Source organism: Eublepharis macularius, chromosome 5 (assembly GCF_028583425.1).
Source record: "Eublepharis macularius isolate TG4126 chromosome 5, MPM_Emac_v1.0, whole genome shotgun sequence".
Lineage (NCBI taxonomy): Eukaryota > Metazoa > Chordata > Lepidosauria > Squamata > Eublepharidae > Eublepharis > Eublepharis macularius.
Window position 1 is genome coordinate 114,283,796 of NC_072794.1, and position 72,089 is coordinate 114,355,884.

The following is a 72,089-nucleotide window of genomic DNA, read 5'->3' on the forward strand; positions in this document are numbered from 1 at the left end:
TAAATAGAATTTGGCTACATTGCTGCTGACTTTGAAAGCCAAGGAGTAGGAGTTCTCCTTAGGATCCCTTCAATACAATGCCCTCCCCTCTAGCAATTTCCTGAGAGTTGTGGCCTGCCTGGTATTTATTGCCTGTTTCTGACCCAGCCCCAAACTATTTCAATTCAGGGAAGAGAAATGTCTTGTTGCTCTTTGCTGGGCCATTTAGTTTCATCAGCGTGGAATGGAAGTTTAGCAGCCCCTCGACAATGCAATGCAACGCCTGCCAGCAGCCCAGCAAAGCAGCCAGACCTCAGCCATAACATTCCTGCCCTGCCCTCCACTCCTTCCTCCTTCTGGGAGAGAGTAAAAAGAAACCGCAGACGCTCTTTGTTCCCTGCTGCTCAGTCAGCTACACTCTGTAGGCTCTGACGAAAAGCACAGGCTGGGCCAGAGGTCACCACTAGTTCACTTGCAGCCACCCAAGGCTGACCAGAAAAAACCTTTGCCATAACACAAGGCTGGACTGGGAGCACTCGGAATATCCAGGCTATGGATCCAGCTGTGGGATTAAATTTCTGCCTGGCACATAGCTCAGGGTGTGGTAGGTGGTTTCAGGCAAAGGAGGGGTAGAAGATGAGCGAGTCAGTCAGCACTGCCAATGGGGTTCAGAGAGTGCACTGGAGAAATTGCTATGCCTAAAAGCCAGAATCTGGATTCGCAAATCTTTACAAAACAAAACACATGCGACAGTCAATGCAACGTATGTAGTTTCCAGTAATCAGACTCTCCTTTATATATTTTCAGCCCAAAGCTTCCATAATGTTGCAAGCTATGAAAGTGCTGAATCAAAAAGACCAAAAGGGTATGCGGTCAGGCAGCAAAATGCAAACCATGGCTGACGGAAGAGCCACTCTTCTACTTCTTTTTGAGCCTTAAGCAATGTCGTTTCACCAATGCATGTGTCCAGATAATTTCTCCATTTCTGTCTCTTCAGTGAAGAACATGATGAATGATGCTTGGAGATTTGAACTCACATCCTAGTCTGCCTACTCGGCACTGTTAGATTCCACAATGGGCAGGTTTTCTGGACCTCTAAGGCATTTCCTACGTTACCCTGACCCACCCACCCCACCCCCTTCTGTTGCTGAAGCCATCCTCCTCCCTAATGTGCTGGTGCAAGAATTCTGTTGACAGAGGTGGGCAAAAGGCTGAGGCTGGAGGAGTGAAAAGGGCCACATATTCTGCAAGGGGATGTGCTACGCCTAGAAGGAGCCTGAGGAAAGTAGAAAGCAATGCCTCTCCCAGAAACCAGCATCCCAAAGGCAATCCGATCACAATTGATAACCCCTAAAATTAGAGGAGCTTCTTTTGGCACAAGAAAATGGTGCTGGTTGCCGGCATGTTTCTAGTTTTTCTGCAAAAACCCTGCCCATATTTTGGCTTAGCCAACACAAAGTTTGGTATAGTTGCAGCTGGGCCTGAGAATCCTTCCCTTTTTAGAGACAAATGTGGAACAAAGGGGATCTTTTATTTCTATGCATCACTGGGTTTGACCTATAACTGGAGGAAGAGATTTTCTCCCAAATAAGTGGCTACTGATGTAGCTCCAGCTACATCCGGTCATCAAAATCAGCTGCGGTTTCTTAATACCCATTTGTTGCCGCCTACTAAGTTACAAGCCATCTGCCAGCCTAAGGAGACTTCCTCCGACCAAAATGGAAGAACATAGCGGGAGCTGCTGTCCAAGCAGCAGCCGCTTGAGCCAGCCTAACCCCACCCCTGTCCCTTTTGCCACAAAAAGCACTGCTGTGGCCCTCACTTAAGGAGCAGGCAGGGAGCAAATCCATTCTCCCTCCCTGAGGGCAATGCAATGGCAGCTGCTGGGGGCTCTTAAGTTGTGAGACTCCCAACCATCATCTTAAGGGCAATGAAAAGCAAGCAAGCAAGCAAAACTATTAGCAGTTATTGTACATTGATTTTTACTTGTTTACTCAACTCAGTGCCTGCTGTGCACACTGAATAAAGCTGTTCCTTAATAACAAGAATACTTAGAGTTTATATAGCGTTTTAGTGGTTTGGAGTTTTTTACAAGCAAGATTTTATTAATTCCACAACAGCCCTACAGGGTAGAACAACCATGGAGCCAGTGGTCTAACCACTAAGTTGGAAAGGAGGCCAAGATCTTACTCCATACAGACCTATTATGCAGACTCGATGCCTGACTATTTCATCTTTCTTGTCCACTTCTGCGTTCTATACAGTGTGCACCTCTGGGGGCTCTGCTGTTGTGTACAGGCAGTTTAGAAAGTGCTTCCCTGCCTGAGACTTTCACCACTTCTTGCAGTCAGAGATTCCTCTGTAGCATGTGAGCAGTTTGTCTTGGAGGTAAAGTGGTGGGGGCTGATTTGGATGGTGAGAATTCAAAGGCACATTGAGAAGATCTAGCAGAAAAGATCTATTATCTGAGAGGATGCTCTCTAATCCCACCACACGCTGTGGAGCCTGCAAGCACATTCCCTCCCTTGAAGGTTGACACTCTTGCTGAGGCCAGGCCTCCATCCTATTAACATTCCTGTGCAAGATGAAAGTAGCAGGCCAGGAGCCAGACAAGCTCTCAGAGAAGAAACACCACCTGCTAAAGCCATGTGCTCAGTTGCCTTTTCAAAACAGAAGCTCAGGATTTGGGAGGTAAGAAGAGGCTGGAAAGGATATGTACTCCAGAAGAGCTCCAGCCCCTCCCTCTTATAGAAGAAGGTGCATTTGGTTCTGCTTTGCAGCTCCCTCTGTGCCATTTTTTTCTGTTTAGGAGTGCAGAAGGGGCTAGAGCTCAGCTGTCAAGGGTGGCAGATGCAGTCTTAATTTTTAAAAAACAAATCATTATCTGTGTGGATTTTTTTTTCTTTGATAAAGAGGGACTCTCTAAAAACCATGCAGAAAAATGGCTTCAGAAACCTTTTTCTGAAGGCTTCTGTCTTCCATACTTTCTGAACTCTTCTACTGCTGCTCTGGCTCTCTTAAGCCCCAAGCTTAATGGGGGTGGGGGGAGTGGCCCAAGACCCCACACATGGAGGTGGCCTCATAAATACTAACACGGGGTTCTGTGTTTTGCAGTACATGATCAGATACTTGTTAACACTGGGCAGCACAAACATAACCCCAGGTGCAGGAGTCAGTTCAGTGCTTTGAGTTTTGTCAGGCCCTGCCAGGTAGATCCCCAGATACTTCACTGTAGACACTCCAAGAGTCCAGTTAAAGTTTCTTTATTAGAGCTCCATCAGTATCAGTGCACTCCGACTACAGCATTGGCAGAAGTGACAAAAAAGAGGGAAAGCAATGTTAGTTATAGGGCAAGGTTCCCACCCTGGGATAAGGACCATTAGAATTTAGGCATGCAGGACTTAGAAGGATGGATGGGGTAGGGGGGAGGGGAAGAGGAGGATGAGCTCATTCTATGTTTCAGGGAGATCCGGCTCTGACCGGCACTTCAAGGACACTTTTCCATGCCAGCCGAGAAAGTGGATGTAGCCACCTGCAAGATAAGCGATTCAAAGCTACACAGTTATTCCTCCACATTCTCAGAGGCCCAGAATATAACACAGAGTGAAATAGACATACATGGCAGATAAGCAGGGTGCATCTGACAGATTTAATTACAGTGGAGCAGGATCTGCTCTTACTATCTTGTTTGGCCTGCAAATTGAACCAGCATTTTCTCTATTATCACCTTTCCTCCTCCTCTCCCTCACACACCAACCAATAACAGGGCTGATAACCTGGCAGGCACATAGGCTGATGGAGCCATCACAGCATCCAGTAGCAGCAAAGAATATTAACTCAGTGCAAGATCATGATAGGCAAGATTGCCAACCTTTGTTTCAGAATCCCATCATTTTCAAGTCCAAAACCATTTAAGAACAGGAGGACCCTATTTGCAGAAAGAATTCTGCACTTGTGAATCTCATAATTTTTTTTGAGGGGAAGGCTCTTTCTGTTTCCATCATGCATTATTCAATTGTGATGTTAAATATACATATGAAAAAATTATATACTTATCTATTTTAACTGGGGAAACCATGGAATTGATGCAAGGTGCTATGTGAAGGAAGGGACATCAAATAACCGTTCTACCCCCAAACCTCTTGTGGTCATACAAAGGGCCAGCTTCTGCCTCATCAGTAGGGCTGCTTGTGACATTAGTGTTTACTCTCACAATGTTGCTGCAGGTCCCGCCAGGCAGTTCTTCGCTTGAAAATTTTATAAACAGTATCTGGCAAAGAGGATACCATCCGGTAAGGCAACAAATCAAACTTTATTTTTTTCCTTCTTTCTCTCTCCTTCAGTTTCCACATCTTCCTTCATCTGAGCATCCTGGAAAGTTGTCAGCAAGATCATCAGTAACCAAGACAGCCACTTTTCTCCTTGCCGGTACTCTTACCCTACAGGAATTTGCTAGAATACATAGTAGTTCCTATATACTGTATAGGTTAGTCTCTGCTCTCCACTAACGTTGCCAGCTCACATTCATTGTTAGAATAGAAGAAGCAATCCTAAGAAGAGTTAAACCATTCTAAATCCATAGAAGTCAATGAGTAGAGAAGGAAATAACTCTACTTAGGTTTACACTGTTAGGCTGAGATCCCTATGGAATAAATAGGAACTTACTTTTACATAAATATTCATAGGCCTTGTGTTGTCTGTTGCTTAATCTGCATGAGCATTTACTGAGGTTGGTCACCAAAATCTGCTTCTGAAACCATGGGTAAGTCAGATACTGAGTCTTCTCCAACAGGGACTGTGCCCTTTGGTTGAACTTGTCTTTTCATAACTGCTGAAAGCTGGATATCTCTGAGTATGTGCAGAGTGTATTTCTCTCACACCATCACCCCCTGCACATGGCGTCACTTGGGAAACTATCATTTCCTAGAAAGTTGAAATGCATTTCCTAGTTCTGAAGTGAGAGGTAGAAGGAAAAAGAATTGCACAGAGCTACTTTGTGCTGAATTGTGATTTAAACATTTTAAAAGGCAGCAGGCCTGTGCATATCTCTCTCCATCACTGTGAATCTTTCCTATTTTGTACATTTCAGTGTCACCACTCCAGAATGTAGCTGTCCAAGGTCCAGCACAGCTAATGTAAAGAAATAAAGCAACCAGTAGCAATTAAAATAACTAAACAGCAGCTTGCAGCAAGAATTTATCCACCTGGAAGTCCAGGCAATAAAAAATCACCTTAATGTAGGGCCAAAAAGTCAAAAGGGTAGTACCAAATGAGCTTCTAGAAGAAGAGTGTTCCATAAGAAGAGTTAATTCCAGATTTAGCAGGTGGACATGAAAAGGCCATGTCTCCAATTTGCATTTTTTATACAGCTTGGAATGAAGATTTGAACTGGCCAGTCAGAGCCAGTTTGCCACCCAAACAGTCAGTTGGGGCATGAACCAGCATGAGTACAGCAGAGGAAACAGCAGCAAGCATGGCTTGTGTGTGCCTGCTAAGCCTGCCCATCTTCAACAGGCCGTAGAAAGTTCCTTCAGCCCCATAGGAGCAGTGATGGCATATGTGGGGGAGGAATGTTTGCTCCCTACACTTGTGCAACTGCTGTCTGGAGTTGGAGGAGAGCACAGAAGTGGGCACACCCACACAAGCTCATGCCACCACGCTTGGCTTCGAAATGCCACTGCCTCCACCCAGACTGCCTTCCTGATGCTTGGGGCCACAAATGAGTTGAGAAACAGGAGGGCATGGTCCTTCAAGTTCCCTGGTCATAAGTTTGTGTTTTTTGAACTGTGGATTGCAACTCTGAATTGCAAGGCCAGGAGAGGAGACACTCTGGGAGGCTTGATGGCAAATTACATTGCCTCTGCATAAAGTGCAAAATGGCCAGGAAATGAAACTCACGTGTCAGTTGTGCTATACATTTATAAATACTAAGCAAGAAAAACAGAATATTAACTTGTTAAGTGTTAAGATTTTTTTGCTTTATGTTGGGGATTTACTTTGCAAATGTCCCAAAAATACAGTCAGTTAAGAAAGAGGTCCCCACTTCCCCAAGCTTGAGAACAGCTTCTTAAATCATTTAGAGCCAGCACATTGAATTGTGTCCAGAAACAAACAGGCACCAGTGTGTATCTTTCAGTACAGGGGCAATTTGCTCCCTTTATCTGCAGTATTTTGTACAAATTAAAATGTCTAAGTAGTTGTCAAGACAGCCCCACATGGAGTGCATTACAGTAATCTAATCTGAAAGTTTCTTCTTTGGCCAAATCTCACTTCTCAGGGCACAGACACAATTAACAAACCAGCTCATACTGGCAAGAGACACTAAGTGCCATGGAAGAAACCTGAACTTCCAACCATAGGCTTGACTCCAGCAGCGCTTATGAGCCTGCCTTTTTAGAGGGGAGTGCAACCCACTTCAGAACAGCCTGACTCGTTATTCCATGACTATCTTGACCATTATCACAGCATAGCAATTGTGCTTCAATTTCTTGGTCTTCAGTTTCTCTTGTCCAAGTACCTCTTTAGGGTTTCCAAAGAGAAATAAAGCTGAGTATCCTCAGCTTGTTTTTACTACTTCAAATCCTTGGACAATCATGTCCAGTGGTTTTCATATAGAATTATAGATGAGCACAATGTCAGAGCATACCTGCCACCAGGCTGAGCTCCAGTCCACCCAGCCACTCCAACCAAGTAGTAGAATAGCCAATTCAACCAAAAGGTTGATGGTATCAAAATCTGCTGAAAGTCTCCCACGTATCTCTGGAATTACACTCTTCAAAGATAATACATTAAGGTAACCCAGGATTCTTTAAGTTTCCAAATCAGCTGCAAATGAAGATAATCTGTTTCATACAGGACATGATGAAGTTGATAAGCCACCATACACTTAACTGCCTCACCCAAAAAAGTTTCAGGTGGGAAGTCATGTTAGTCTGCAGTAGAAGAGCAAGATTTGGGTCCAGTAGCAACTTAAAGACCAGCTATATTTCCAGGGTGTGAGCTTTCAAGAGTCAAATGTCCCTTCATCAGACACCACCCAAGAGGGAGATGCTAAGCCACTAGCCCATTATTTCAGTTATATGGGTCCAGGGGTACTTGTTTCAGCAGCGATTTCTCAACCACTTCTTTAAAAGCAGCTGGAACGACTACCGTGTCCTTCAGCGAGTCATTTATGACCTCCGGGACCCATTCACCTAGACTCTTGCAGACAGATCTTTGAACTGTGACAGTTGTAAGGGCTTTTGCACAGCTTCTGCGTCCATTACAGAAAGCCACATGTCTGCTGCAGATAGCCCCGGTGACAGTGTGTGTACCTAGGAACTCATTTTATGCCCCCAAATTCCTTTAGAGCCACTTTCAAAGGAACATTTCCCCAGCACAAAAGAAGTAGTCTGTGCCACAGTCCTGTGCTCACTTTATTGTATTCTGTTGCCTACAGCCTTTTACCTGGAAAATCTATTGTCCAATGCCTACCAAATCCCAAAGGGTCATTTAGGTGCAAGCAGGACAATATGCATGCTAGTGGACAGCCCCCAGAGAGCAACTCACATAATTTGCACTCCTTCCATCGTAGATGACAGCTGCCAAGTTTCAAAAATTGGCAGCAGTAACACCCCCCTCCCTTCTCCCACATTCCCCATTAAAATCTAGAGACTATGGGGACTTTGCCCTTGTTAATCAGCATGTCTTCGAAAACGGTTTTAAACGTTCCCGAGTTTCTTAATGGAGCTGGAAGCATGTGGGGAATTCTCTGCAGGGGGGCAAATTGCACACAGCCCTTGTTAATTTCATGTAAGGGGGGAGTGGAATTCCAGGCATTCATTCCTTTCATGTCACTTTGTTTAACAGCTAGCAGTGGGGTAAGGGGAGGGGAATCAGTACCTTTTTTTATTAACCCAAGTGGAAATGAAGGGAAATGTTAACACTGCTTTATAGTCTAATAAAACACACTGGAGTGTGGTAACCAGACTTGGAGCATAAAGGGATATTGATGGGGGGGGGGTGTCATTTCTTCACAGACTTGTCCTGTTTTTTACTAGCATGTTTGATTTCTATTCTTTAAAAGAAAATCCATAATAATTTCCTCGTCCCCAGAAAGCTAGATTGCACAGACTGTTATAAAGGCAACTCTGGCTCCTGCAATTGTCTTCTAGTTTTACTAAAAGATGTTTCTGGATAGTTACTTACAAAATTAACAGCAAGATTACGTTCTGATTATCTTCTTCCCACTGAAAATCAGCCACCTACATAAGCTTTTTCTGTAGTATGTTGGGTTTGTGTCCCCACTATGTGCAGAGGCCCCCATAACTCTTTTACTTCTAAAGAAATAAACACTTTCCTGAACAAAAGGCAGGAGGGCAAGACTGCTGAAGGGGATAGAAATTAGATAACAGGAAGAAAGAAACCTTTCAATGGTGTAATTGAAAGATGAACATTACTGGGGCTATTTTTAAAAATAAAAAAACATTTCTCTCCCACCAGCCTTGGACAATATAGCACAATCAGAGAATCAGGAGCGCTTACAATGATGGTGGGTACTCAACATGAAAAAGCCTTAGCATGCATTTTTTTTTCAGAACAGACAATTTTTGTCTGTCAGTTCCTTGGTTTAGAAAGAGAGGAGCTGTGTTTGCACAACACTTTAGAAACTGGACCTTTTATCAAATGTAGGAGTCTAAAATTTAGGTATATTTGAAAAGCCAGCTTGAATCCAAAAATGTATACAGCTGTATGTGTAATTTTGCAAAAAAAACCCATTAATCTGTAGTTTGTAAACTGGAGTTTGATTTGCTTGTTAAGATTTGGAATTTTAACTTTCAAGTTTTGCCAAACCAGCTCCCAAATAATTTCATGGGATTTGATAGGATTCCTTTCAGCTTTGAGCTGGTGGGTTTAGCTTCCTACATTTGACCAGATTTCCAATCTGGGTGCTCTCCCCCCAACCCCATCCCAGACTAGTAATTCAGAGACTGTGCTGGGCTGGCACTATAATTTAAAGAGGGAGGAACCAAAAGGGGAAAAGTAGGTTCTGAGAAGGAAAATAAAAAGTTTTTAGGCTCCGTAATTTAATCAGTGCCGAGTCCCTGACCTGCCTTGTTTCCTTGAGATTACTTATGATTGCTTGGAAATTTGGATCCAGAAGTTGTTGATTTTGCATTTGCAAGAGTAGTGGCTGTCTTCAGTGTACTCCCAGGACTTGAAAGCTCAATGGTCTAGAATGTAGGTTCTGTAATAAAGGCCTTTTTTCTAACAAGCCAGGTAACCATACCTTGGAAAGATCCAAAAATTGTTTATTCGTGCCAGTTAGGTCAGGAGGAAACAAACTGTGGACCTGATTCTCACTCATTGATTCCCCATCCTTAACCATGTGCTTCTTCAAGTCCCTGCGGCAGCCTCCTGCCTTCATCAAGGACTAACCAATCCACACAGAGCCTGGTCTACTTGCTTCTGTCCCTTTCCTCTAGATGGAAGAATCCAACACCTGCCATATAGAGACTGATCCCATTCTGTGACGGATTTCAATTGCAAGTTGCTTTGGGAGCCAATCTTGGCTAAAAAGCATGGCCTAGCTAGAAAAAGAAATAAATACCACTGCTGAGACCATAGATCTTGATATGAAAGTCACCTACAGTCAATTTTAAAAACTAGCACTGAAGAACAGCCAAAGAAAAGTAAAGTACAGAACAGCTAATCGCTATGCACTTGGGTTTTAACAAAGTGGGGATCACAATAGGTTAGCCTTTGCAAGCCTCAGGGAACTTTATTTTGGCAGCTACGATGCTAGTACTATCCTACCCACCCTTCCCTTTCAAGGTACACAGCAATCCCCACACAGCAATTAGTTTCCCCCTAGGCTATGGTCAGGTTACACTATATCTTGCTGTAGCAGTAAGAGGTGTTCCATACGCTGTGCCCATCAAGCTCCAAACAGAAGGTGATACCCATAATTTCCTCCTTAACCTTTGAGCTTCTGGTTTCCCAGAAGGTATGCTGGATAGATGTGGCTGTTAGATAGCTACCCTTCACTTTTCTGTAGATGAATTTCCGTGGGTTTCTCTGCCTTAGAGATCTAGGCTCAGTGACAGTCAAAACTGATTTGATATTACTATTAAGGCCATGAAATCTGTATTGTAATCTTGTTTTAACCTTGTTAACTTCTAAAGTTGAAGTGAATTGCATCAATTTAGAAAATTCAAATTTGCTACGTTTTGACAGGCAAGGTAGAACAAAATTCTGGTCTTGCAGGGCTGCTATTACCAGCATCCTTTCCTGGGTCCAACAGTCTAGAGAACTTTGTAGGCTGTTGGATGGAAATATGACTCATACTAGGTGCTACATTTGGACTTGAGAAACCAAAATTTAAATCTTTACCCCACTGCAACTCCCTTGGTCAAGCCATTCAAACTCAAGTATTATTCTAGGCTAGAAATCCCATCTTTCCACTAGAGATCTCACAATGCCATAACTATGTAATGTTACATACATTTGAAATCAGGTATAAAACTTTGCCATCTTTCCAAAGTATGCTTTGAAGTGGGGGCAGGGGAAGCTTTTAATAATTGATCATATGGAACCAGGGCCAGCAGTAGTTTCTGGTTAGTCACAACAAGGTTCACCAGTCAGTCTAGCTATTTATGAGCCAAACTTGGTTTTCAAAAAATATGAAATGCTGCCCCAAGAAAAGATCAGAGGAAAAAAACCATTTCCAAACTACTAGGTAGCAGTAACCAGTGAAGCAGCACTAATGTTAACTGACCATTCAATACCACCTGTTACTTTCATCTTTCTGCAGGACTGTTGTATCAGTTTTTTGGAGGGAAAAAATCACACAGAAAATATTAATGTCTCACATTTGCTTTTAATTTAAATTAACTTCTCTGGATGGGAAGAAACATAACAGAACTTGGAAGGACAACCAGAGAAGATGTGGCAAGACAGTGCATTGGGTATTTAGAATCCAAAGCATAATATTATAGTTTTCATATCACTTTTCTTCAAGTTCAAAAAAGGAACTGTGGAGACTATTTAATCTCTAAAACATTAATTCCAGGCTTTCATTTTGTCAAATTGCTCACATGGCTGAGAAAAAGGCAGTATTTTAATACTAAAAAATCCATCATGACAAGGTAACAGATATCCACACAAAATACTAAATCCAGAACATTTTTTTAAAAAAACATACATGTGTAATAATATTTTGACAGGACTAAATGTTCACTTCTGTAAAGTCTATTATACTTTGTTCCATAGCCCCACCCCAGCTTAGCAACATGCACTCATTTGGCACTTCCCTGTACTCTGCCCTCCCAACCTCAGTGCCCAGTCCCTATTCAACAAGACCCTTTCCAAAACTATCCATCTCCCAGTCTCCAGAGATGCCTGCAGCTGCCAGGATTCGGTAACCTTGAGCCAACTGCTGCTCCGCCAAAGTCACTGTAGCCCAGCTGAACTGTCTCATCCTTTCTTGGGAGGTGCAGAGATGCATGAGGAGGGGCAAACTTCTGGCCACCTGATCAATTTGTAAAGCCAGAGCTAAAGGTCAGTTCCACTCAAAGCTCAATTATTCCAGTCTTGCAAAAAAATAACCAAAGCAGAGGTGAGCAAAGGAAAAGGATTTTGAACTCCTGTGTGCCACTCTTGTATCCAATGCCCAAAAGGTGACATATGCACCAAGAAGCAGACGTAAGCTCTAGTTTACCTGCACTGGCTTATCTGAAGGACAACTGGAGCTCTGGTTTTATGAGGGCTGTTGGTAAATTGTTGCCTGTTTTTTTGGAGGAGGAAAGAACACCAGTACAGTTAAACTCCCTTCAGTTTGTAGTGCAGATGATCAAGGGCCAGGCCTTTCTTATTACCTTGCTATGCCATGATCCCACTTCAGAAGCCTTTCTACCTCTACCAACTTTGTGCAATTCAAGAAGCACAGTGCAAACAAAAATAACCACTCCAGTTGCTAGGATCAGAGATTATTGTCAGGGTCTGTTTGGAGAGATGAAGGAGTTCCAAAGAGCTACAGGGCTACACTGATTAGTCTTCAACACACTTTTTTTCCTGATTCTGCTAGGACAACTTTGGGGGGGGGGGGCATCAGCCTTACCCCCATTGCCTTGCAGATAACAGTTATCTCCCCAAATTCTCCACCCACTGCACCAGTATTTTTCATTTCTTACTAACCACATTATTCACTAACCTTCTATCAACATACCTTTCTCTCTCTCCAAACATAACCTGTACCCTGTTGTACCATTTTACAAACCATTCTTACACGTGCGTGTGCGCGTGCACATACACACACACACGTCCTCTCCATACATTCTGAGAAGAGTCAAAAGTTCTGCAGCAAATAAATATTTCCAGGCAGTTGCACTTCCAGCCCTTTCAGGGAGAAAAGAAAGGCTGTCAGAAGTTCTCTAGTCAACCCCAAAGGGAAGTGCAAATCATTTGGACAGTGCTGCTCCCTTACAGCAGAATCCAAGCTGCAAAATGTCTCTGCAGATGTACGCATTGTTTGGCAGCAAAAATGTCCAGGGGGCCCTGTTGGCAAGGATTCCCTCAGCTCAGTTTCATGCTAATAGCTACAGCCCGCTTGTAGACCTCAGTGACATTTTCACAATCTGCCAGAGAGAAGCAGCTATCTGCAAGGGGGCTCTGGCAACGAGTGACTGTCCAGCGGCGGAGCCGGCGGCCGGTGTCCCCTGCTGCCTCCTCCAGCTGCAGAAGGTCATCCACAGAGACAGAGCCACGCATGGCTGCCCCTCTGCTCCCTGGCATTCGATCCGGCAGGTCAAGCTGATCAAAGGACTCAGTGGAAAGGATGCTATCCTCACTCACAGCACTGGATGGATGAATACGGGAGCCTAGTGATAGCTTGGGCAAAGCAACTTCAGCGAAAGAAGAGAAAGCTTTAACAGGCATGCTGTCAGACTCCGTGCTGCTGGAAGAGTACTTGCCATTGTGCTTCAAGATGCCTTTCCGCCTGGCAGGATGGCCACCAGGGCTCTGAGCAGGAGAGGAGTTGCCAGTAAAGACACAAGCATCAAGGTCCACGTTTTCTGAGTCTAACACATCACCAGATTCACTACGCTCTGGGGATGAGTAATACCCACTCTCTCTCTTCTGAGGCTTCTTTAGAATTCCTTTCTTGGGCATGGAAGGGGTGGCTACAACACATTCTGGCTTGTAGGCCAAAGCCCTGGATGACAAGACACAAGCCAGATCAATCGCAGGTACAGTTCTGTCCTCTCTCCTCATGTCCATCGAAGGTGCCAGCGGTGGTGCAGGAGGAGCCTGGGACTTCTCGCAGGAATTTCTTTTCTTCAAGATGCCTTTGGGTCTCTTCAAGATGGACTTGGAAGGGTTCTCTGTAGCAGGGCCCAGTTCTTGTAGAACATGAGCTATATCATTCTCTTTCTTCGACTTCTTAAGTGAGCGTTGCCTCTCCAGTGTGACACCAGGGATGTGTTGCTTAAAGAAACAGCGTACCTTGGAGCCATTTTCAAAAAGGGGCCTTGAGGAGCGGCGCAGCCATTCTGCCACTGTGGCCAGTGGAGATTCATTCTCACGCAAGGACTCCTGCTCCCCAACTGGCACCTTGTAACCCCAGTTCACCCACCAGTGGCTGGCAATATCTTCAATGGTGGCTCGGCGCTCTGGGTTGACCATCAACATCCATCGGATCAGGCCACAGGCATCTGGAGGACAATACACAAAAACAAATGAAATACAGGAGCAGTAATCATATTCTATCGAGGTCTCTTGTTCTCAGGGCCACAAATCTTTATTCGCTCTGGGAAAACTAGGAGCTTACCACTCCTATTTCAGCAGATGTCCATGTGTGTTCAAAAGCCACAGCTCTTTCAGATTCTACATCTGAGTGTGAGAATTAACATGCCCTTAAAAGGCTGCATGTCCTACAATATACTTCATGCCACTTTTAAAACAGCACACAGAGGCTATTTCCTTACCTGATAGCTTGGTGGGTTCTCTATAGTCCCCACTTGTGATCTGCTTGACCAGGGTCTTATAATCTTGGCCATCGAAAGGCATCACCCCATGAATCAAGATATAAAGGAGCACACCAAGGGACCAGCTGTCCACCTAGAAGCATAGAACAGACATCACTTAACCAGTGTAATGGTGGTCTACTTAAAGGGATGCTTGTCACATTCTCTACTCTTTATTTAGAACATTTGTATACTTTCTTTTCTCTTGAGTATCTCAGGACACAAGGCAGTAACAATATAAACCAAATTTGATAAATAAACATTAAAAGAAATATTTTAAACAAATCTTAAAACCCATTTAAAACAGCCTACATTCCCATCAGCAGGCTATTGCCCTGGAAGTGGCCATCAGAAAGCCAACCTAAGACATTCCTCAGCTTTACTGATTGCCATTCCTTATGACTCTGGCTAGTAGTTAGTGTTCAGTAGGAAGAGCCAGATATCAGCTATGGTCTTACCATAGAATGGCTGAACAAATAGCTTGAAGTAGCTCATTTGGATGTACAATGTATTCTTCAGCATTTAAGTGCTGCTGTTTTTAGAAGCAGTAATCTTACCTCGGGCCCTTTATAAGGTCTTCCATTGACTATCTCAGGAGATGCATAGAGAGGGCTACCACAGAAGGTCTGGAGAAACCGATCTTGCTGGAAGACATTAGAGAGGCCAAAGTCTGCAATCTAGAAAACAAGATTTAAAAAAAAAATCAGTCACAGGTTAGTATTTTTGCTGGAAAAAAGGAGAAACCCGGTGCTTTAAGAACACATTTAAAGCCTACTTTCTAACCCCAAACCAATTTGTGGAGAAGATCTTCACCTGCTAAGGGTATCAAGCAGCTTTCAACTGGTTGCCCTAGATTCTGGCAGAATAATAAGTAGCACAGTTACTGCCAACTTTAGTCCTCAAGAACATACTGGCTTCAGTGTTGTTTGAATCTAGAGCTACATAATTCTGATGAATGCTATGTACTTGTCCCCCATAAGACTATAGATCCATTTTCCACAGGGACACTCAATAGGCATTAGTACCAAAGCTTTTAGGATCACACCCTTCATTAGGCTTTGTCTCTCTAAAAAGTATGTGGCAGGCTGAATTAAAATAGAGGAAGCTTCCCCCAGCACAGAGATATCGTGGTGAGAAATCTGCCTGTTGAATTTCTGCCCATCTTGTGCCCACACACTACAGGGCAGCCCATCAAGAGAAAGTCAGCAACCCTAGAATTCCTTCAGTGAATGCAGAACTGCTTTGTGCTGTGCAGGTGAGGGCTGAAAGAAGCAACCAAGCTCTGGCCCTAGCACACTGCTTGTGTGACAGCCAAAGACATTTGCTGATATCACAGTTTTCATACCTTGTTTACTCAGCTCACAACCAATCAGATGAGCCAGAAAGTACAGAACATACTTTCAGGCTTGCCCTTGCGGAACAGCCTATTGTGCAGGCAACACAAACTACAACAGAATTTGTTTATTATTAACTATGGGAACTGCCATTGTGTTAAGGCTCTTTTTGCAGAAGAACAGACTATCTAGGCAGATGGCTACTGAAGTTAGGACCACATAGCAGAACTCAGGGGAGTCCAGGATTTAGTTTTCAACTTCACATATTTTCTGTGTAATGTTTTGATTCCTTATTCCTGTGATGAAGAGGAGGAAGGACACACCCTCCGGATTTGAGCAGTGTGCCATTATTCTGGGGCAACATGATTTCCTCCATTAAGAGAGCTGGGATCTGGTGGGCTGGAGGCAGGTCACCTTAACTCTAGAATGGGTATCTCAACCCATTCCACTTCCTCTAATGATTCCAAAATCTCATCACCCCACTACAGCAGGCAGAGGGCAGAAACTGTAGGTTACAAGCGTGGAGAAGGAAAACTTTTCCCCACCCGTATCATAAAATTAACAAGCTCAACTTGCACTTCAAAGGCAAACAATGTAAGATGCAACGTTCTTATCTCTCTAGAATTTTCTACACTAGGTGGGTGTGAATAGTACAGCTTTTAGGCAAAGTCACTTCATTCTGTTTTCAGACTAACTTGCTATTCCATCATCTGATCCCCATAAAGGTGTTCAAGAAATGTAAATGAGTGTTTCTCAGTGGGACAAATCAGTTCCAGGTACTGCAACCTTCTTGCAAGGCCCTGGAGTCTAGCCTGCTGAATTATCCTCCATTTTCAGTTAAATCACCAATGTTTTCAGAGCCTCCTTTGCCACCAGACTGGAGTTTCCTCCTTTGTACAAGCCACAAATCCCTCTCCTGTACTAGTCTACCATGCGTCACTATTTGAATTGATCTCCATATTTCTATGTTTATCAGTTGAGATAAGCCAGAATTTCTGGTAACCATGGGCTATTTATAGCTTCTCCCAACCTCCTAGTTAAAGGCTCCTGGCTCCAAACAGGGTGGCTATCCTGTCTGGGGTTTGGATAACAGCATTATTTTGCTTCTTAGAGCTATAGACAGCAGCAGGGCTCATCACCTCCCTCTTCAACTCTAGCCCAACAGGAAACAGATAAACGGAACAGTCAGTGCCCCCCCCCAACCTTAGGTTTTCTCAGTTTTTCATTCTGTAATGATCAGTTGAAAACACCCATTTTCTATATAAAAATCAAGGGAAGTAGGAATGACTTAAAGTGCAACATGGGTCAACAGCAGGCTTAACAAAACAACAAACAGTAATGCCTGGAAGCAGCAGCCCCCACCCCATCCATATTGTTCCCGTGATCACCTCCTTGGGTCAGGAAAGAACTAGAATTGTTGGCAAGGCATTACCTAACACCTCAGATTGAGCACCAAGAAGTCTGTCTTCTCACCCCCCTCCCTTTTTGAAATGCACTTAATATCTTGGAAGTTTGCCCCTCCCTGGTCCCAGCACTGATAATGATATCTGTGCTGAACAGCCAGAATGTGGGATGCATTATGTATTGCCACAGCCAACAGATGCAGGGGGGAGGGGACTAGAACCCACAATGAAGGGATTTCTTCTTCCCTGCAAGTCCAGGAGGATCTTTCCTCTCCTTGCATATGTTGAAGTTCAATCAGGATTGCAGGTATTTTTTTATACCTACAAGCTTAAAATCAGTTTGCAATGCCAACGTAAATGCCCTCGCTGGCTATGCTATATATTTGATTTTTTTGCACTTGCTGGCTATGCTATACATTTGATTTTTCGTATCTACCCACAAATATTCTTTTAAATTAAAATGCTAAATGTTCCGGGTTTCTCGATAGTTCTCACTTGTAAGCAATCTTTATTTTAAAGAAAGGCACAATACAGTTTCAGCCCAACACCCACCAACATTCACAACAGCCTGAGCAGTGGGAGACGGATTGGCATGTGTTTTAGCAGGGCAGATGACAACGCTCAGTATCTTGGATAGCCCTACTCACCTTGATGTTGCCATTAGAATCCAGAAGGATGTTTTCTAGCTTCAGATCTCTGTGAACAATTCCATTCTATGAAGACAAAAAATAAGGCAGAAGTTGGGCTTGTTTTCCTGATAGAAAGGGAAAGTCAGAGCATGCCAGTAAACCATCCCCACTAATCCTGCTCATCTAACACACATGCTCACAGAAATCAACAAGCTAGCAGCAGAAATCAAAATGAAGGGGGGGAAAAAAACAATACATCCCCACACACTTGCAACACAAGAGAGAGTTCCAGGAAAGAGTTCCTGGAAACTTTACGACCAGTCTTAGATTAGCCTCTCAGGCAGAATGAAAGCCACTTCTGCCATCGTCTCATCCTAGTGAGGATCTATTCAATCCCAGATGCTCCTGCATGAATGCAAGTTTCCATACAAAGCCCCAAGCCAATCACTTCTAACCCACAGGGACTGGCAGGCTGGGCACAGGAGAGCCCGGCAGTGACACTAAACAGGGCCAATAAATTTCAAGTTCTAAAACATGAGACATTTTCTGCTAAACACAGGACAACCTGTGGAAGCACTCTGGGTTAGTTCACACCTCATAACACTCCCCCTTTGTATTTACGGGTTCTCATGTTCCTTGGAATCATGTATCGCTTTGCTGCCAGTCCAGTGTTTATAACTATCATAGCTGTGCTCACAGCCCAAATTTTTTCATAACTCAATCTCAATCAAAGGGCCTCAAATTGCCTACAAGGGGAAAAAAACCCAAGTTTCTAGAGCACATGTTTACAGCCTGCCTGAATGCACATGGGAACTTTCTGGCAATGGTTTATCGAGAAACTAAATGTGACAGAAAGGGAACACATTTCCTGATCAGTTTCTTGTCTACCCTTCTATTTCCCACCTATTTTTATTTTCCTACCTTCCACATTCCTTCCTATGAAGGAGGGGGAAATCCAAAACCTGTGTTTATACCTTCTTCCTCCAATTTTGCTACAAAACCAATGCATGATATGCAGTTTCAGGGCTTAGAATTCTATGCTTCCTAAGGCAGGTGTGGTTTAGCCAAGCTGCATACCACAGCCCATCACACCAAAATTCCCCTCGCCTGCCAAAGAACATGAAGTGACATTAAAAGAAAGAGTGTCAGCAGGTGCTTCCCGACTTGTAATGATTTGATTCCTAGCATGCCTGTTACAAAGATAAGCAACAGCAAAAAGGCTGTGTGCACGTAAATATAAAGTATGAAGACAAAACATAAGCTGGCCTTTTTCTAGAATTAAGGTTTGTAAATACTCCCACCTCCCTGAACTGTCCTCCCCATTCAACAAAATTAAGTGAATGTTTCAGCTGTTTCTTGGTCATCAAGAAAAAAGTGACACTACAGGTAGGAATAAAGACATCGCTTCACTTTCTGCTTACACAGCCTCCGACCGCTGGTCCATCCAGCTTAGCATTGCTGAGTCCGACTGTCAGCACCTCTCCAGGCTCTCTAAGACCATTTTAACTGGAGATGCCAGGGATTGAACCTGGATCTGTCCTGCATGCAAAGCTGCTGAGCTATAGCTCCAATACAGAATTATATACTTGCCACTTCGGTGCTTCTCTCATTTAAGGTTATAAAAAAGAACGTTCAAGTGAGGATGCTTTATGTGTGCCAGCTAAGGGAGTTTCTCCTAAGACACCGTTGAAGTTGTCAAGGTTACCTATGTAGGAAATTATGGTGACTCAGTAGCGGTCAAGATACCATGGCAATTTATTTTGTATGAGAAAGAAGCTAAGAACTAGATAGGGAGCACATAGCTTTTTTGTCCAGATGCAGCACACAATTCAGAGAAAGAAGCAGCAATGCCTACTCCTGCTTCGAGCATACAAACATTAATTTGTAGGCCACATTTGGGGCTAGAAGCACAAGCACCAGGCACACTGCAAATGTGTGAGATTTGAATTGGCTTCCAGACACCTACATTTCATCATTTTCCGAATTTCTTAAGTAATGAAGAACATCAACATGGGAAAAAGCATCTAGATATTCTTCTATGTGATGTCTGTTGGGCAGGCCCTTCTGAATGCTAAAAACAAGACTTTTCCCCACCTAGGCCAGCAAATTTCACTCACCTTGTGACAGTAGTAAACTGCAGACACCACCTGCCTGAAGAAGTGCCGCGCTTCCTGCTCAGTGAGTCTCTGGCGCTCGCTGATGTAGTCATAGAGGTCTCCTTTACTGGCATACTCCATCACAATGACAATCTTGCTGCTGTTTTCAAACACTGAATAGACAGAAGTCAGAGATGTGAAAAAAGTTCACAATGCCAAAAGTCTCGATGGCAAGCCTGTGGTTTTATTTCTGATGCTGACCCACAGTTCTACCTGCTCAGGTTTTAGAAAGTATGTGTGTGGGGGGGAGGGGTCCCTACGGTATCAATTCTATTTACAACAAAAGCAATTTTACATGCTCTTTATGCAAGGCAAATGTACTTCATAAACCAATTGCATTAATTCAAGCTGCTGTAAGCACTTGCTTCACTTTAACAAACCAATGTAGTAAACCACTGCGACACATACAAAGCCCTGTCACAGATTAAACATTGTTTTTAGGTAGCCAAACCACCACTACTTTGCAACAGAAGATCTGTTTCAGAGAAGGTACAAGCACCCTGCATGAAAAAGAACTGTAGAGGTTGGACACAAGGCCTCCCAGTTCATTGTTGACCAAACTAATTTTTTAGGCTAGGGTTTATTTTAAGACCAGGGTTTGTTTTGTCCCCCCCTCCCCCCAACACTGATTAATACATGACATTCGGGTTATTTTTGGAATACACTAAGAACCATAACAGAATGACTCAGACTGTATAAATAATCAAGATCACAAAGTGCCAGCCCTTCTGTTACACTTAACAGTTCAACACCTTGGATCTCTCACCTCTGTGACTCTTTACAATACTGCAAGCCACTGCCATGTACAATCACGAAGCTGCAGTTCCTAGAGCAAGGCTGTTAACACCATTTGCATTGCTTTTTACAGGGCTCTAAGGATGACTTTGCAGGCACTTTTATTATCAAAGCAGAACTAGCTTATTTTTAAGAGCATGTGTTACTTCTCCTTCTCCTCCTCTTACTCAAGAGGGAAGAGGGAAGCAGAAACCAACTGACTGGGGGGAGGGGCTTTAGCACATTAGATCGAGTGCTGCTGGTGAGTAATCCAATTGCACGTCAGGCAGAAGATACAGTGAGACCCTAAGCAGAGTTTCTCCAGTCTAGACCCAATGATTTAAATGGAACTAGATGGGAGTAACTCTCCTAAGGACTGCACTGGCAGAGAAGTTGTATCCTGATGTTTTGCGATGTCTCTATTTGGGGTGAAAAGGGACATTTACTCTGGAGTGGAAAAGAGGCCAAATCTACTGTCAGCACTACTCGGTAAAAATGCTTTTGTTTGTTTTCTACTCTGCAATTAACCTCCAAATTAAAATAAAATGTTTCAGTAATTCACAAACAGGTTTCCAAGGTTTAGGAACTGGTACAGAGATATTACACTTGGATATTTTAGTATTATGTATTTTAAAACTACTAAGTTTAACCTATTCCATGACACACCCGAGTGGAAGAGACATGGCAAGCTTGAAATTCAAGTCATTAGATACACTTCTGCCAAGAATTTATATAATATAATATTTAAATCTGTTTCAGGAAATTATAGCCTTGCTTTGTACAGAGTTTACAAATAACATCTTATTCGTCTAAAAGACAGATCAGTAAAACATTTAAAACCTTATTCTTACTACTACCTCAATTTGTGGATATAATTAGGAAACAGACTCAAAACTACAACCCTTCATAATGAAAACAAGTTCATAACCAGTGGCTATTACAATCAGCAGCATGAGAAATATACAAAGTCAGTTTTGCCGCATCCAACTAACTAGCACTGCAACTTCTCCACTTTCATTTGATCGCTTTTTCAACAGCCAAATGAAAGAGAAGCAGACACCAATACTATCCCAGTATCTTCTCACAAAAGCAATATCTAAAGGTTGTCCCCCCACCCTCAGCTGTGCTTCCTTGGCTTTGGACCTCCCTCCCCTTGGATGCTCAACTAGTGCTAGACTGGTTTCATTTAAAAGTACCAGGTAAAAGACTCACAGGCTTTTAGATAAGTGTTTCCCTCCTTCCCCTCTGTATCATGATTTCAATCTTAAACATGTTGTGTTTACTGCTGCTGTTGAAATGCTGGGTTTAATGTTTCTGTGCTGTGCGTAATGTTAGTTCTTGGTGTTTCTTTTGTTTGTTCCTCAGCTTTCCTCCTGGCTCAAGGTGGATTACAAGTAATAACATTACTGATTAAAACCAAATAAAATACCCCACCAATACTTCCCCCTAGAGATGCCTGCTATTCAAACTCCATCAAAAGCCTCAGCCAATGAATAAGGCCCGCTGTGCCTTCCAATGAGGGGACACCCCTCCCCTCTTCAGGGAACCTGTTCACATAGTGCAAGCCTTGAGAGAAAAGACTGGGGCTCTGGCCAATGTCAGGCAGGCTACCCTAAGTGAGGGAGTGGCCAGAATGTGGCAGCCTGAAGACAGTAGTAAGTATATTATATTTTACAATTGTTATTTTATTTGCTACCCTGGGAGCTAGTTGCTGGTTGAGGGGCAAGAGGCAGATGATTAAATATAACAACAAAAATCACCTTCATGGACAGCAATGATGTGCGGGTGATTGAGGGATGACATGATTTCAATCTCTCTCCGAATATGGACAAGATCCTGCTCATCCTTTATTTTGTCTTTCCGGATAGACTTGATAGCCACCTGGAATGGAGAGTTTGAAAGAAGTTAGCAGAAGAGTACACCTCATTTGCTCATGGTTAGCATGCTCAGGATCAGTACTGGCGGCTATGAACACTACAATGAGGGCAAAGAAATCTAGAACTAAGAAACACCAGACTGAGCCCCACTGTTGAGGAACTATGCAAGAGCAACAGAATGCAGGCCTTTGAATTCTTAATTGCCAGCATCAGACCTGACCTCCAGGCAACACAAATCATGGAAGCTTCAACCACTAGGAACTCAGAAGAACAATATTGATCTCAAATTGCTTCAGTGCTTGGAAACTCACAAGATTATGACTGAAGAGATGTATGATGGGAAATTAATTGCTTAATCTGCTTGGTCAGAGAGAAATATTTTCAGCTACTACAGTTTGGAAGTTAACACACATACACCCTCCAGACACTCTTCCCCCCACCCCAGGCAAAATACCAGAGTTTTATTTATTTATTTGGTGCAAACAAATATGTACATGTTGTCCAAGCAAGTAAGTGGCTGAGGGAAAAGTCATTAAGATTTACTAAAAAAGACTTGGCACCAAAAGAGAAGCCATCAAGTTCCAGGTAATGTTCGCTCTTGTGAACAAAGCACGAGGAGTAAACATGGAACTTCCCTCAAACAGGGCCAGCTGGCTAGAATGCTGGAAATTTGAACTGGCAGTGCAAGCCTTCCAGAGTTTGCTCAGATTTCTTTATTATGAAAAACTCCTCAACAAGGAAATGAAGGGGAGGAGAGGGGAAAGTGAGAGTGCTGGAGAATAGATGCCACTAATCCTCTTTCAAAGGGATTGGGAAGACAATGTGCTTCTTGGGCTGAATTTACAACGGAATCCGGCACAACCTCGTTTCTTCTATCGGACAAGAATGCGGAACAGCATTAATCCTGTAAAAGGATCCTGGAGGACACACAATACTAAGTCTCCCAGCAACAACAAGGAAAGAGGCCTAGGCTTGCATCCTAAGGCAGTGAAGAGCTGGTGCTCTCCCAGCCGCTCATGATTAATACTAATAGACTAGGGGGAAGGGTGCAGCTACAGGACCTTCAACTATCTCAAGGGATGTTACATTTTATACTCTTCCTTATTCTGCTAGCATTTAGCAGGGAAGGTATCTAAGACTGGGAGGCTCAAATAACGATGACCACATTAAGGAACTATTTACTTGCTAGCTGGAACACTGTCTTGGGATTTCCTTTCCTACCTCAAAAAGCATCATTGTGGCAGTCACCTAAATGAGAATCCTAAACAGCTTACACAGAAGCGATTTCATTAGCTCCAACTGGATCAGAGGATTCTTGCTTTCCTATCCCTCTCTGGCTACAAAATAATGGTAACTTTCCTCTAGCCACAGGGCATCACAGAATTAATAGATTTTAAACAACTGATTCCAGGAAGCCAGAAGGTGCAGATAAGTTACAACCATTTTTCCCCATCCACACTGGCTGCTATTCCTATGGTGTCACTAGGATGATTGCCTCAGTCTTGTGTTCCCTTGACATAATTATTATGTCACCATTATTTCCTTCCCCCTTGTGGTTTGTCTTTTTTTTGTCTGGTACAATTCCATAACGTCAAGAGTTGCATCTTTGAAGATAAACTGATAAGTGAAAAAAAAAACCAGACACATATCATCCATCATGAATCACTCCTACAACAATGATTAAGGAGGCTAAAAGCAAGCTTTTCTGCTCAAGAGATATGCATGTGTCAATCACTGAGATACAGGAGATGTTTAGAGAGATAGGAACCACAGAAAGTCTGTTTTACTTATTCCAAAGTTGTTACATCAGTTGGAAGCAGGTCACAGACCAAACACTTCACTTTGCCACTTTTAAGTACCCACAGCCAACAAAAGGTTATCTTAAGAAGATATAGCTTACATGCCAGTAAGGCTGAATAAGGAACCAAAATAAAAAGGAAGTGGCAAAAATGTTCACAACAACAGAAGAGATGCAGATAAGCTGAAACAACTTCATACAGTGACCCTTCTGCTACATTCAGGGGTTACTCTTTAACCCTTTCTGCCTCAGTGCTTCATCACCTGATGCACCATCTGGAATGTGCACACGTTGGACAACAAAGTCCCCCCTTTTGGTTACAGGCCATGTCTCCTGCCAGCTTACTAAAGGTCCTCAATCCCTCCCTCCTTCCTACAAAAGCCATACAATGAATCATGCTGTACCACTGTTCACTAACCCAGAGGCATATGTCTGGAATGCCTGGCATCTAGCCTGACCCAAAGTGCCCTGGAAGCCTGGGCAGCCTGCAACTAGTAGGTAGAACAGCTGCTGCCAGATGCACAAAAACCATCGGTACACTCATTCTCACCATCTGCTATCTCACAATTTTGGAGTGATGGTTTGGAGAGTACACTCATTTGGGAGAAGACTCTAAAAAGTGCCACTGAACAAGAAGGCAGCTACACTGGAGTTATGTTCCTTACCCTCTTGGGACAATCCTAAAACAATGAGCTGCATCAAAGCCAGAGTTATTCTGTTACTTCCTGCAAGTATCTGCCCAGTTAAAGTAGACATCCTAGCATCTACTGTTCTGTTGCTTTTCTCATGAGAAGAAATCAAGCTAGCTCAAGCTAGATTTTAGAGGTTTAGGGAGCTGATCCATATTCCCACAATGAACTGGCCAGAGACTAGTGTGCCTTGTAGAAACATGGGTAAGCATGCTCCTCTCTCTACTTTTGATAAAGGTAGAGCACATATGCACATATCAGTTACATGTGTTGTGTCTACATCACACGCGAGGCTGCAAGCAGATGCCTCTTTCCAGCACACAGCCCTTAGTCTTCCCAGCAAAGAGATGCAAGGTTTATTGCTAAATCAAAAAGAGTCAGTAGCACCTTTAAGACTAACCAATTTTATTGTAGCATAAGCTTTCGAGAATCAAGTTCTCTTCGTCAGATGCCTGATACAGATACTGGCCATCTGTATCAGGCATCTGACGAAGAGAACTTGATTCTCGAAAGCTTATGCTACAATAAAATTGGTTAGTCTTAAAGGTGCTACTGGACTCTTTTTGATTTTGCTACCACAGACTAACACGGCTAACTCCTCTGCATCTATGAAGGTTTATTGCTGTACACTGAGTAGTAGATGTTACCTTCTGACTTTAAATTCTTTTGTCTAAACTTGGTCATTTAAAAGTTAAACTCCCCACCCACCAACAATAAAGCCAGTATAAACAGAATGCACTTCTTTCTTTAGTACAGATATTACAAAAAAAAAGTTTCACACTTCTATTCAGGGAAGGGGTGGAATAGGTCTGAAAACAAGCAATCTGTGATACATTCTGATGCTAAAAAAGCCTAGGCCCATTTTCTCTCCAACGGTCTCTAGCCATTCTGCACCGCCTGTATACTTCCATGCCTCTTCATGTATTACTGTCCTCCTGCCACAACTCCCTGCCAAAGAATTAAATATTTCTATTGACACACAATATAGGGTTCCAAGTGTGGTATATATTTTGGAAGTACGCAAAATAAGCAACTTTGGAGTGAACATGGTGGGCACTGAATCTTTTTAGTAAGGAGATAAAGAGTTCCAATTATTGGGCAAGCATTAGATCTTGTTTCCCTTCTCACCACCTTCATGAACAAGCAAGTCCTTTATGGAGACTGTTTATTGGTTTCTGAAGACCTACTGCTCAAAGGAGACTGGAGAAAGTGCCCATTAAGCCACCCACATCAGACTCTTCAAAGAGAAACCAGTTAGACTGGGCATATATTTCATGTAGTGATCTTTACCACATCTCATAGCAGATTGTGGATGGACATCACACATCACCAGTTAGTCAGCTCCACTTGATTGCTGTAATTTGGCTTTAAAGTGCATTTCAAATCCGGTTTCAATTATGGCTCTGGAGAGGAAAATTTTTCCAGCAGGTAATGAAAGTCTGCCAGGTGCTTCAAAGCTACTTCCAGATTCTGCTTGCTGCCCCACTCCTAGCAAGTTATGGATTACACAGGCTTGTCAAAGAGCCCAGTGTTTTCTTGTTTCCAGAGATCAAAGGGGAGTTTCCATTTTTAAGCATCTCTAGGAACACCACCCCTCCCCTATCTGAATGCACAGCCCAAGCCTTGAAGTAGATGTATCACATTTTGTCTGTAAAGACTATAGAAACTCAGGCTTCCTGTTTGACTTGGCTCGAAGCCAAGAACTAAAAGCTACTCTCCCCCCCACACACACACACCCTTGATAGGCAGATGCAGCGTATCAGGCAGGTGGAGGAACCAATTTAGATTCATCATTTCACCAGATCTGCAGTTTATCAGGAACTCTGTACAAAAAGCAGGCCAGTCCTAACCTTTGAATCAACAAATGGTGTCAAACTTGTTTAGTAAAACCAGCAAACACCTTTGGTGACAATAAATGACATGAAAATACAGCAGACACCACAAACTGGAGAAAGGTGCAGATATGGATGTTTGTTTGCCCCATTCTGCCATAATATTTCTTTGAATGAGCTCTGCTCATTTAAATTTGTCCTACAGCTGCTTTCATAATACAAGATTGGTTTCCTTTGATCAGCAACATCACTGAGCAAAGCTTGCTTTGATTCATCTGAAGTCTAAGTAGCCTGAGATCTAAGGGCAAGAAGATAACCAAGATGCCGCTAAGTGGATAGCTTTCAAGAAGCAAGAGCTAGCGCAGTGGTACAATTTGTGCTAATAAGAGTTGCACAGTATGCATCCTTTACAAAGAGGGATCAGCTATCATATACATCTTGCTCTCCAGGAAGGCAAAAACAGAAGTGACACCAAGAAATTAAATTTGAAACTGAAATTAGTATCAGAGCTGTGTTATTGGATGTTAGTAGCATTGGGCAGTACTGCTGGTCTTGGCCAACAAGATATTAGTAGGACAGGGATCCCAAACACACAACCTTGGCAACAAGCCCCATTCATTTTAATGGAACTTGCTTCCAAATAAATAGATCCTAGATTGCAATCTTGTACAGATCTATGTTGTTTCACCAGCCAAAAAACCTCCAACCCTAAATTCTGGCTTACATTATAAAAAATTGACTGTTAGCAAAATCAAGCTAGACTATTCACCAGAAGTATGATCAAGCACTGGACAGCCAACGGCAACTGTAAATCCAGCAATATTTTACCACCTGACCAGTAACAACAACAACAACGCAAAGATTAGAGTCCAGTGGCACCTTAAAGATCAGTAAGATTTCCAAGATAAAAAGTGTTCAGAAGCTTGACTCTCAAAAAAAGTATACCCTGGAAATCTTGCAGGTCTTGAAGGTGCTACTGGACTCAAAATCTTGCTCTTCTAATGCAGACTAACATGGCTCCCCACCCGAGGCACTGCCGAGAAAGGCCAAGCCTGAAATTTGCTCTTTACTGCAAGAATGTCAAGCCAACACATGCAAATCCTTTTCCACAAGGAAATGGCTGCCACATCAGTCATCATGACTAGAAATTGTAATCCACCACCCATATTAACACTGCTTATTAAGGCCCATCAATCACCCTAGCCCATGATGCTACAAGATAAATAATTCCATCTTTCCAAGCCTGCACATGCACTCCATCCCCTGTAGAGGTTTCTGAAGAGAGGCCACAGCCATACATTGAGTAAACTACTAACAACTTTTTGAGTGCCAATAGCAAATCCAGGGAAATTTTGTTAGGACCTATCCTTACAGAACATTAGGACAAATTTAAATAGCAACTGCACATATAGGCACACACCCTCTTGGAAACATATCTGCACCAGAACTGCACAGTCAGAAGGGAGAGATCAGAAATCTCTGGCTCCCTTTCCAATTCTGCAATGATCTCTCCCACACCCCCTTCCATTTCATCCAATAGCTGATGACTTTCTACACTGCAAGTGAAGCCAGCCACAAAGGCAAACAGCGGCACTGACAGGCAATTCATGTCAGATCAATGATAACAGGGGGAGGGGGCCAGGCAGCTTAAAGCCGCAGTGGATTGGCTAGCTTTGTCATCCACTTTCAAGGGGAGGAAAAAAGCAAGTCTTTGCCAAAGGGGCCCTGTGACTACTTGCAGTCCATCTGCTGCCTCTATAACAAGCAGAAGGAAAAAAGTGAATGCCTTGCCTTGCCACCTTCTCCCAAGGAAAAGCCACCCAGGGCAGCCTTACAAAAGAACTAGCAAGCGTACTGCCTTGACTCTGACTAAAGCTCTCACAATCCCATCACTCTCCCTCTGCAACTAGCATGAGTCATCAGAAGCCAGGGAAGTTTTGCAAGGCTACGCTTACCTGCATAGGCATGTCTTGCAGCCAACTAACTCAGTTGATTTAATCAGATCAGGATTAATGTGTTCACATTTTCTTCACCATTTGAACCACTGACTCGGACAATGGTTCCTCCTTACAGTTTAATAGCACCTGGGTCAGGACTCACAACCGAATAGAGGATCGGCCTAGTTCTCTTCAGAGCCTGAAAGGGGGTGGTGGTAGACATTTTTTGTAGTGCTCAATTACAATGCTAATCTGAACACCAAAGGAATGAGTGCACTTTTGGAAAACCTGCATGAATTTTGCCCCATCCGTCTGCTGCATAAATAATCAGGGATGCAGTATTTAACATGCAGCCACACCAAGGCCTGTAAATCTGTCCCTGCCATCAGCAAACCTGGCGGGCACGCAAGAACGGCCCCTCTTGCTGAATGAATCGCCCGCTCCCGGTGCCTCATGCAGCAGCAGCTGCCAGCATTGCGCTCTTTAGACTCGTACAGCATCGGGAGAAGGGGGTTGAGAAAAAGAGCCCAACCTTCCCTACATCGGATGCAGAGGAATCCCCAAGCCAATGCGGCCTGGGGCGGGGGGGCGGTAGACGTCGTCTCAGAATTACAAAAGCACTGCAAAGCACCGGGACCCTTACTGGAGGACATGACTGTAAAACTGGACGGGGGCGGAGATGACCCCTATAAAGCCTGCACCGCGGAGGCTTTGCGGGGCGGAGGGAGACCAGAGAGGAAAAAAAGATACTGTCAGCGGGAAAATTCAAAAAGACTCAGGAATGTCCCCCACGCCAGGGGCATCCGCTGCAGCTGACCAGGTTAGGGGAGAAGGAAGAAATCGGGGGTGGGCTGGGGGGCACCGAGGGCATGATCAGCAGCAGAGTTTACAGCAACCTCGCTGAAGCTACACGCCGGTCTGGGTCTGTTCATGTTCATGCCTGGATTGCAGACCTGCCCGGAACTCTCTGCGGAAGCCTTGAGTTCCAGGACAGAAAGGCGGCACACAATTGAAACCGGCCGCATCCACAAATCGCTGGATTGCACTACAGCTGCACGCACTCGCCTCTTAGATCGTCTTGCGCACACAAGAAAAGCCAGTTGCGAAGTACTCCTACAGCACAACGAGAGCGCAACAGCAAGCCAGAAAATGACACAGCCTCTCCCCCCAACCCCCGCCTCCTTACCAGCTTCCCGGATCGCTCCCGTGCCTTCTTCACCTTGCCGTAGGTGCCTTTGCCCAGCGTCTCCAGGAACTCGTAGCGGTGCCGGAGGTTGTGCTTGTGATGGTGCCTCTTCACCGCCTGCTTCTTCATGAGGGGCTTGGGGGACTTGAGTCCCTCCACCAGCGTGGACGGCGGCGCATCGGGTAGCGGCGGCCCGCGCTCCATTGCCGGTGGCGCGACCAAACAGCACAACTGCACACTCGAGTGCGAACACCGGCCAGCCGCCACCGTGCCAATAAATGCTACAAACCTGCCCGCTCCTGCCCCGCCCCGCAGCATTCATTGGCTGAGGCGGGCCACGTGAATTCCCTCTTTAACAAGGTAATGGGGGGGAGGGGAATGAGCCACGGTGGGTTAAGGAAAACGCCGAAGACCGGAGGAGTAGTGGGGGCGGGGGGTGATGCGCGAGCCCCGGGAAAGCTGCAGCAAAGCCGCAGTTCAGCACAACGGCGCTCAAAGGCAGGTATTTCCATACAAGCAAGCACGCATGTGTGACTTCGAGCGTCTCCCAAGCAAAGACAAGGCATCGATCAATTGGCATATGTTGAGAGAGCTACCATGATGACTCCCCCTCAGGGATTTCCTGTGCATCTCCCTGCCACAAGGCATACCCAGCCCAGACATTGTGTACAAGCTAATCGCACGGGTTGCCTGTCTTCGCCGACCTTCGTAGTGCCTTTTTTCTTTAAAAGAGTAGAATGTTCCTCCTCCCTCTTAGGCCAAGTCCAATGCCCGAAAAGTGCCGGTATGGAGGATTGGCGCTTTATTGGTGACCAGAGCCCTAAAATAATGTGATCACCAGTTTTGCGGAAGAGAGGTGCCCTATCTTGGAAGCGAGTCTAGCCTGCTTGTTAATGAATGAGTAAATTTATGAAAAAACATTGCTATCCCGTCTTTTGATTGCGTGTCCCAGAGCAGCGTGGTTTATCATTGAAAACTTATCAGCGTAACACAAATTAAGGCTACCAGGAAAGTAAAAACTGCTAGGCAAAACGTGGATGTGTGGGAAGAAACAAAATATAAGAACACTATAACGTCATGTGCCACAAAATGCCTGGCAGGAGCAGGGAACAGTTTTTACTGCTTCCCAAATACTAGCGAAAGCAGACAATGTTAGCAAAATGCTAGCAATCCAGACGTGTGACGAATAGAATTGGGGGGGGGGGTGGAGAACGTGACCCCTTTGCCTGGTGGCTGCCGTGTTACTTTTAAAGGGGGCACCCAAAGTAAGGCATCTGCTAAAGAGTGTTACAAGTGGTTAAGTTTTCTATGGGAGCAGATGATCCTTTGGATTCCAGGTTGTTTAGAAATACATAAATTTGTTCTTAAAACAACTGTGATAATACACCCTTTTTGGAGAAAAGAGCATCATGCCCTGCATGTATAACAATCCTCACCTCTCTCTCTGGTCACTCAATTTGCCATCTTGATCGGAATGAAAAAAACATTTTTTAAAAAACAAACCAAATCTAAAGCCATGTATTATCTCCTTTATTAGGATGAACCCAGATAACAGAAGACAATTTACATGGTTTTGCAGAACTCCTCATAATGAGGCTAGATGTTAAAAAGCAAAATTCAGGGGTGAGTGTGAGAAAGGAATTAAAAAAAGATGCCTCAGGACGTGAACTTAAGGCCTCATTTGGTGATTGATTAGATTTTTAGCTTGTCCTCCCCGCAAGCAGTCTCAGGGCAGGTTACAATCAAAAATAAATTACAGTGGATTACAATGGATAAAAACAATAAAATAGCATCTCAGTACAAACATGAATTTCAGTATTCCAGATGGGGCACCCTTCTCTGTTTCCCTGCCCACCATACACCAAGGAAGAAAAGGGTGGAGTGTGGGTTGGTGAAACTCTAACTCTCCAAGCATAGCATGGGGGGAAGTAGATGAACTGTACACACACACACACACCCATTGGTAGAAGATCAGCAGGGAGGCTAATTAGATGGATCCAGTGCTGGCCTCAACCATATGCCTGGCGGAACATCTCTGTCTTATAAGCCCACAGAAAAGATAAAAGATCCTGGCGGGCCACAGAAAAGATATAAGATCCTGGCCCCAACCTGGTGGAACTCTCTTCCAACAGAGAGTTCCACCAGGTTGGGGCCAGGACAGAAAATGCCCTGGCCCTGGTTGAGGCCAGCCAAGCCTCCCTGGGGCCAGGGACTACCAGTAGGTGTTTACCTGCAGATCTAAGAGCTCTCCGAGGTACATACGGGGAGAGGCAGTCCCTCAGGTATTCTGGTCCCAGTCCATCTAGGGCTTTATAGGTCAGAACCAAAACCTTGCATCCTACTTGGAATCCTGAATAGGTTCTCCATCTTAAAATGCTGTTGGCTTCCACTGTTTGCTTTGTGTATCCACTAAATTTAATGTCCTGTATTATAAATAGAACTCAGTGGATTCTAGATCAAATCACATCTGAATGCTCTCTAGAAGCTAAAATGTCTAAATGGAGGCTATTGTACTTAGAGAAGTCAAGACTCACTGGAAAAGATAATAATGCTAGGAAAAAGTGAAGGCAGGAGGAGTTTTTGTGTTTTCTATTACATACTTTCATTTTTTGCTTCTTATTGTCACATTGGCCAGAATATCAAGGGTGCAATTTGATACCAGTACTATTTTAAATCCCTTGTCAAGCAGATGTTAATATACAGTATGTGTGTCATTGTCTTCATAGGGAGCAATCATTTTAAGTCTACAGATTAGGATGGCTTGTCAAAAGCAAACATCACATATAGACACTGAAACTCAATTAGATAACCAATAGAATTTCTCCAGAGACTCAGATGGAGATACAAGCATTTTGGTGCAAAGGCCCAAACATTAAGAGATACACAAATATATCTTGAGTATTCTTGGGAATGATCCTTTGATAGTGATGGAAAGTACTTCCAATGATAGCTGAAATCCTGTGTTCACGTCCAAGGATTCCACTGAATTTAGTGGGACTTTTTGCTGAGTAAACATGTTTAGGGTCATATACATGCTTATTCACTCAGAAATTATTCCCAGTGAACACAGAAGGACTTAATTCCAAGTATACAGTGTTTATGCTTAGGAGAACCTCCAAAAAAATTTGCTAAAGAATGTTATGAAAGCAAATGGACTGTCTTTGTGAAAGAACCTGCACAATTAAGAGTTATTAATGGAAAACATATTTCCTATCCAATGTACATACAAGCCAATCCTTGCATAGTTTCTCAGAATTAAGATCCACTTAATTCAATGAGACATTGCAACAGGATTGCAACCTTAATATTTGAATTATCGTTTAGTTCTGGATTCTTTTGCTGGGGCTTAATAAACACCTACAGGGATACACAGTTCACCCGTTAATATGAAAAGCATGTTGCATGTCTAAATCAAATTGGAAGGATTTTGCTGTTTCTTTTAAAATGATCGTTACTGGGATATAGAAGAGCAAGTCTTTTCTCCCTGCTGTCTTTTTAAAATTTGTATTAATGATATAGCCAGCCCATAAATCTTCACCCAGAAACAAGTATTGGATACATTGTTATCAATGTAAATAATAAAAATAGTTATATTTTGTTGTACAGGAAGGGTCTTTGTGGACCACAAGAATAAGTGGTGAAAAGAATGCCACACTGCGGTTTCGGATCTTAAGAGGAAAGTTCCAATGGTAGTCAAAACAAAAGCTTTAGCATGTGAGGTCATTACATTGATTGAAAAAAGAGATAACTCCTGAATTACTCATCCAGACCTGGATTTTCCCAGAACTTCAAAGGTGTTGGGACAGCAGGAAAGCATATGGGGGGTGGGGTATTAAGGTATATCCAATCTGGACCTATTGTTTCAATCAAAAAGAAATTCAAGTAATTTAATGTTTGATGGAGTTTAATATCCTTTAGAGCATCACAAGATTTACTAGGGGTTATTTGTGTTGTTAGAATTTAATAATAGTAATAATTACAACAATTTCCCATATTATTTAGCACTGTTGGGATTCTTATATAAAAAGCCTTTTATAAAGGTTGATATTATTAAAGGTTGATATTATAATTGTGCTTTTGGATGGCCTGCTTATTTGTCAATGCAGACTTCAAAAATCATTATATTAGGAGAGCCATCTTGAGAATTTGGAATAAATACGAACTGAGATGATCACGGAAGATATTGCTTTGGATTTCAACACAGGAAGCGTTCTATAGAGGTAAATGACTACTAAACAGGGATGACTGACTTACGGAGACTTACTATCTAAAGGTTATAAATGTCAATGGTTTTTCTATGCCCAACTTCTAGAAAGGTTTAAATCAGATAAAAAATTATGGGGCTTTGGTTATGAAAAGACAGAGTTTGAAAAAGAGCTTTGTACAAATGACTAACACGTCAATTCCAAAATGTACAAACTTTTGTTGAAATTTGAAATGGAAGAAGAATGTGTGAAAGATTGTATGGTAAAATGGGCTTTTAATCTTCTTAATAAAAAAAATATATTCCTTAAAAAAAGATATTATTGTGCTGACCATCAGCTGAACAAAGTCTTCTCCCTTGGGCTAGTGCTAGCAGAAAGTCCAGTTTGCACATAATATTTGCTGTACGCTGAGAATTGCCAATGTGTGGTGTAGAAATGCCAGTGATAAAGCACAAAAAGCATTACCAGTAAAAATGCTGAGAGACTGAATCTTTTGTTAGCAAGTTATACATAAAGATGTTACTCCATTGCATCAAAACCACCAAACCAGCAGGCTCTTGTCTATGCTGCATCAGGAAACTGATAGGCAGATGAAAGTGTGCTGCCCAGACCTTTCATTTATAGTAAAATACACTTCTACATTGAAACATTAGCATCTAATAGTGTTAGCTATCATGACGAGTAGCTAGGGCAGGGTTCCTTAGCATGGTTCCCATGAGTGCAATGGCACCTGTGGGAACTTTTCCTGGCATGCGCCAGGTGTTTTTAAAAAGTGGGTGGTGCCAGGTAGGACTTTTGCCCATCAGGGTTTCTGATTGGCCATTGAAGATCTGATGAGCCGTTCAAATTTTTAAGAAATTGCTTTGGCAGAAGTTGCCCCCACAGCACAAGGATCTTCACTGTATAACTAAAGATAAGCTGTGTGTATGCAAGGAAATATTTATAAATAATGTTTGTTTTTAAAAGCATCCTGTTAAACAGAGCTTCTGCCTGAAATTTTACTATTAGAGTTATGCATGACCTCACTTCCTGATGTTTTGTGGTTGGCTCCGCCTCTTAGGAGCCATTTTGTGGTTGGCTGTACCATGTAGCATCAGAATTTCAATGGTGCCTGCAGGCTTAAAAAGGCTGAGGAGTGAGGACCCCTGAGCTAGGGAATAGCAGGATAGGCAATTATATCTTGCGGTTTAAGTTGGGCATGTTTTCCACTGCTCGTTTTGTTTTTTAAAAAACCTTTAATACTGAAAAAATACACAGCTATATGAAAGCCCCGATCCAGTGGAATTTAAAGATAAAGATCAACCACTGTAATGCTGGCGTCATTATGGGCTTTCTGACCATGACTAACATCAAATGACATTCCCCAGACTGAGCCACTTGAAAAAAACCCAACCACCTAAGGGAGGCCCTTGCTTGTGGAGAATTAGATTGTAATTTAGGTTCTCTGCTCCACAAAGCAGATCTTGATCCAAATGGTACGCAAAACATTCACTACATTGGTAAATGACCATATTTCAAACATTCGTTCAGGCATAGTGTACTCTTTGAATCCATTATTTCTGTGATCTTGACTCATAATGTTTGTGTTGTGGGAAAGAATTTTGTTATAATTGCTGAACATGGCAAATAAAATTGAGGTTCCAAGGTAGAATTCAGCTTCCCTTTTATACTTGCAGTATTGCCAGGCATATTTCCACACATGCCTTTCTTGTTCATTCAAATGAGAGTATGTAGTTAACCAGCTACCTAATTGTACTAGAGACACAGGAACCTGAGTGCCATTTCCATAGCCTCATCTGAACCCACAAAGGCAAGAGTTTTATTCAGTGAGAGGCCAGGTCTTAAAATGAGGCCCAGGGAGTTACTGAACTGATGAACTGCCTGGCAGCCAAATAATCTCCAATTTGCAGAGCAAAAATGTATTATAAAATATAAACAAATATGGGAGGGGGGATTCTTTATTTATCATGGGAGCAGCTGGTATTTGGATGGACTTGGCCTCTGTTTGAATGACAAGAATATCCAAAGAGCTATTGTGTCCAATTTGCCAATGAAGCAGAAATCCCTGCGCTATTATGTATAAAGCCATCATAAAATGAATTGGTGATTGGCCATGTTAGATGGGTTCAAATAAGGACTACTGAATACATGGAAAACCATACTCATTCATTCATTCATTCATTCCTCACATTTGTATTCCTTCCTTCCTTCAAGTTTGGATGTGATAATCCTACTTTCCCCTCATGATAACAATAAGGGGTTGGTTAAAGTGAGAGAATGGCTGATAGAAGTTCACCCACTGAACTATGTAGCCCAAGTAGACATTCAAACCTACATCTTTTCCACACTGTGACACTGAGAGATCTCTGTCTTTTGGGTGCTACACCTCTGAAGATGCCAGCCACAGCTGCTGGCGAAACGTCAGGAACTACAATGCCAAGACCACGGCAATACAGCCCAGAAACCCACAACAACCATCGTTCTCCGGCCGTGAAAGCCTTCGACAATACATTCAAACCGAAGTTCACCCACTGAACTATGTAGCCCAAGTAGACATTCAAACCGAAGTCTCTGCAACCCAAGCCAAATGTACTCAAGCCCTCAATCTGTCTCTGAATTATCAGTAACTAGCATTTGTAGAGGTTAAGGCATCCATCTTCACACAAACATGTATCCAAATGGTAATTTTTGGACTTCCCCATTGAAAGCTCGTGCATTCAAACATGTCCATGGAAGGGCCCCTGGGGAAAGATAGGTATTTATTCCCCTGCAGGGTTCTTGGTAGTATCCATAGACTGGGAGACTCTCCTGGGCCCAGCAAATGGGTCTGTCTGAAAACTGTGTTGCTCATTTTATGTTCACAATCACAATAGCTTACAATTTTCAGAAAAGCAAAGGGGCGAACCATGACTCAGTCACAGGATGTAGGCTCTGTATGCAAAAGGTTCAGTCCCTGGCCTCCAGTCAAAGGATCTTAGGTTGCAGCAGACCCTACTCTGACTGAGAGCCTGAAGAGCCACTACAAGTCATAATAGACAAGACACAGTGTGAATCAATATCAGGGATGTTGCAGCAATCATCAGTTCAACTTACCAGCTGTTTGCCAGTTGCAAACAGTAAGCTAATTGTCTGAAAATCAGTTTGCTGTTCTTAAACAGTTTAAGCTTGTTTTTAAAGTTACTTTTCAAGTATTCATACAGTGCTGTGCAATGCAGTTGGTGGAATTTTACTATGCACATTCTTAGGGAGCCCATTGGCAATCTTACTCTCCACTCACCCACACTCCTGTTGTCAGTGCATGCTGCTCAAAAATCAATGGAATAAATAAAAAGTGATCAAGTTGTTCAGACAGCCAATGATTAGAACTAAACACTTCCTATATACACACATACATATACATACAAACACACAACATTACTGTTTGGTTTTATTTAAGTTTCTGTTATTGTTCATCCATGCACAATTTCCCATAGTCTTATGGAAGGTGTAATTCCCCCCTTACGTCATTTAATGGCATGACTCAGGGTAGAAATGATCTGATCTTCTGCAAAGAGGCAAAATACCCTGCAAGGCAAAGAAATGAAACTCCACCACCATAAGGAAACAAAACACCACAAAAGCTACTGCCATCTGCAAAGCTGTTTGATAGTTGTTGGAGGCAGTTGATGGGCAGGTAATAGATAAACTCACAGGTGATTGCAGCTGTCAAAAAAAAGTATGACTACTGAACGTGTTTGCTATGAACTTTGTGACATCTCTGCTCTTTATCCCATCCCTCAGTTGCCTTACTCTTGCTGGAATAAGGTCCCGTAGTGGCTCAAGTATAAAATTTATGAACATGTGCACAGTCCTCCTACTAAATACCACATATTAATAAGCGATTGGGGTAGAATGAATATATGACACACCACTGAAGGGCAAAATCCAGGTCTAGGATATTCTTGATGCTCAGGTGAGCATCTGCCTTGTCCGCTTCCGAGAAGCCTCCAGTTGACTGCTGTTAGAACAGGATGCTGGATTAAACGGAACTTGGGTTTTATGGAGCTAAACAGTTCTTACGTTCAAGGTTCTGCAGCACAGACACACTACGGCCCCCACCCCACCCCGCAGCTTTAAGACTGAAATACCAAAGCTCCCTGCTATGAAAACAAATGTCTCACCTTTGTAGAGTATTTATGTTTGATGAATGCCTGTGCTCCAGGAGGCCATTGTGCCATGATGGGCTCCTAAACCCCCAACACAACTTTTAAATTACTCTCTTTGATGTGGTTGCAGAACATTCCATGTCACATTCTATGGTTGCTTTTTGTATTTGATCTTTTGCAGGAGGCCATTTGATAAGAAAGCTGAAGCAGGGAAATATAAAACAGAAGGGCATGGGGTGGAATAAGAAACCAGAAGTTTAGACTTTCCTCCCTCTGGGCAGCTAATTTTTTTTTTCGGGGGGGGGGTTGATACACATACAGATCCCATCATTATAAGTAACTATTTGCTTTCACCATGATGGAAACAGAATCCTCAGGACCTCCTTCAAACGCATAAGAGATTGAGAACGTCAGACAACAGCTAACACTCCATCTTACTTTGCAGACCTTGATTCTTATCTAGAGCAATTTGGGGGCTTTATATAGGGGAGGAAATGTGTGTCACAAAGTCTGGTATTGGTTGAGGGAATTCCAGGAATGAACGGCAGCACTTTCCGTTTTAACTCCTCGTATTAGATCTAAATATTCCATAGTCTTGTAATTTTGTTTCAGTCTTGTTTCTTAGGTACCTGAATGTTTGCCCACATTCTTGTTACTTAATATTCTGCTCAAGACATATGGTGTATTGAGTTAATAAGTGACTAGCTGTGCAGCTGTTTTAACACATTTGGTTGTGCATTAAAAGCCCTCTGTGTACCATCATTGGTACTAAAGATTACTATTACCTTAGTATGTGAAATAGATTTTAATAGTGACTCTTTTTCTTGCTTTTTATTTATATTCATCACTCAGCCATTTCATAGGGAGTAGGTAAGTAGATATTCTTAATAAAAGAAGGAGGGGGTAAGAACTTTCTCATGGCATTACAACAAGTCCCCCAGAAAAACAGAGATACACCTCAAATATCTCAGTTCCTGTCCATTCACTGATAGAAAATGTTGCCACATTGTACTGTGGTGTAAAAATGTGTACAGAGGTGCAAAGTACAGATCAAACTTTTCAGAAATAAGGCATGTTCTTGAATTGTTTGATCTGAAATAAGAGACATCTATTATATTTGGAAGCCTGTAAATATATGGAACACCCTCTGGGCAAGTAGTAGCCCATTGGTTGGAACTGGTCTGTGAAGCCATGTTTTTCTGCCCTCTGGTGACCATATCAAAGTTGAATCAAGGTGTAATTTGCCCAGAGTTCCACTTGAAAAGACCGGCGGGGGGGGGGGGGTTGCCTTAATCTAGAATCTGGTATTCTTGGTGATTGTTCTGTTCTTCAGAGTGGGCCACAAATTCATTTGGTGGCACAGCCATGAAGCTCTATAATGTATCTGATGAAAAGACCTCTGACTCTTGAAAGCTCATTCCCTGAAAATCTAGTCGGTCTCTAATGTGCTACTGGACCCAAATCTTACTCTTCTAATACAGACCAACGTGGCTACCCACTTGAAACTATAATAAAGCTGGTGCCACTTAACAGTCAGGGCCTCACATTTATGGAGATAATCCGTATTATGTACAAAACTGAATGAGAGACGTGAAATAGCACAGATCACACTGCCACATGGTCAGAAGGGAACAGGAGATTAGTTAGGCCTCTGCCTTCTAGGGAGCGTGTGCCTTTACACAAAACATCAGACAAAAAGCAGCTGTTCAGATAGCTGCTACTCTTGCATCAATTTGCTTCCTCCTTTTGTTGTGTCTGCTAGTTTTGTCACTGCCTGGAATGCTATCCTTACGCTATGCTATGGTTCCAGAGGCAAATGATGGGTAGAAAGGAGCAGAGAAGGTTGTTCTTCTGTATGCTAGAAGATATGTCAGCTTAGTTTCTCTCTACTTTCTCACTTAGAGAGTTGAATTATAAGTGAGTGATTGGATGCCAAGTTAATATTAAAAACACAGATTTTTTTTTATTGCTCTATAGGCAAACTTCCCCACCACTAAAATGGATGTGCCTCTCAGAAAATGCATGACAAACAGTGGGAGAGAAATTGTACTGTTGCTGTATAATTTTCTTCACACATCATGAACGTGGACAACACAAGTTGCCTCCAAGTGTTTATTTCTGTTGTTAACTTGGCCCTGCAAAATCACCCCCAAGAATGTCTTCGCTGAGGCAGAAAATCTGTTTGCATGGATTTATCTGGATGACAAAGAAAGAAAGAATTGCATAGTGGTTATGACAATAGACAGGGGTAGTGTCTCAATTTCCTGTTCCGTAAAAAATGCCAAGGTTTCCCTAAATTTCTAGCCACAGGAAGCAAAAAGTAAACATGGTTCTTCTATGCTTTGAAGTATTTATTGTTGTCTATTGTTGGAGATTTGGCTAAATGGACTTTGGGTCTGACTCACCATGGAAATGACTGTTGGCCATTCCTAATGCAATGCTGACATGTGATTTGTATATTCAAATGCACATCTGGAACTGCATCTGAGGATTGACAGCAAAATCTGTGAATGGGGAACAGAAATATAGAAAAAAAATATGATAAAATCTAAGGAAATACATTCAAATATGCAGAAATGTGGAGTGGCACCATTACCATTCAGGTTACCTCTTGCCACGTATAGAGCAATACATTCGATCCACTTAAAATTATTTTAGAGTTCCTGGCTAAATATGAGAGTCATCGCTTACATCTGAATTTTTTATGTATTTCATTGGAATTTAGGCTGTGATCCTAAGAACACTTTCTTGGGAATAAGCCTTATTGAATAAAATGGGATTTACTTCTGAGTTAGGATTATTCTTTAAATCCTATGATACATTGCCTTTGTATGCTCAAGGTGTGCTGTGAAAATAAGTCTCGGACCCCTTGTCATAATCTTATAAGAAACAATATCAATGTATGGAGCCATTGTGGTGTAGTGACTAGACTAGGCAGACCCATCCAAAATCTCCACTCAAAAATGAAACTTTTTGGAGGACTTTCAGCCAATTTCTCTCTCTCTCTCTCTCTCTCTCTCAGCTCACTATACTTTACAGGGTTGTTGTGAAGTTAAAATGGAGAAACATGAAACATGTCCATTTCTGTGAGTTCTGTGGAGAAATGGCAGGTCCAAAACATGATGGAAAATGGTTGCGTCTGTTACGGATTATGAATACTTCATTAAGGAAAGATTAGATGATTATGTTGAAATCATAAGAAGTTATACATTAACACCCCAAAAGTGATGCCAAAGACTAGAATCCAGCACATATGCAACAACATCTGGCACATAGTGACAGTAGCTCTTCATTCAACCAAGACTGGGAGGATCAGTCACATAACCAAAGGCTTCTTCAGATATAGGGCATAGAGATGATGATGTGCTGTCAACAGATCAGAATCTTCTGAGACATGCTCAGCAATTCAGAGGAGTCTCATCTCCAGATGAAGATGAAACAGAATATGAAACAGAGCAAATAGAACAGGCAGAGCCACTATCAAAGCCAAGCCCTACCAAAAGCCCTAGGAGATGCACTCTAGGACAAACATGCTCCTTCCAGAATCAGATGCAGCTTCTGCCATAGGATGTATCAGACACTTTAAGTGGCTGATTGTCATGCTAACACTCTGGAGAGTGTAGACAAGCTGAGAAATCCTCTTTTGCCCACTGCCACCCTAGACAGACTGGTAGCTTGAGTTCAAATGTCACCTTAGACCCCCAGTTTGCTCAAATTCCTTTCCTTTCAGGCTGCTTTGATCCCATGTTCTTGAGCAGCAGATAGGGAATCTTTATTTCTTTAAGGAAAATATGGTGGAGAGATGCTTGGCCATGGCCAGCATACTTCTTGGGTCTCTATCCACCAGCAGACAGGGAACTATATTATCTTTTAATACATAATACTCTGGGTAATTTAGTTAAAATAGGGGCAATCCATAATTTGCGATAAAAGTCATAATGAGGACATTCCAATATCATATGGGACAGGGTGTCATCCTTTTTCAAATCACATGGGAAGAGTCTATCTGAATAAGGGAGATTACAGTATTTCCCATGTAGCACTGCTGAGAGGGCAGCATTCAGGCGTGCGAGCATGAATGTTCTACAGTAGCAAGGAAGTGTTAGATATTTAGTATAGAATAGAATGGTTGGAGGTGGAAGGATGCCAGCAAACTGGCTGAAACATACTGTCTGAGCTCATATAACTGAGCTGGAGTAATCTAGGTCTTTTATGCATTTTTGATAGTTAATACAGATGCGCATTGCTTAAATTCTAATGTTTTACATACATGTGATCTGCTCATTTTTGTGATCCAAAGGGACAGATTGCATGGGCAGAGCACACATCTCTCCAATGTTTCAAGTGAGTGTTGGTCTGCAGTAGATTAATAGAATTCAAGTCCAGTAGCTTGTTAAAGATCAACAAGATTTTTCAGGGTATCTGATGAAGGGCTCTTGGATCTCAAAAGCTTTTACCCTGGAGTCTCTTTGTTGGTCTTTAAGGTGCTACTAGACTCGAATCCTGCTCATCTCTCAGCTGTGTGTCAGCCCTCACTTTATACAAAGTTTTCTATACATGGTAAGGAGAAAACATGCTAATCTGAAAGTATCCTATGTTGCTCTTTGAGTGCATAACCCCAGAGCCATGCAAAATGAGCCTCCCCTTCCAATTAAGGCTGTGATCCTATACATAAAAAAGTGGGCAGCTGTATTGGTCCATAGCAAAATCTCCAAACAAACCCATATAAAATTATTTGTTAAGACCAACCAAAATGATACACATAGTGTGCAAACTTCTAAATTCTCCAGAATTCTTCATCACATTAGATGTTCAAAAAGGGGCAGGGAATGATTTCTCAGGCCATAATCTTAAGGCCTTCAGATCTTGCTCTGACAGATCTTTCTCTCACTTTTTTTTTTTAAATCCAGCTTGATGACAAGTTCTGGAGAACTCAAAAGCTTGAACAGTTAGTTTGTTGTGTTATTTTGGTTGGACTTAGAAAATGGTATTACAATCCTATATACATTTACTTGAGAATAAACCCAACAAATGTACTTCTAAGAAAATATGCATAGAATAGTTCAGGTGGGAAGCCATGTTGATCTGCAAGATTTGAGTCCAGTAGCACCTTAAAGACTAAGAAGGTTTCCAGGGTATAAGCTTTTGAGAATCAAGCTCCCTTTATCAGATACAAAAGAAGCTTCATCAGATACAAAGGAAGTTTGACTCTCAAAAGCTTATACTGTGGAAATCTTGTTGGTCTTTATGGTGGTACTGGACTTGAATCTTGATGCATAGTTTAGGACATTATTAGTGCTTACAATCATAGCTATACTTATTTAGACTTAGCAGCTGGCCAGTTTTCTACAGGAATCCTGTTAAGTAAAACAGCAAAAACTTCTTGAGGCACCTTAAAGCCTAACACATTTATTGTAGCATAACATTTTGTGGGCTTGAACTCAGCTGCATTCAACAATGGGTACTCAAGCTCATGAAAGCCTAAGCTACAACTTGATTTGTTAGTCTTTAAGGTATTCTCTTGTTGCTCAATGGAAAATATTATATTTAAATTACATTTTGTTTTTTTTAGAAGAGTGTAGCTTTATTTTATTTCATTTTCATGACAACCCTGTTTAAAATGAGAGACCATGACTTTTCCAAGTTCACACCTTGAACTTCAGAGCTGGGCCTGAGTCTCTGGAGAGGTAGCCCCCACCCCAACCTACCACTTTGACCAAAGGAGACCATTTCTATGGCACATCTGCTAAGAAGCTGTTAGAATAAACACACAAAAAGCTTCAGGGTTCAGGTAATAATGATAATAATGGAGATTTTTAAAATAAATACATAAACCAGGGCATGGAAAAGTCACATTCCATTTAACTTGCCCTACACTCTCAAATGTCTTTGTCCAGCACAATTGGATGAAAAGAAGTCTGCAGGGCTGATCACACCCTGGACTCTTGACAGATGGCTACTGTGAAATTCTTCTTTGCCACAGACCAGGATAGCAATCATTAGACTTCATGGGCCATCAATTACTTTCCAAACACTTTTTGCTGGTGGTGCTAATGTGTTTGCCCTTCTTTTCCATTTATCACTGAACTGGAGGGGGTCAGGTTAGAGCTAATTGTCTTTGTTGTTCTTCCAAGGTAGAGTGAATTTCACACCTTGTCTAAATACATGGGTTATAGGTAAAGACTGTTACAGACTGGGAAGAACCCTAATTAAAGACGGTAATGACTATCTAGACAGCCAAATGCTTAGCAGTTTGTGAAAAACTGTGGGCCTGCAGGAAGGTATTGGATAGAGGATAGAGGATCGTTCTTTAACAAAAATTAATCTGGAAAATGTCACTGCACTGAATGACAGCTAGCGGGTGTTTGGATAGGGGAAGAAAAGTCCATCCTGATCTCTGGCCTCACCACTGACCATGAATGGAGGACCATCTCCTTTCAAAGCCATAACTCATCTCTTCCTTATATGACTCTAGGAAACAGGGCAGGCAACAGAGAATGAAGTCATATCTATGAGATCACTCATAGCTTATCTCTTCTACCTAGAAGCACAATGAGTAAGGCTCTCATACACATAGGGTCCCCTCAGGTGATGAAATTTGTACCAGAAGTATTTTTTCATGTTTTTTTTTATATGGAAAGTGACCCTCATATAACTCAAAATATCCAGCCATAATGTTTTTATCGCACCTTTCTCCAAGGAGCTCCGGCCAACATATATGAGTCTCCCTTCTTCTAATTTATCCTCACAAAGGTCCTGTGAGGTAGGTTAGACTGAGAAAGTCAAAATCTCTCAGCTATGGGTCTCCCATGCCCTACAAAACACTATGCCATACCAGTTCCAGAACAAAAATGGCTCAACATGACAGAATTCCTATCATGATCTTTGCTTTAAAAAAGTTTTGCAGCATTAATATACACTGCTGCTCAGTGATTGGGGCAGAGGGGAGGGATGCTGTGTTATAGCTCTGTGTCAGTCTGAAATGTGTGACACCATACATCATCTTCACATCCTACACAATTTAACCCACAATTCAGATATATTAAGTAAGACTGTGTAACAACAACAACATTCGATTTATACACCACTCTTCAGGATAATTTAATGTCACACTCAGACAGCGGTTTACAAAGTGTGTTATTATTATCCTCACAATAATCACCCGGTGAGGTGGGCAGGGCTGAGAGAGCTCTAAGAGAGCCTTGACTGACCCAAGTCACCCGGCTGGCTTCAGGCGGAGGAGTGGGAAATCAAACCTCGGTCTCCAGATTATTAGAGTCCTATAGCATTTCATTTTTGTGTGTGTGCTCTCCAGTCACAGCCAACTTATGATGACCCCTTAGGGTCAGTTTTATTGTAAACGATGGTGCCACAAACCCACGTCCAACTCAGACTTAGGCTGCCCTTCCCCTACCCTGAGGTAAAACTTCTCCTCTTTAAGCCTATGAAGCTGTATACTGGGCTGGGAAGCCTCTGGTAGCGTGGTTGATGTTAAGCTTCAACTTTCCTTCTTGTCCCGCCCTTAGGAAATATTAAAAATGGTTACCCAGCCAAGTCTTAATAGGGGACAGATCAGGGGTTTGTGCTTCCCTTTAGCAGAAACTGGCACACAAGGCTTGGGGAGGTTCAAAACGTAACTGAAGGTTTATTTACAGTAGGTAAAGTCAGAGGGCAGGTAGGCAGATGTCTGAACTGACGTAACAGAAAGGTTTTTATACAGCAACTTCACTGGTGTGAGGCACAAAACAGTTGGTTTAACACTAGGTTGCTGGCTTCTTTCAGAGGTTGACACTGCTTCACAAATGCTCTACTTTCAAAGCACAGAAACAGCATGACTTCCCCTCCTCTCCAGACTTAAGGGTGCTCCACTGAGACAAACCCTTACTAGATACTGGGCAGGCATTATAGTTATGAGGTATAACCCTGTTCCTGGTACTGAAGGGGAGACTCCTTTCTACCCACTTCCTTGGCCCACTATAATTCCCAGATCTCTCAAGTCTAAGCAAGAGTTAGTGCTGGTTTTTCCCACTTTAATCCGAGGACTAACAGTGCTTAACAAGCATTATTTCCTCTCACAGAGGATTCTCTGGCTGACCCTCTCTGGTCAAAAGCCAGGCTCCAACTCCCTTCCACTCTCTTGTTTACTCTCCAACTCCAACTGACAGCTTCCCCAACATTCCATCCCCAACTGCCATTTCAGGCTAGCCTCATTTGGGGGGGGGGGGCGGGGACAGGAGGAGGAAACATGTCAATCATAGCTCACTGACTGGAAATCTCAGCATCTGAAGCTGAATCCGTCACAGATGGCTAAAGCTACATCTATCAATGCATTTTGATGTTCCATCTAGAATTGTAATGCAATTATTAAAAAATACACTAATCTTAAGGGTTTTCTTCTTTTAATGCATGTGTGAAAGTTCTTACAATCGCTAGTTGGAAGCAAAAGATGAGAGTTAACATTGCAACCACTTTCTTACCAGTACACTGCACCAGCCTGTACCAGATTACATTCAACCCTGTTTTGATGGAGTGGTTTGTGTAGTGACTTTTAATTATCATTTTAAAAGGGGCTTGTTGATGGTTCCACTGGGTTGGATCTACCATGTGGTTTAATCAATGGCTGCTCATTCCTCCACTACAAGGGCTTCTGCTAATGTCAAACGGACATCTGATGTTAGCAGAACCATCTTTGTGCTGGAGGAATGTGTGGACATTACAGGAAAAAGAGAGCATCCAACCCAAAGTTTTCAGGCATCACTATATAAGAAATGTTTTCACGGTATGAATAAATAATCTTATCAATGTCATGTGTTAACTGTGCCCCCGAGGAGGAGCACCAACTCAAAATGCAAAGGGAACTTGTTTTCCCACAGTAGTTGATATTTCCTGCAGCGTTTCTTTCTTTCTTTCTATAATTTGCTGCTGCTACTTTTCCTTGGGTTTACATCTGGATTAGCCATAGATAATCATGAGAGCTTCCTCTTTTATGTGTTTGAGGTGGTGTCAGGTGATGTGAAAGTTGTGTCTACAGTGATCTGTAAAGGCTGTTTCACACGTGCAAGCTGTCCCTTGATATTGCACTCATCCAGCTGTAAGCATGCACATGTGAGCTCTCCCTTAGACTTAGCACTGATGCTTGAAACTTAAATAACAAACCTGAAATAGCATCACATGAAAAAAACTTAAGTATTCAATTAAGTCTCTGCTGGCGGGACTTCTTTGCAACTGCATATTCATTTGAGCCTAGCAGTAAGACTTTGTAGTCATCATAAGCACTAGTTTTCTCAAAGACTGCTGAGTCTGACAAGACAGATTGCAAAGGCAAGGCAAGGTTTTTAAAGTGCTCAGCAACTTGCATTTTCTTACTGTCATTCTAGCCAGATTTTCCAGTGTGTCAAGCACACTGATCCACTTTTGCGCTCTGGATTGTTCTGTGATTCTGCTTCTATATACTTTATGCTTCCTTACTCCTACAGGAGTCATTTGTCTGCTGCAGGACAGAAACAGTATCATTGTTGTGTGGGGCTGGGTAGGGGGGAGAAGTTGCATAATCTTAGAACATATTATTTCATACATTAAATATACACTTGCTTCAGATCTGCACTCAGCCATATGTTCAAGGTAGTACATTTGTGGTATTCGTTTTTCAAACAATAAAGGCGCAGTATTGTATCACTAGAAAATGAAATTATCATCCCCTGACCATGCATTCATTATTGCTTAAGTCCTGTGTGGATTTTGTGTGTGTGTGAGTGACTGAGTGTGTGTGTGTGTGTGTGTGTGTGTGTGTGTGTGTGTGTGAGAGAGAGAGAGAGAGAGAGAGAGAGAGAGAGAGAGAGAGAGAGAGAAAAGCAACACAGTTCCCCCTGTCTCATGCTTGTGCCGCTTTGTAAACTTTTTGAAAATGGAGACCAGGTCCTCTCCTGATATGTATTTTCTGTACAGGTACACATATCTAGCCAGATTTTAAGGGAGGTGGGGGGGACTAGGAGGCTAGGAGGGAACATGACTCAGTGGTAGAGCTTCAGGGTATTCATCGGACCTCTTCCCTCCTTACCTTCAGCTGTTGGAGATCTCCCTATCTATGGCAAATAGTGGTTGAGGCAGTGAGGTTTTAACTATTTTTATCCTACTCTTCCTCTAAGAAGCTTAGAGCAGTGTAACTAGATCTCCTTTTCCCAGATTTACATTTTGCTTGTACTTTGTAATAGTTCAGTAAGCAACTTTGGCAGTTGGTACTAATTAATACACAATAAGTTATATTGGTGGTTCCTCATTGACAATTCATACAGTGATTTAAATGGCCAATTCATATGTTACAAAATCCATGTGTCCCACATGTGAATTTTCAATAGATGTGTTCTAGGAATTCCCCACTGGGAATTTAATTCCAGATACATGTGGGTACACAAGAGCCAGTTTGGTGAAGTGGTTAACAGCGGCAGAACTCTAATCTGGAGAACTGGGTTTGATTCCCTACTCCTCTACTTGAAGCCAGTTGGGTGACCTTGGGTCAGTCACAGCTCTGTCAGAGCTCTCTCAGCCCCACTTACCTCACAGGATGTCTGTTCGTGAGGATAATAATGACATTGATTTTGTAAACCACTCTGAGTGTGGCACTAATTTGTCCAGAAGATCAGTATATAGGCACAAGGTTATTATTACTATTCAGATTGGAATCATGGTGTTACAGAAGAGGGGGGGTTGAACCTCCCCCTCCACCAAAGGTAAATCTATAATGGCCTCAGAGAGCTTCTATTTGCACTATTAAGGAGACATGAGGGGGCTTAAACCTCATCTCCCCACATGGGACAGTTCTAATCTGAAGTGGGCCCATGTGCGCTTTAATTCTCTGTGGGTAATTCCCAGCACACATCTGACTGAAAATCCTCATGTAGCATGAATCTGCCATATTAGAATCCTCAGCCATAAGCATGCATTGAAGTCATAGAGGAATCCCTCCTTTTAACCCACCTGTGAACATGGCAGGGTAGTTGAAGGGCATTAAGAGATAATCAATCCATACTAAGCATGGAAAGATGTAAGAGTGTTTGGGAATGCCTGCAGCCTCCTTTCAGCTGCATGGCATTAGCAGAGTGGGTCTTTGCAGCATGTGCTCTCAATCAAGGATCTCCTTGAGGTTTCTGCTATACTTGAAATGTCAGGATCAAGCTCTGTGTCTAAATGGAATGGCATATGCAGTTAGTCATACTCCAACCAGTCCCTTGACCACCCTAAAGCAAGACAAACCCTGGGTGCACTCTATACATCGTAGGCTGGTGAGCTGTACTCAGACCCCACTGGCCTCCAGCCAAGATTCGATCGGGGGGGTCTCTTTATTGTATTCCAGTTGAGGTTTCAATGTCTGTTGTTCTGGGATTGCAGGACTCAGAACTGCAATCCAGAAAAATGGCTTTTTCCAAAACAGGGGCACCATGCAATCTGTTCAACATTCCTCCCTTTGCAGGCAAGCTAGCTATAGAAACTAAACATCTAATTCTTTTAGTTGCATACAGTGAAATTTCAAAGAGGCACCACCTGTGTCCCATTAGGGATGGGTTACACTGGCAGATTGAGTAAGAAAAACTAAACACACTCTGTCTGGCACTATCAGCTCACATGCCCTGTGTGAGTTCCATATACGAATAAACTGACTCCTGAAAACTGAGTCTCTGGATGCAATACTAATGGCAAGTTGCTTCTTGACTTGGTTGTGTTGAGATTAATACCTGGGCTTGGTTTGCAGCCTAATTGTGTTTGTCTAATCAAATTTCACAGCTCCCCAAATCTCTGTAATGGGCTAAATTGAAATGCAGGTTTTGAAGTGAAATCCAGACATTGCAGCTGCAGTTCCTCAGAGTGGCTATCCACCTTAAAACCCAAAATGGATTCCTTATTTTGTGAACCGCCTCTTGTTTTTAACAGGAAGTTGGATGAAAGATCAGATCTAAGCAAAATGTTAGAATATACTTTTCAATCCAGGCATTTCTCTAAGGGTGCATCTGCATTACAGAAACGGCATGTACTTGGGCTAAAAGAGAGAGGAACTGCCTGTACAGTTTTTCATCCACAGGATTGATTGGGAAACTTGGGGATCAAGCAGGGATTATAGGAATCTGCTGTGTGGCAACATACCAAGTAAGAGTCAAACTACACATGCCATTAGGGATCTGTGACTGGATCCCAGCATGTGATTTAGCAACCAAATATAGCTGTAGTGGATTGTGGCTGAGATGCCATCCTGTCTTTGGATTGTGGCTGAGATGCCATCCTGTCTTTGCAATTGAAAATCTTCCTGCCTGCCACTGCATGAAGTTCTGATAGGGATAAGAAAGGTATCTATATATCTCTTACTTTATTTTTAAACCTCTCCAGTCTCCAGCCCTGCTGTCTGTGCTCCTGCCTTCAGAGGTGAGATGGGTGGTGAGTGACTAGAGACAGGGCATTTTCCATAGTGGCACCTTGCCTTTGAAATGCACTCCCCTTTGATCAAAAAGAGTCCAGTAGCACCTTTAAGACTAACCAATTTTATTATAGCATAAGCTTTCGAGAATCAAGTTCTCTTTATTAAAGAGAATCAAGTTCTCTTTATTAAAGAGAATCAAGTTCTCTTTATTAAAGCTTATGCTATAATAAAATTGGTTAGTCTTAAAGGTGCTACTGGACTCTTTTTGATTTTGCTACTACAGACTAACACGGCTAACTCCCCTTTGAGGCTTTCCTGGGTCCTACTTCACTGTCTTTAAGGTTCCAGGCCAAAACAGATCTTTTTACCCACACTTTTAATTAACAAGCCAAGCCTGAATAGTCCAGCTTAGTCTGAGCTTGTCCAAACTTGGAAACTAAACATGATCAGCCATGGTCAGTACTTGGAAGGGAGACCACTAAGGAAGACAGGAGTTGTACATGACAGACATATAAATAAATGCATGTTCCATCACTCCGAAACACAAAGATAGTAAAACACCTTTGTATATATGCAACCCAATCCTCTGCAGAGATAAGTTCCATTGAGCAAAATACAGCATACTTCAAGTAAGTGTTAAGCCTTACTGAAGTAAGTGCATGTAAACACAAAATGTATGCACAAGGAAGAAAAGACAGACATATATGGTATAGCAAAATTCTACAGACATAGGTAAGTGTACCCATAGACTGTGGGATTTGGGGAGGCCATTTATAGTTACATGAAGTTACCCATATACGTCTCTGCCTGTGTACACAAATATACCTTTGCACACACAAGTATATGTGTATATTTGCAATACACGTGGGAGATGTGCTGTGCCTCTGTGCGAGCACACGTAGGCAGTGCAATCTTCCCCTTCATCACATCCCAGCTCTTTGAGGCTGACTTTTCTCAGAAGCTGCTGAGCTATTTTTGGCAGACAGACAACTCCATTGTACTGCTTCCATCCCGACAAGCAGTTTCCCGTCACCCTCAGCAAAGGTAACTAACTCTGCCACAATTGGTAATTACGATCAAAGACCTTGTGCAGCAGTGCCTGATTTGATCACCAGCTTAGGCTGCCTGCCTTACATTTTTTCTCTTGTCGCCCTGGGCACACTGAGATCCATCAAGTATCACTTTCAAAGATGGAGAAGTTCTCAGATCCCACTGCTGAAGAAAAATATACTTAGCAGGTTGCTTGTGGTCTTGCAGAGGACCCCCACTCCTGTTTCTTTAGAGATCACAATCAGGAATTGGGAGCTATGTCCTGCTGCAGCTAACAATTCACACAGGACGCTCTAGCAGAAAGAAAGTTCGAGCTCAGCTCAGCCACTAGCCAGTAATCCCTGATCTGTGTGCCTGCTTTCTCTCTTCCTGTGGCAGTACTGAGCCTCTTTTTCTCAAAGGCTTTAGGGATTTTCTCTTATAAAATATTATAAAAGTCATCATTACATTACCAACTTCAGATGGGGGCTATATATTTGGAAACTGGATGGGAGGGGCAAGTAATAGTGCAACAGTGCAGTCCAGTGCAGCCCTTTGACTTTACTAGACTCAGAAGGGTGTAACTCTGTTTAGGATTGTACTGCTAACAAACTTCTCAGGGAATGACTGGAGATCACAGTAGAAGAGAAGTGCAAGAGACTCAAGTAAGGCTAAAGAAGCCACAATAGAGATCTTTTGGTTGTGCGAAAATTAAGAGCTCATGGACTAAGTAGTTTGGTGTCCTAGGCTGAAATATATCAGTTCATGAGGCACTCTTGAATTGAGGTTGTATCCACAGTAGTGTCCAGATCATGCGAAATGATGGTTCGCTCTACTCTGCTCTGGTTAGACCTCACCTAGAGTATTGTGATCAGTTTTGGGCACCACAATTTCAGAAGAATATAGACAAGCTGAAATGTGTCCAGAGGAGGGCAATGAAGATGGTTGAAGGAGCTCAGTATGTTTAACTTGGAGAGGAGACAACTGAGAGGTGATATGATACCTACTTCAAGTACTTGAAGGGCTGTCATATAAAGGATGGCACAGAGTTGTTTTCTGCTGCCCCAGAAGGTCAGACCAGAACCAATGGGTTGAAATTAAATCAAAAGAGTTTTCATTTAAACATTAGGAAGAACATCCTGACAGTTAGAGCAGTCCCTCAATGGAACAGGCTTCCTCGAGAGGTGATGGGCTCTCTTTCTTTGGAGGTTTTTAAGCAGAGGCCATCTGACAGCAATGCTTATTCTGTGAACCTAGGCAGATCATGAGAGGGCAGGAAGGGTTACATCAGTGCTTAGTTCTCGCAGCCCCTTCTTACATGCCCAGGGTAAAGCCAATTGCAACCTTGGGGTCAGGTAGCAATTTTCCCCAGGCCAGTTTGGCTAGTGATCCTGAAGCCATCTTCTGGGCATGCAGTAAGGTTCACTGGATGTGTGTGTGTGTGTGTGTGGGGGGGGGGTAACTGTGAATTTTCTGCATTGTGCAGGGGGTTGGACTAGATGACCTCAGAGGTACCTTCCAATCCTATGATTCTAGTTTTCGGAGTTCAGGAAAGTCTGTACCCAATCAGCCATTAGGATTCCTTTATGTGCTCTTCCCTCTATTACTAAGTCTTCCTTCCTTTCCTCCTTGCTGTTCCTGAGCAGCTAAAGCATCTGCATCCGGTAGGGAGAAAAGAGGGTGAACCTCCCACCTCCAGCAGAGCTGTCCTTCCAAATACAGCCACCTAGGCATTATCTTGTGGTAAACCCTTGGACCTCTCCACCATTAAGATGCATGGGAACTGACAACTCTTTTTTATGCAACAGTCTATAGAAATACCTTTTGTACACAATAATAGTGAATTTTGGATGTCTTCACGCTGCCCTGAATATCCAGGAATTTCTTCGGAATCCAGTTTCCATGTTAGTCTCTGTGCTCTGCTGCCCTCTGCTGCCCAGATATCATTTGAGAATGTATAAAGCATACTGTACTGGAACTGGAAGGAACAAGGTAGGTGGATTCCAGAAGAGTCGTTGTGTAAGGACTAGTTCATATTTGTGGTATCCCCAATTGTTTGGGCTTTGCGAATGCATAGGAGCTACCACTGAGTTTGTAGCTAAGCTCCACGCACATGGAGATGCTTCCTTGTGGGAGATATTCACACCAGCCATTTTGTAGCTCAGCATTTTCCCCGTTTGGGGGCTGTAATTAAAAAGGGCAGGCCAGTATGCAGAGAGCAGTCGAATTAATTCTCTACCCTATTATCTGTTTTGTATTACGATGAAATAATTCAGGACTGTGGACTAGACCACTTTGTATAGTGCGCTTTAAGTGTACTCAGTAAGAACTATCTTGCTCCCACCATTGTCTTCTGTCTGTGTGATACCATTTTCTGCACTGTGAGACATATAATGCCTAATACTTTTTGCTTGGTTTCAAATTTCTTTCATCCTAGACTGATTACATTGCTTATTAGATGTCATATCTTGTTGATTGCATTGATTTACGTTGTATAATCTGCCTTGAGTCTCAATGAGAAAGGCAGACTATAAATAAAATAAATATAAATAAACTTTATCATGATCTACCATGACTTACTAGACCCCTCCATTCCCAGCTTCAATTTAAAAAAAAAATCTGTAACCTCAGGTTGCCTACAATGGCTGTTTCCCCACTTAAGGTAGCCTACCTGACATCAATCGGAGCCTTTCATAGCTCTATGGAACTGGCTCTCTGGGAAGGTGAATTGTTTAGGAGGCACTGAAAGCTAATTTTACTCACTAGGGTTTTAGGGGTGCAGACATTTGGGGGCATTGGTGTAGACTTTCCAATTTCCCGGGGAGGGGGGGGCTGGGGCTGGGGCTGGGGCTGGGGCTGGGGCTGGGGCTGGACCAAAGTTGTCGCTATGCTAGGTCCTTAAAAGAACTGGGGCCTGGTGACATCATAGGGAGGGGCCTCTACTATCTATGGAGGTGGGGCCACGGGGGATTTAGGGAGGGGCTCCCTACAAATTTAGGGAGGCTCAGGCAGCCCTGGACACCCCCCTAACAACACCCTTGGGCTGGGCCAAACCTAGAAAAAGGTGGGAGTTGGCCAGTGGTTATAGTGGTATCTTAGTGATCTCCTGCTGTGTCCTATTTTTGAAATTCACTTTTACGATAGTCACTTTAAGATCTACAAATATGCACACCTTGTACACAGGACAAACTAATGGTCACAAATTTGGCACTAAGAAAGGCAACACAGCAAAGCTTGTAGGGGAACATTTTAAAGTTTTTTTGGACATTCATTTATAGGAGTCTTGTTTGTACCCCTGACTTGCAATGGCTCCATTATGCATCACTACATCGAAAAGGTGTAAGGAGAATGTGGGGTGGACCTCGTGAGCCATTCTCCAGTTCCAGGATGATGCCCCCCAGAATGGAATGATGGCCTATGGGACCAGAGAACCTGCTCTAGGGGCCACGATCCCACTCCCCAGCACAAAATCCCTAGAGTCCATTCCTGGCTCCACAAAGGGCAAACAGAAGAGGTGTATGGTCTTGCAGGGAAAGAGCCCCTGAGATCCCAGGACGTCACTCCATCACCTCCCCCCCTAAAAAAACTTGCCCTCTGCATGCAAAGGTCCTCTGCCTGGCTTATTAGACTCCAGGAGAGCTGTTGGAGAATGGGAGTCATCCATTGCGCCACCCCCAACCCCACCAGACACACACAAGTCTCACCCTGCTGCACGCCGTGAATTTAAGGGGGGGGGAATGGGGAGGGAAGCTGGCTGGGCCGGAGTCTCCAAGGTGCAACTGGATACCTGCTCTTTTGTCCTGCAGAGCCATGCAAAGCCATGGAGCCACCTAGAGGCTCATAGGAGCAACCCCATCTGTCCCAGCCCAGAGTCAGAAACCATTTGCATTGAAGTGTGGAATGGCAGCCTTTCGGGGAAGTGGAGGGGGCCTTCTGTCCCCCAAAGGCAAGCAAACAGACCGGAGGGTGGTTGGTGCTCAAAACAAATTTTATTGAACTGCGAAAAAGGAAGAGGGTGTCTGGACACTTGTTTTCCCAATGTTGACCAGCCAAGCCAGGAGTGAAGCCAGCCTGCGCAACTGTCAGTGCTGTGGGATCCATTCCTTGTTCTGCTCTCACAGAAGCAAGGTTGAGATGCAGGCTGGCTAGAGAACCACTCCCTGGGCTGGACTTGAATGGCAATTGAGGAGGATCATGGAGGAGGGGCTGGAACAGCCATGCTCCTTGGCCTCCCTGATGGGCCGTGACCTGCTTGAAAGGGAAACAGATATGTGGCAAGGGACCTTGCTCTATGCAAGCCCCAGCCCAGTCTGCCACATTCTGAGAGGGTGTCCATTGTTGGGAGCGGCAGCAGCAGCTCCATTGGCACAGGTGCATCCCGCAGGCAGATGATGCATGCCCCTCGGGCGAGAAATCACTCCTCATCTGCCTCCGGGTGGTCTGATTCTGTGAGGGAGACAGTTGAGGGGCTGAGCACCTACCACCGACAGGGAGTTATGAAAACCCAGTCCACTCGACTTGCAACTGCACTTCCTCCTCTGCCAGGCGGGGGCACCCAGCTGAGGGGATCTGAACAGAGCTCCCAAATGGGAAGCTGGAGGTCCACCCAAATGGCTGTGTAAAGGGTGGTTTCCTGGGCAACTGCCTTTGTTGCCAGTGGGGGCAGCCGCTGCCCCCCCCACCTGTGAGCCTCACCTGCAGAGTTTGGTGTTCAGGAGGGTGCAGGTGAGGAGAGGGGGGCAGTTGGTGCTAATGAGTGAGCTGGGGCACTGCCACTCCAGCTCCTTCTTACCTGTCAGAGCACCCTCACCACTTCACGATCCAGTACTCAGGTGTCAGATAACCTGCAAGGAAACTTGGGTGGAGTTTATTAGCATGACATTCTGAACTAGGTGCTTCTTCCCTTGAGTGAGTGCAAAGTACTCCCTGATTCCCCGAAGTCCCCCAAGTGCACTTGTGCCCCACCACCGTGTGCACCCTCTCCCACTTCATGCTCAAAGTCCTCACAGCTCTAAGTCTTCATGGCAGGGGGCAGCCAGGCAGAGCCTCCAGCCGCCTGCCAACTTACCTTAGTTCACAGGCACCTTGCACAGAACTTATATAGGGCACCTGGTGAGTTGATTGGGCATGCGAAGGGGGGCTCTCCTGCCATGAGGGTGCACATGGATTGGTCCCTGTGGTAGTCACCATCCTGTGCTTCACTGGGCCTCATGGGCGGGGCTGGGTGCGGGGAAGGGAGCCAAGTTTTCCTGTTCAATGGGCACCTATGGGCTACAGCACCTTTTTGTGGCATAACTTTCTGCCACTGTAGGGGGTATGCCCAGGCCCGGAGCAGCTTAGGGAGCCGACTAACTCCTGGTCCGCCCCCCAGCCTGCCCCCTTTGGCACTGGCGCAGGAATTTACGCTGCACTTTCGCCTCTGATCCACCACCTGTTCTGGCTGCTGCGGCTGGGCCGTGGTGGGGGTGCACCTTGCCTGGCCTCCAACAGAGGGGGGGTTACGCTCGTGTAAGTCCGAGTTATGGCAGAGTACGTCTTAGTCTGCTCCCTAAGCGCTTTCCTCCCTCCTACTCAGGATTGTACTGTACTTCAGGTTTCAATGGGATTATATAACCAGTTATATATTTTATATATTTGAGGAGATCTCTCCAGAAGTTTTCTATATATTTACATTTCCACCAGATGCGGTTTCATGCAAAAATCCCGGATGACAGCGTCTTCCTGGCGCGACTTTGCATGCAAAGATGCTGTCTTCCACAATGTTCCGACAGAAGGTAAGACGTGTTGAAATGGCCCAAGTTTTTGTGCCTTGACAGTGCCATGAAGCAGTGGATGCATGATTTCCCCCCCTAAACTGTGGCTATGAGCATGACATGGGATTGTATGGTGAGTTTGGGGTGACCCAAAATATACATCCTGTGGGTGAAACCTTTTACATGGTTATCTGAGAAACAATAGAAAATCTTGGGAAGATATTCATCAAAATGGGCCTGGCTGTTCTAATTCTTACCAAAGAGTACCTCATTATCATGGCCCATATAACCTTCCTCTCAAACTGAGTTATTCTTAGGTGTTTCCTTTGGGTAGCAAATCCTTCTACTTCCCACCTTCTACTTAGAATCATCCATAACGGAAAAATCTAGATGGAATTTTAGAGGAAAAATATTCCTCTAGGTAAGAAAAAATACCTAACATACTGTCCTCAATGAAATATATGGGAAATATAGCATAGAGTGCCATGTACAGTGTAACCATTCATTGGAATTTGTATATTTTGTAACTCATCTCTATTTTCTGTGGTTTCCAAATGCAGATTCCTCAGGTAGCAAATATAAATTGGGACCCAGGGTGTAAAGAACTGACTTCTGGCAACAAAAGGGGACAAATGTAAAGGGTCAGTGTGGTGAAGTTGAAATTTAACTGGGAAACATGCAAAGAGATCCAGAAAACGCTTTGGGTGTTCGTGTGATTCAGTTGGGAGATCTTGGGTATGTGTGTGTGAAGATTTCTTCTGTAACATGCAGTCATCAGAAAGAGAATGTTAATTCTCTCTTATTAAACTGCCTTTTGCTCTATAGAACTGAAAGTGAGCAGGTCTGATTTACTTAAGGCCACCCACAGAGTTCAAGGGAATTTGAACCCCAAGTTCAACACTATCTGCTAGACCACACAGCTTCTCAATGCTAGCCTTGTGTAAGGATTGTGAGATTTATAGAAGTAGGATCAAAGAAGGTTCTTTTGCTTTGAAGTTCAGTGGAGTCCCAGGTATTCTGCTTAGTACAGGTTGTAGAAATTCTCTCTCACTTATAAGATGCCCTATTTGTAAAAATAACACCAATTCTTGGATCACATATGCCCCAGTCACCACAGTGAAGCTGATGTGACCATACCAGTATAATTGATTAATGACATACCCCATGAGAATATTCAGTGCTGAGAGGACATTTCTTCTGAATCCTCTTAAGCTTTTACAACTTCCATTTCCTCTGTTAACTGTTATCTGTAGAATGTTAATACTTTTTCCACTGCTGTCAATACTTTTTGTTCTAAACCACAGTTGGAGTGTTTGTCTCAGAGAAAAAAATGCATTTCCCATTGCTGCATCACCATGTTGACTTTGACCGTTAAAGGCACAGAAACCCTACTGGAGGGGTGGGGGTGAGGAAAATCTATTAGAGACTTCAAGTGACCTTTGGAAAGAGTATGTCTCAGCTCCCTGTCTGTAAAAATGTTAATATGAGAGGCATGCAAAGCAAAATTACAAAGAAGGATCTCAATGGCCATTCAGCACTTTGTGTGTGGGCAGCGCTATAAAATACCACTAAATCTGAGATCCAGTGTAAATGTTAGCTCGACAACATATTTGAAAGGGAGGAGGGATCTCAGAGCAAATTCTTCTAGTTGAATTTTTTTCAGCATCCTCTATTAGAAGTATTATTGGTGTTTTGTTTATTAAATGCATAATATATTTTAATTTGATAAGTTGATCATTTACATTGTCTTAGAACTTGTCCAGAATTAGTATTTGGGTAAAATGTATATTGACCAGATTTTCCATAATATTAATATTAATATTAATATTAATATTAACATTAACATTAACATTAACATTAACATTAACATTAACATTAACACCAACACCAACACCAACACCAACACCAACACCAACACCAACACCACCACCACCACCACCACCACCACCACCACCACCACCAACAACAACAACAACAACAATAATAATAATTTATATACCACCCTTCAGGACAACTTAATGCCTACTCAGAGCGGTTTACAAAGCATGTCATTATTATCCCCATAACAAAACACCCTGTGAGGTGGGTGGGGCTGAGAAAGCTCTGAGAGAGCTGTGACTAGCCCAAGGTCACCCAGCTGGCTTCAAGTGGAGGAGTGGGGAATCAAACCCGGCTCTCCAGATTAGAGTCCCACGCTCTTCACTACTACACCAAACAGGCTCTCTCTAATTAATGTATATGCCTCATAAGATTAAGAGAAGGAAGGGAATAAATGTATTAGATCTTTTATTTCTAACTGGGATTTGTTTGTGTATACACACAAATACATATACACCACTTTTTCCCCTTGGGATCCTAGGATTACAGAGTATGAGAATTTACCTGTGGACATACTATACTTTTAAAAGTATATTGAGAAATATATATCTGTTATGCTTATATATTTATATGCTTATTAATGTATTGTTTTTCTTCAACCACACCTCAAACAGGTCACAATTCAGCCAAATCATAGCACTGATGTCAGAGGAAGAGTGATGCATCTGGTTAAGGCTGCCATCTTGTGTTCACTTACATGGGAGTAAGTCCCAATGAATAAAATGGACTTACTTCTGGGAAATCATGCAGAACATTGCTCTGCAAATATGTCCACTTGAAATCAATGGGATTTTACTTCGGCTCAGGTGTATTAGTTGGCTATATTCTTGCAAGTATTCTTCAGAAATGACTATCAAAATCGATCAAAACTTTGATTGTGTTTGAAATTGAAAAGGTTCAGTTTGAATTCTTGAGCTTTGAATTTCTGTGCAATTTCATTTTAACTTCTAATTAAATTAACATGATGGCCAGTCTGTACAGTCAAAGTTGGGGTCATTCCCACAGTCAAGCCCAGATATTGTTAATCTTAGCAGTAATGCATTAAGTAGTTCTTCTCATCATTGTTTTACATTTCAAATGTTGTTTTCCTGCTTTCATCACAAGTGGATATTGGCACATCATCAATGTTTTTTTCCTGGCAAGTCCCAGACTGTTGATAGCGGCATAATGGAGCAGTTGAGATAAAGAGCAACAGGTCTGACTGAGCTAGCTTGGGGCATAATTCTGTTCCTGTCACTGTGTACTGCCCTTTATGAGACATGCAGTGGTTATTCCTTACTGTTTGATGAGCTTTCTGCAGTACAACTTTTGATCACTTAACTAATTTGCCACTGATTGCAGATCCTTCAGGTGAGTAAAGGAGGAAAACATTGTGACGTTCTTCGATCCAAGAACATTCTTGTGATTATGCAGCCTCTGATCTTTCCTGTCTTTTTTCTTAGCTTCCTTTCCTTCTATAGTTCCCAGGCTAGGACTCTGTTGCCACCCACAGTTTTTGCTGAACTCCTGTCTACGCTATGTTACTTAACTCTGGCATAACTATGACTCTCACTCATTTGCCTTGGGTGGCCTGACTGCTTGTGACTATGTTTTATAATCCCATTTCTCTTCAGTGCTACAAAGGTCTGAAATTAAGCTACAGTGACTGGATGGAAGGGCTGATATCTTTTCCTGGCGGGGCTCTTGGTGCTTTGAACACCAACAGAAAATTTAGTAGGTGGCCTTTTTCTCAGCAGATAGCTTCATCGTCTGGCGTTCTGCTTTTCATGTGACAATGAAAAGCAGAGAAGCCCAGCTAGTAGTAAATCAGTTGGTAGCCTCATGGGATTCTGTGGTGGAGGTTGCCTTTTTTGAAATTTCCCATACAGCTTATGGAAAAGGCTGTATACTGGACGGCCCTTAAAGACAAATTGAAAGTTTCTACTAGGGCAAAATATACCTGCTTGTCTTCTGACATGTTTTGGAAAGGTGTGCCAGGGGATTCCTAATACGCAGTTCTATACAAAATATGTAGGTTTAAATCAAGGTTGTATAGTTCCAATGAGAAATATGTGAAGTTCTGAATCAGTAAAAAAACAAAAGAACGCATTTTAAATTAAACAAACATTGCAGCACATGCTATTTGTTTTTTGTCCTAATACTACTGAAATCTTCAGAATATATTGACTGTCATCTTGGGATTGAGGTTACTGCTGGCTTTGTCTTTGGAGCCTGGGTGTGGTTATTCAATAGTGAGGAGAGAAAGGCACTTTGTGTATGTTCAGAGGCATTTTCCTGCATGAAATCTCAACAGAATATTAGAGCAGCTACTGATTTGGTATAGGTAAAAATGGCTATATTTTTTTTCATTGGGAGGAGAAAGAAGATTACCTAGATGACGTGCTTGCCCATAAGGAAAATCCCTGGATGTGCTGTAGCAGTACCTGTTACGTATGAAACAATGAGCTCTTGCTTATCATGCATGTGCCACCACTAAACTAAGCAGGGTTGGCCTTGGTTAGTAATTGGATGGGAGACTTCCAATGAAGACCAAGTTTGCAGAAGAAGGCAATGGCAAACCACCTCTGTTAGCTTCTTGCCATGAAAACCATGTCAATGGTTGCCATAAGTCAGCTATGACTTGAGGGCACTCTCTATTACCACCCCCACTATAGACTCCACACATGTGCACATCACAATACACCAGTTACCCTAAATTTTCCTTAGAAACCTATCTGATGTGAATACTTATGTGTTTCTGGGCCAAATTCAAGGCACACGTTTTAACCTTTAAAGCCATATTTGCCCTGGGATGTATGGCCCAGAGCTGTGCTGCATGAATTGTGAGTTTCCTGTCCCCCTTGCTGCTGTAGGTACATGCTACAGGTACAGAGTACCCAGCTGTTTTTTAATCAGCAGATACTTTAGCTTCCCCAAAGGCAGAAAGGGCTAAGGGAATCTTTTACTGACAGAGCTCTCTCTGTTGATTTCTGCTTGCCATATAGTTATCAAAGGCAAATTACTCTGTTGCAAATGTGACTGTTGAGCTAAAAACCACTAAACCCACACGTACAAAGCACATGGAAAATAGGCTCACCTTTGGCATACACATAACTTTTTACAAAGGAATGGGATGGCACAATTTCAAACAGAGCAGGGCCCACTCATGTTTAAGATATTTTGTGGAATATTATGGTACTTCTTTTTTGTATTACTATAAGCTGTAATACAGACAAACTTGTCCTCCTTGAAAGAGATATGATTAGAACTGCATTGAACAGTGCGACCTGATGCCAATTCCCTAGCAGTTTCCTGCACAGCTGAATGTTTCCCCACAGGCCCAATTCTGATTTAGCATGCCCCTGTGAATAACTTGGACAGTACTTTGCACAGTAGTGCACTAAACTAGGAGCTCAGCCTGTGGTGATGGAGGCAGCAGGGCCTATTCCAGGTTTTGAGGGGTTCTGAGGAGAGAGTGCTTAGGGTCACCCCCATGCCCACTACTAGGCTCCCCTTCTTGCCCTCTCACCCACATGCCCCCACCTGCCTGTGTGTTCTTCCTTTGCTCACAAGTTCTCCCACCACCTGCAGCTGCCCACACTGCCTGCACGCCTGTTCCCCGATGGTGTTAGGTGGAGGGTGCAGCTAGGAGTGCTGCTGCCATGGCCATCAGGAATGCTGATGCTTTATGCACCACCCACATGCCCTTCTCCAGCAGCACTAGGCAGCATATGCAGCTGGGAGCAGAAGTGACCAAGCACTCACATGTGCAGGCATCAGAGTAGATGAGTGTGGGTCAGCAGCAGCAGTGCACCCCAGCAGAAGCCACAGCCCCTAGGAGCTGCCCCACCTCAGCATGGGCTGACACCGGCCCTGGGCTCATGGGCTGGTGAGGGAGGGAGAAGGGAAAGAGACTGTGTACGCTCAGTGGAACAGGCAAGACAGGTGCCTATCTTTTTTCTCCTCCTATACCTAATGATAAAGGGGGAGACTGGTCTCAACAGGTGAAACTGCAGAGGTACAGTTAACTCTACTCTTGCCAATCCAGATTTGGACCACGTCTGTGTCAAATTTACATTTTAAAGATGTTGGGAGATCCATGAGCTCTGTCTTGTTTAATTCACACCTTCTGAAACTCCCCATATGGCAGTGATCCCCAATGTGGCGCTAAAGGTTCCCCCGGGGGGTTTCCTGGGAATTGAAACGTGGCTGAAAGAAACTGATGTGCTGTGTCTGTCCTAATTAACTCCACGTGGTTATTCAGTCCTTCATCAACTCTGTATTGGAGGTCAGGAAGAAGGAATGGCTATCATTCTCTGTGAATCTTTCCCTTGTTGAAGACCCCTGGTAGAAAATATCAGTGGTATTAATTGTATGTTCATTAAGTTGGGTTCTAAAGATAGATTTTGCGTTCTTGTTTACTGGCCACCGATTCCCTCAGTAGCCATTTTGTCTGGAGTGCTCTGATAGTTCTGGGGACTGCAGTATTCATGCTGGAGATACCTCACTGGAGTTGGTCCAGGATTTTATAGCTTCTTCTCTCTCAAATTGTAAGAGGCCCAACACATAAAAAACCTGGAACTTAATCTTCTGCGCTGAGCAAAGGGAAGGTCTTGTTTTGGGGTTGGAGATTCAGCTTGAACTATGGTCTGACCACAGCCCTTTCAAAACAAGAGTGAATGTGGCTCCTACACCCCACAGGAGAGGGCGCCCAGTTAAAATGGTCCACCCATGGAGGCTCATGGTGTCATAGATGAAAGTAGAAGGGGCTAATATTTACTGAGATTGATCACAGCGGGGAAAAACCTCATCCTGCTGGATTGGCATGGTTTTCACTACCAGGAGGGAAACCATGGGATGTCTTTAATATACTAGCACCTCTCCGTTGGCTGAATGCATTCTGGCTGGCCCACTTGATCAGATGCCAAGACACAGATTGCCCAAAACTTTTAAATACTCTCTCTCTCTCTGTGTATAGATCCTGAGGAGTTAGCCGTGTTAGTCTGTAGTAGCAAAATCAAAAAGAGTCCAGTAGCACCTTTAAGACTAACCAATTTTATTATAGCATAAGCTTTCGAGAATCTGCCCAGTTTTGATCAGGCATCTGATGAAGAGAACTTGATTCTCGAAAGCTTATGCTATAATAAAATTGGTTAGTCTTAAAGGTGCTACTGGACTCTTTTTGAGTCTTTTTGCCCTGACTGGATAGCCCAGACAAGCCCAGTCTCAACAGATCTTGGAAGCTAAGCAAGGTTGGCTTTGGTTAGTAATTGGATGGGAGGCCTCCAACAAAGACCAGGGTTGCACAGGCAGGCAATGGCAAACCACCTCTGTTAGTCTCTAGCCATGAAAACCCCACTAGGGGTTGCCATAAGTCAGCTATGATTTGATGGCACTATCCACCACCAATTTAGAGGGCAGTGGCAGACCAACTCCAGGCCTTTTTGGATAACTCAGATGCTTTGTCTGGATCCTTTTCAGTCTGGCTCTAGGCTGAGTTATGGGACAGAGATGGCATTCATGGTTTTAGTTGATGGCCCCCCCACCTGAATGTAGACAAAGCCCATACCTCCTTGTTATTCCTACTTGTTACTCCTTGTTACGCCAACTTGAGTAACAAGTTGAAATGTTTGAAGGCAAAAATATGTATCGGGGTATGTCCTTTGGACTGGTTCAAATCATTCTTTATGAATCAGAGTAACTGGAAGCCCGTTGTTGTCTGAGTGGGATTTGTCTTGTGGAGTTTGCATGTATATCTCTTCTGTAAAACCATTAGGAGAAATCATTCATGGTTTTGGATGCCATCAGTATGCTTCTTTATTTTATTAATAAGATTAAAAGCACAGTAAAAAAGGCAGAGAAACAGAAGAAAAAAGAATACAAAGTGAGGGGGAAAGGACAAAGATTAAAAATAGCAAAGAAAAATAATACGTTTCATTTTCCATTTTTCTCTACAACACCTATCATATTTTAACAAACATTATAATTTTAGTTTTAATATCTCCAAAATCTACCTTTTCAATATGCCCCCCTTCTATTTATTTTTCCCAAATTTACCTTATTAGAAATCAAAACCACAAATCATCAGTTCATTTTTCCTCGTCTCATGCAGAAAGTCAATAAGGGGGTTCCAGTTAACCCTAAAGGTAGACAATGTTTTGTCTCTGATTAGGGCTGCAAGTTTAGCCATCTCCGGTAAGTCCATCATTTTCGCAATCCAGTCCTCGATTGAAGGTAATACTGTACTTTTCCATTTTTGTGCATATAGAAGCCTAGCCGAAATAAGATCCCATGTTCATTTTCCAACTCTTTATCCATTAGTCCCAACAAAAAGGCTTCTGGTTTAAATTGTATATTGATCTTCAACATTTTTTGTATTATCATACGAATTTGTGACCCAATTTTTTTTTCTTTAGGGCAAGTCCACCAAAGATGATAAAATGTTCCTTCATGTTGCTCACATTTCCAACATTTGTTTGACATACCTTTACTCATTTTTGTTAATTTATTGGGAGACATATACCAACAATACATCATTTTATAGAGATTTTCTTTAAGTGTCGAACTCAAAGTGAATTTGAGCCCCTTTACCCACATATTTTCCCACTGGTCCATTGGTATATTATACCCAAGATTTTTAGCCCATTTTACCATACAGTCTCACACATTCTTCTTCCGTTTCAAATTTCAACAAAAGTTTGTACATTTTGGAAATAACGTGTTCTGTTTGAACAGCAGAGGTCAGGTATGTGCCTCAGAATGACATTACCAATATCAACCATGAAGCCACTTCCTTCCCCTTCCCCAGTGCTGCTTTTCAACTTTTTAAAAAAGGATGACTGTGCTTTTTTTTTTTTTTTTTAAAAACCAAACCCTGTTCAATATATTTTAATAAATGTACAATATATGTGGCACTTAAAAAGAAAAGCATGAGTGAAGGGACAAGACAATCCACTGAACCAATATTCAGTTAAGTAATTAATCCATCCTTCATTTGCATTCTGAATGTGGGAGGCAGCCAGGATAACTCTGGGGGGCGGGAACACAGTGACTCCTTTTTATGGTCCTCTGGCACCCTTAATTTCCCTTTGGAGAAGCCAAACTACATTCTTCTGGGCTGGCATCTCATCAGGAGACCTGGGTTCACCACTCCTGAATGCTTGGTCGGCAGCTTTGATGAGGATGATAGAGCACACACTGGTGCAAGCAAAAAAATAGAAGAGAAAAAAGAATGGAGCCTCAAGCTGCTTGACAGTAGACAGTTTTGGGGTTAATGAGAAGAGTCCCCCTGGCACCAAGCGTGCGTCCCCCTGGGGACCAGAGTTTTTTCAGGCCAAAGTATGCAGACAAATGGGAATAAAGGAGAAGGCATGCTTGAAGTTGCTTTACTCTTGAAGAAAAGAAGATGAAAGTCACCCCTTAAAGGAGTATTGTCATTAATAACTAATAAGGCCTTATCAACCAAGCCATCATAGCATGTTCCCAGCAATATACGGAGTATATACAGAGAGCCAGTTTGGTGTAGTGGTTAAGACTGTGGGATTCTAAACTGGGGAGCCAGGTTTGATTCCCCACTCCTCCACTTGAAGCCAGCTGGGTGACCTTGGGCTAGTCACAGTTCTCTGGAGCTCTCTCAGCCCCACACAACTCACAGGGTGTTTGTTGTGGGGATAATAATGGCATACTTTGTAAACCGCTCTGAGCGGGCATTAAGTTGTCCTGAAGGGCGGTATATAAATCGAATGTTATTATTTTTAAAAAGCTGTGATAGAGATGAGGGTCCTTTTTGCACTGGGATTATAAAGCATTTCAGTGTCTGTTCTGCTTCCCCTGTTTGCAGGAGTTTCATACTTACAAGGTAGTCATGGGATGCAGTATGATGTTTGTCTGCAGTATCCCCAATTTCCACCCCTGTGGACATACCACAATGTTATTTTGAAGCTGCACCTGAGTCGTGTCTGGCCAGATTAATGTCAGTGTGAACTCTATACTCCCCTTCTGCTTCCCTTCTCCCCCCTCTCCTTTTCCCCTGGTCTGTGCAGAATTAACCATTCCCACCCTCCTCAGCTCTCTGAACTCCTTTTCTGCCATCTTTTTCAGTAAAGCAAGGTAAGGGTCATAAGGCTGCTTCTCTGTTGGCTTCCTTCCTCCCAGGTATGCATGCACTCTCTTATTTTGTTTCCAAAGCCAAGAACAATTCCTAACCTTGCTGTTTATTCCCTGCTGGCTTTAAAAGCCAGGAAAGGGTTAAATGGCTGCTTTTCTGTTCCTCCCTCTAGCATATGCGCGCACACTTTTTTTTTTTAAGCCAGGAATGAGTTGTAAGGTTGCTGTGTTGTGGCTGCTTTTCCCTCTCTTCTGCTAAATCAAAACAAACAAACAAACAAACAAAACCAAGCATTTTGCACAGCCTATTGCAAAACAAACAAGGAGAAGCTGCCAGGAGGAAATGAAGCAGTAGCATTTTAACCCTTTCCTGGCTTGGCTTTAAAAAAATAAATGAGAGTGGAACAAGCATGAAAGTACATGTTTCCCCCCAGAATTCTGCCACTGATTGCCTCTCCTGTGAGCACAGGACAACCCAATCATCAAATATAGGGGGTGGGGTTGAGGGATGGGTTCCAACATTGCAACGTTACTACCCCTGCTCAAAGTTTTTTTTTTTTAAGTGTGATGTGAATTGCAAAGACCCGAAAGCCCAAAACTGATCTGTGGCTTCCAAGTGGGTCTAAAATGAAACACCAGACACCAAATTGAAGCTGTCTTAGACAGTGTAAAATATGCCGGTGCAATGCCAGTGCTCATAAATGGTGGCTTAAACCTTGAGTGCAAAAAGGGCCAAGGTTGCCAAAGTTTTACTTCTTGTGGGGAGGACCTGCTGTATATTAGGGGATTGACCTACATGGGTGGAAGATTCATTTTACCAGCTGCTGCCACCATGTTCAATTATTTTAATTTTTGTGTGGACAGCACTTTAAAACTTTTGAATGTTGCTTTGGGAATTTATTTTAAACAGAAAGGTGAGATAAGTAAATGTTGCTGATATCAGCTACCCTGCTTTGCTGTGCTCAATGTACCCTACCAATCTTGGCTGTGAAGTTGGCACAAGCACAGACCATGGAGCATGTGAAAGGGTGTTCTGGTGCTGAGCTCAACAACTGGTATCCTAGCATGCAGGCATGGGCAATGTATGAGTATGTACATCCCATGAAAATGATGCTACTTTTACTCAGAAACAAAATATGGTAACCTGGCCAAAATTCTGGTTTCCAACAATTGGCTCAGTGGTTTAAAAAGGAAAATGCTGAGATGTTGGAATTTTCTGTTTCCTTTTTGTTTGGCACGACACACACACATCATAGAAGGCATGATGAAGGTTAATATTCTGAGACTCAGTTCTCATCACTAGGCTATAATAAAATACATAAAGAGCAGTGGAAGTAGGGCATCCTTCATGTGCTGCATACACATTTATCAAAAACAATATTGTTCTCTTTCCAATTTTGTTCATCATGTTGGTAACATTTTTCCAGCAGAAAAGAGCATCCAAAAGAAATTGTTTTAGGGTGGTGGCACTGTGAGTGAAATGCCACCATCCTCAAGCACTTCTGTTGGGAATGCTGAGAGTAGTACTCCAACATCCAAAGTAGTAATTTCCTGTACTTGCTTCATTCTTACCGGTTGTGGAGCACTGAAAAACTCTGAGAACAGCTGTCAGGACTGGCCTGCCCATTAGCTAGGATGAAGGTTCTACATACTGAGAGACTTTGGGATGTAAAACGAGGCAGAAAAATTGGTCCTAAGTAGACTGTTCCCTATTTGCTCTTAGGGTGTTTCCTATGGCTATTTTGGTGTGCTCCCATCACTACCATTGCCAGAAAACCAATGTGGTGGAGATCCTGGAACACCCTATTTAGGACCAACTTTTCTGACTCATTTTGCATCCCAAAGTCTCTATGTAGAATCTTCACCCTGGCTATTGATAGCTATTCTCAGAGTTTTTCAGTGCTCCACAATTGGAAAACATGAAGCGAGTACAGGAAATTACTGCTTTGGATTATCTGAGCAGAATATTCCTATTACAAGGAGTTTGTGAAAAAAAGGAAGCACACTTGTACCATTGCAGCTTGTGATTCTACCATCTAGAAAGTGCTGGTACTCACATTTGACAAATGTTAGCTGCAAGCTCTTAAATTGTTATATTGAGATCTTATAAATTAAGAATAATTGGCTTTTCTGATCTTGTGGATAAAACTATTCTGTATGCTAGTATATAAACAAAGGGTTCTGCAGGCTTGTAAATAGCCACTTTTTGGATTAATTGTGCAGCCTCCAGGCAGCCAAACAGGGAAGTGTTTGTAAATTGGAAGAATCACTTCTTTATTAATAACAGAGCCAATGAAGGTCTGATTTTTCTGAGTGCTTTATTGCAACAACCATCAAACAAAGCTCCTAACAATATCATTGAGTTCTGTTCCTAGATGGGAAAGTAACTTTTTCCAGACCATCAATGTATCATAAATTAGTAATGTTGGCTAGTTAAAATATTTGGAAATAATTATGGACTTAAATCCACTATCGTCACAGTTACACCTTGATTCCAGCCATGTTATATGAAATTAAGCCCAATAGCAATTTTGGGACAGACTCAAGTTTATTTTAATACAGTACCATATTGCCTTCTCTAGTGAGCATCAGACATTTTACAAGAAAGTTTGCGATCATTCAGCCATGCAGATGAGTGACCATTTGTTTTACAAAGATTTCTGTTTAATCCTAATAATTGTAGTAAATAGATCACTCTAAAAATTTGGCAGTTTTTACGATTCAGTTTTATATAGTCTTGCAATTCATACAAAAGTTCAGTGTTTTTAATCTCAATACGTTCTTGACCTTACTCCAAAACACATTCCAGAAGCTAATTATAAGTGGCTTGGATAGGTATTTTCTTATATCAGCACTGAACTTTTCACCTTTCAATTAAAGTTAAAGCATATAGGGTTTATTCAGTTCATGAAGAGCATTCATATTTCTAAAATTGTTACAAATGTAGACAACTGCTTTTTGGAACCTCTCCTTGATTCCTTTTATCTCAGTTGTTTTGATTAATTACCCGGGCAATTGTGGTATAGTATCAAATGACATGACCAATTTTATCAGTCAGTCAGGATCTGGAATTTGATATGCTTTGTTCAGCCCTTTGATTGTCCAACCATTTTGTCTTAGCTGTCAAGCTATTTCATTTTGCCCCTTTAAAATATAGATTGCAATGTCTTTTTTTGAATTGAAATCTTGGCATCTGGCTGTGGTCTGATTAACTGCTGGATTATGGAGGAATCTGAGAGGAAAGCTACATCATTCTAGATTACTAGTAGGATTCCTAAATTTTAATTTCACGAGTTCTGGCACTTGAGTGGAGGCAGGATGGAATCTTGGATATGTCAGTGGACTGAGCTTGGTGGACTCTAGGGTTAACTAATAGCAATATCTTTCTATTTGTTCCTAAGGCTGGCACAGTTTGTTCTTGTGGGAGGAGCCTGTGCTTGGATTCCAGTGTGGACTCAAGGAACTTCATACAGAAGAGAGGTATGAACTGCTGCCACGACCAACATGGCTGCCCTCTCACAGCAGAATCTGTAAGAGGAAGTATATATAGGCAGTCTCTTTTGCAGAGGGTATGTGAAATAGTTTATTGGAGTTGAACATTACAGCCTAGATCTTTAGAGTGTCATCTTCTCAGTTCAACCATGGGGACTAAATGAGAATTATGCCATTGACATTTACTTAAATAATTCCAGCTTTATTCAAAAAGTTTTGGCAATCAAATTGTGGCATATACGTTTTCTTAAAACCTCTGAAAATTGGCCCAGAGACCAAAACCCACAGGGTTTTTTTCTAGATGGCATCCCTAATCACCAGCTAGCCTATAATAAGGTGACCCTGAACTAAAAAAAATATTACAAGACTTCAGTCTTGAGACTGTTCTCTGGACCAACACAGCTGCCTATGTTTCAGCCTTAATATCATGAACTGTGAAGAGGCCTTAGGTCTATTTTCCCTTCCACAAAAACTCCCATTTTTCTTGGCTCATGGGGATTTTGAGGCATCCCCCCCAAAAAACAGTTCTTCCTGGGAAAGTGTATATAGAAACTTTCATCTCCCCCTCCACCCTTGAAGCCTTGCAGTTTTTACCCAATGTTTGTTCACACATCTGTAGAAGTGAATATGTGATTAATTAACCCGGTTACAAAATGCCAAGGAAACAAGCTCAGTAGCTCACTAGGCCCCACATTAAGAAGCTGTTGTTGACCTGGGAGATGCATTCCATAGAACTTCCCAGGGTGTGTTTAGAGAAAGCATCTGATTAGTTTCACATACTGTTTAGAAAATCAGAAACAGAATCCCACCCCCTCCGTGATCTGTTCTTTCACAGATATTCCTGTCATTTCCTTCTTGCCACCTCACTGAAATTTGTTGACATTACCCTCCCCTTCCCCTCAATACTGTGTGACCAGCACATCTTGAAAACTCGTCACTCCTCTTGTGTTAGCCAAATCATGTCTGCTCAGAGCATATAATCCATAATCTTGATGCTTCTCCAGAAGTAAGTCTCTCTGAGCTCAAAATATTTACAAGTATTTTTTAGAACTGCAGCTTTCTACAAGAACTATCTTACAATAATCAGAAGATAATCTGAAATTAATGCTTGTTTCCTTTTATTCTTAGCTATTGTGGGTATTTCTGAAATACATGAGATGTTTTCAAGCCAATATTAAGTAGTTTAAAAAATAGTAATAGTAAGGCAGGTGCTTAATTTTTTCTAGTGAAATCAATGAGACTTTGAAAAGTGCTTCATTTGGATTTGACTGAGCCCTTAGTTATTAATGTCAGTGTCCTCTTTAAGAGAGATAAAATCTGTCATTTAAATTGTTATATAGCTGTAAAAACCACAAAGAGACTCATCATGGCACCTTAAAGACTGAAAGATTTATCATGGCAAGCTTTTGTGGACTGTGTGAATCTGATGAAGTAAGCTATTACTTCGTAGTAGTGCAATCCTACGAACACTTTCCTGGGAGTAAGACCTATCAGATAGT

At 42.7% G+C, this 72,089-nt stretch overlaps 1 protein-coding gene across 1 annotated transcript; it reads right to left on the reverse strand.

The window, feature by feature from the left end:
* Positions 1-10,817: 10,817 nt before the first annotated feature.
* NUAK2 (NUAK family kinase 2) lies at positions 10,818-29,840 on the reverse strand. Its single transcript, XM_054982039.1, has 7 exons — positions 29,598-29,840; positions 22,039-22,159; positions 19,466-19,617; positions 17,367-17,432; positions 14,540-14,659; positions 13,944-14,076; positions 10,818-13,670 (listed from the first exon to the last, which is right to left on the reverse strand). The coding sequence occupies exons 1-7, from the start codon at positions 29,799-29,801 to the stop codon at positions 12,532-12,534; spliced, it is 1,935 nt and encodes a 644-aa protein (XP_054838014.1). The 5' UTR covers positions 29,802-29,840; the 3' UTR covers positions 10,818-12,531.
* Between the last annotated feature and the right edge of the window lie 42,249 nt (positions 29,841-72,089).

What these genes read in the sequence shown, in the direction of transcription:
- NUAK2 (XM_054982039.1), bottom strand. Translation starts at nt 29,801, where the DNA reads ATGGAGCGCGGGCCGCCGCTACCCGATGCGCCGCCGTCCACGCTGGTG. An exon ending in ATTCTAATGGCAACATCAAG is followed by an intron (nt 14,660 to 17,366) that starts GTGAGTAGGGCT and finishes CTTGTTTTCTAG; the next exon opens with ATTGCAGACTTTGGCCTCTC. An exon ending in GACCTTATAAAGGGCCCGAG is followed by an intron (nt 14,077 to 14,539) that starts GTAAGATTACTG and finishes CTATGCTTCTAG; the next exon opens with GTGGACAGCTGGTCCCTTGG.